A 70,324-nucleotide genomic window follows, 5' to 3' on the forward strand; every position below is an offset into this window, starting at 1 on the left:
TGGAGCCTATCCCAGGGAGCATCGGGCAGAAGGCGGGGTCCCCAATCCATCGCAGGGCATAATCACATACACACACTCACACTCCCATTCATACACTACGGACACTTTAGACATGCCAATCAGCCTACCATGCATGTCTTTGGACTGGGGGAGGAAACCGGAGTACCCGGAGGAAACCCCCACAGCATGGGAAGAACATGCAAACTTCGCACACGCAGGGCCACGGTGGGAATCGAACCCCCGACCCTGGAGGTGCTAACCACTAAGCCACTGTGCGACCCTAGCTTTCACTTTAGCCCCATGCAAACTGAATAATGTCTGAATCATAGTACGGGAACAAGAGCAAAGTAAAACGAACCCTCTCAGCCAAACGTTTTTTTGTATGGGTGACAAATCCTGCTTAAGATGCATGTATGTACAAGGTGTCCCAAAAGTCTCCATACATAGGTGAAATTAACACTTAGTTTATATTATTATTATTATTATTATTATTATTCAGATAGCCTTTAGCAATTTCTTTGCCAAAAGAAGAACGTATTAAAATCATGGCTCTCATGGCTGAATCGCAAGGTTGCGATGGACTTTTACAGGAAACATGGCGAGCACATCACACGCATGACACTGTCGCCAAACTTATTAACAAATTCAAAAAGACTGGAAGTGTTGCGGACCAGTTGAGGTTAAAGTGGACGTCCGTGAACATCCAGTGACGAAGGCACAACCGACGTGGTGCTGGTGTACATAGTCCCCTACTGCATGGAGACTTCTGGGACACCCTGTATCGAAAAAGTTTAACATGCTCAAGGTTCAGTCTGACTCCGAGTGAATCCGACGTGCTTTACCGCTTTTTCACATATACCTCACTCCTACTTATAGCGGAATAAACACTTTCACCTGTTTCACCAAGTCCTATTTTACAGTTTGGGCCCAAAAATAGAATTGCTGCACAAACATTAAATATTGTTGCATTTCACCAGATTCTAAATACAGTAAGAACCTTAAATTACCTGTCTACAGAATTTAAAAATTTTTTTTTAAAAACTATCCTGGGATATCTAATATACAGAGTTAAACTTACTCTATCCATATAATAGTATTGTCTCTCCTTCTTAAGATCTCTGTAAAGAAAAGCATGACTACAAACTAATCAATAAGGATGAAACCAGCAGGGATTCTGTGCCTCATTAGCCAGATTGAACCCCCCGTCGATGCAGGTCTTAAAGCCAGATCAACCAAAGCCAATTTAGCACATGGAAAAGGATCAATGACCTAAATAGACTCATTACAACACTGTAGAACATCACATAAATGATTAAAGAGCGTGTAAATGAGGGGGAAAATACTGAATTAGAATTCATTCATAGCTGTAAGATTAGGTTTTGAACAGACCATCTGCATGAGGAAACATACAAAAGACTACGACAAACGTCTGAATCTGACCGTCTCCACTGATATCGCAAATTCGTGGAATAAGAATAAAACACGTGTGGGACGTGCTGTTATAAGACAAAAATTAAAAACAGGGCGGAGTTACTGTTGCTGATGTTATCAAATCTGATTATTTTCCTATAAAAGCCCATCCTTGAGTGGTTTATTCCTATATACCACAGAAATCTGACAACAATTACAAATGTTTATTTATTTGAGAATGACATCTTATCGGGGAGCATGGTGGCTTAGTGGTTAGCACAGTTGTCTCCAGGGTTGGGGGTTTTGATTCCTTCCTCTGCCCTGCGTGCACGGAGCTTCACACGGAGTTCTCCCTGTGCTTTAGAGTTTTCTCCAGGTACTCCGGTTTCCTCCCCAAGTCCAAAGACATGCATTGTAGGCTGAGTGGCATTTCTAAATTGTCTGTAGTGTGTGAGTGTGTGTGAGATTGTGCCCTGTGATGGGTTGGGATCCTGTCCAAGGTGTCCAGCGCCTTGTGCCCCGAGTCCACTGGGATAGGCTCCAGGCTCCCCGCAGCCCTGTATAGTATAAGCAGTACAGAAAATGGATGGATGATGTGTACTTTTTATCCATTTATAGTTATGTTTAATGTTCCTGTTATCACTTATGTTATAGCAGCCATAGAGGCTTCTGAGGCATTCCCTCTCCAGCCTGTCTTTTTTTCTTCTCGTGAAAAGAAATATGCAGCTTGTCATGTTACCAAGATACCACGAAACACAAAAGGCAGAAAACTCTGTAACTGACTACTACAAATCGCTGACAGTGAAGACTCTTTTAATATATATTAAATAAACATATTTTTACTTCACCATATCAAAGATGATATTTTTACGTTATTAAATAACAATTAGTTTAAAAAAAAAAAACAACAACAACAACAACAACCATTTATTATTAGTCTTAGATTGTGTGGAGCATCTGCCATACACATCCCTGTGTACGCTGTTACTATAGAAACAATAACATACTGTATGAGAACGAGTGCGTTAATATAAACCTGTGATTAGTGTTGCAGCCGTAAACACCGTCAAAGCTGCTGCTCTAGGAAATTAATCAGCACCTTCTGGTCAATCGGAAACCTTAAAGTGTTAAACCTTCAACAGGTATCGTCACAAAGAAGCTTTACAGAAATCCAGATGTAGATTTAGATCCCTAATGAACAAGCCCTGAGGCAACAGCAGTGAGGAAACAGCATCTTCAAATGTTGAGAGGAACCAGAATAAAAAGGGAACTCACAGAGCTACTCACACCGGGGGTTTGTCTTTATGTTTTGGAAATAGGGAGTTTATCAGAGAAAGGATCCGTGTGTGTGTTTTCTGTTTGTGAGCGTATGTGTGTGTGTGTGTGTGTGTGTGTGTGTGTGTGTGTGTGTGTGTGTGTGTGTGTTTAGAGGATTGGGAGAATGGAGTGTATTGGGTTACAGTCCTCACATTACAGAGACTTGCACAACTGTCTGCTTGCTTATCTTACTTGTTTCTCACACACACACACACACACACACACACACAAAAAAAACATTGCTGAGAATATATGTCAGAGAATGGAAATTCTGCTCTGTCAACCTCTCACTCCGTCTCTCCTCAAGCCTGTTGCCATGGAGATCCTCTCACTCCTGTCGCCTAGAAACATAAAAGACGTTGTGAGGGCAATTCATCTGTCTGTACGTGTGTGTGTGTGTGTGTGTGTGTGTGCGTGTGTGCGTGCGTGTGTGAGTGTGCATGTTATTAAGATTATCGGGAAATGTTCATGTGTTGTGTAGGGGGTAGGGGGATGGGAAAGTGGTGGATGTGAAAAAGTAAGTACACCCAACCATAAGAGAATTTCCACCCACACACATAAAGACGCCTCACTTTAAAGACAAGCCAAGTGTTAGCTGAAAAGTAAAAACAGCATTGTGAAAGTTAAGTTAAAAACGATCATTTCTTATAAGTTGTAATGGTAAGATTTGTAAAAAAAAAAAAAAAAAAAAAATCTGAGATTAGGTTGCTAAAGGTAAAATAGATGGAGTTGAGTAAGATTTGAGCCCGCCCACCGTTCCCACGTATGTACACAAAGCTGCACCCCCAGAACCTACAGTGGGTGGTTCAAGTTAGCATTAATAAGAACTGTCATACCATCACTTTCAAGCACACTCAGGCATTTAAGTGCTTGAAAGCAAAGTTATAACACTATAAACATGCAACAGTTGGCTCATATTGATTAATGAGAAGGTTTACGAGCACCTTTTGCCTTTGTAATAACCTCTTATGGGTGCTAAGCTCAGGTATTAGCATGCCAGAATTGCTGGCTAAAAGATAGGCCATTCAGCTGCTTTAAAGCCAAGTTACAACTCTATAAGCAGGTGAAATTTGGCTCATAATTGAGGATGACGAGGATGATCAAGAGTCCTTTACCTGTCCAGGTGCAATGTTGTTACTATTGTGTCCAGCTTCACCTGGTTCAGAAGGAAGAAATTACTCCATCTTGGAAATGCTCTGCCAGGGTTTATTCTGGTTTTACTGTGTTTCTTCTTGTTGATTTTGTTACTCACTGCAGAATAATCTGGCTGTGAGGTGATTGATTTCGGCCGGAGATAGGGCAGATTGAAGGGGCATTAGGGAGTGTCTATAAAATGACTCACAAGAGGCACATCCGAACACAAACAAGCACTCCGGACTGTAAGGCAATTTTCCAAACTGGTTTTCTCAGCCATGTAATCCACTTGTGAGAAGGCCACGGCTTAAACCATAATTTTTCCAGGTTATTTTCTACTAGAGAGAAATATATATATTACTATTGTACCTTTAATGACAGCTCAGCAGTTAAGGTTTAAGATTGTGAGTTTTAAGTCGCTGTAAACCATATAAGCATTTTTAAATTAATTCAAAATTGTCAGGAAATGTATTTGAGTACTTGCTTATTCAAGAATCGGAGTAGTTATTTGTCAGGAATATATATGGGAACTGTATTAATCCTCTGTAGTCAAAATAACTTCTGTGACTTAGCATGCTAGTTTTAAGTTAAACAAGAATAAATTCTGGTTTGTAAGTGCAATCGATCTAGTTCAGTTATTTTAGGGGGACCAAATAAAATTCTACTTTATTCAGATAAAGTGGAGTACATTGAGGAGTTTGTTGCTAATTTGCCTCACATGCTAATCTGTCTAAATTAGCTGCGAGCACCTCAGCAATTATAAAAGATAAAAACACAAAAGTAAAAGACAGTTACACCGGCAAACTCTGCCTCCAGATTGATTGCATTCCTGGTTTGTGTGTGTGTGTGTGTGTGTGTGTGTGAAATAATTTATAGTCAGGTCATAAATTTATCATTATATAAAATACCACACAGACTCACTGCTAAAATTAGCACATTCTTCATTTTGGAGCTTCTGTGCTGCAGCTACAATATGAAGAAGCACCATTGGAAGCGTGCTTTTGTGTGCAAACTTCTGCTAGAGAAATTTTCTTTATCGGATAAAGATTTTATTACGATTCCATAATTTAAGGAAGCGCTAATATTTTTGTAATAAATTTTTACAGTCGGAACAAAAGCCCGTTTTCTTTGTTTTCAGGATCTTTAAAGTGGTGTTTGAACACGTTCTATCTCCAGTAGTACCAAAACTATTGAAACCACATCTTTGTGCTAATATCAACGTTTTTGTACTGTCTTGTGTTCAGTATAACCTTGCACAGAGCAGAGCAGTTGAGGAAGGCTATGAGATTTTCTCACGGACCTAACAGTGGTTTGGCAGCAGCAGGTTTTTCAAAAAATATTATTTGAAACCCATAAGCTGCTTCTATTAAATAATAAATTGCTTTATGTTATGGTTTTAACCATTCATGCAGTACGAATGAGCCAATCATCTTCCAGTATGCAAGTGCAGACCATGAAACTCTGTTTACCTGTATTCCAACAGAGTTTCATGGTCTGCATTTGCATACTGGAAGATGATTGGCTCTTTTATGTTGTGATGCGATAACTCTTGTGGTTCACACGTTTAGTACCGTAGTAAGATTTTTGTAAAATCTTACAAGCTAAATGATCTTCATTTCATCGAAATTCCACGGTTTCAAGACACATATTGGGGGGAAAATACTGCCCAAATACTGTCCAAAGTGAAATTTCTCACCGAGTCTAATTTTAGTGACGTGTAAAACTGCATAGCTGTCCAACATCATCGCCACTCTGGCTGCATCCATCTCTAAAGGAGTGAGTGGTCATCTTTTTTTTTTTCCTTCTTCTCTATTTGAAACGGGTGATGGGGACAGGATTCTGCCTCACTGCTAAAGCATGTGCAAACTGAGTAAATAATACCCAGACTGTATTAAACATACTGTATTACTACACAAAAATCCAATATAATTCCATTTTCAAACCCAAATCACCATGGAGCTGAATGGTGTATGAAATTCATTTTTTACATCCACATGACAAAAGAACTGTTTTTATTTATTTTTTTAATTGCAAGCCAAAACTGAGATTAACGATTTACCTTCGCCTCAGATAACACGTGCTGAAAGTGCAGTATAGGTATATAGCGCCCCCTGTAGAGAAATAATTTAAGTACAGCATCTGGGCATTAACATTTCAAGAAGACATTCAAACAGGTTTGCTTTTTTTTTTTTTTAAATAACGGTTATTTATTTGCTTCTATGCATTCTGGTTTTATACTCACAAAACTAATTTCATGCCAGTGTGAAAAATATTACTGCTATTTAGAAATTAGTGCGCCCTCTGCATCAAATCTGGACCAAAACTGTCCTTGGACACACTATTAACATCCGACACACTCATTCTTTCTCTCGCTCTCTCTAACACACACACACACACACATACAAAAACAAAGCCATTGAGACATTATAGTCTAGACATTCAAGAAAGAGTTTAGTAAAGAATTAAAATTTACACAGTTACTCTTCCCAACATAGTCGATCAGCCAAGACGTGTTTAGTGTATGATGTTTCCATCCATTCAGTTTCTATACCGCTTATCCTACAGGGTCGCGGGAAACCTGGAGCCTATCCCAGGGAGCATCGGGCACAAGGCGGGGTACACCCTGGACGGGGTGCCAATCCATCGCAGGACACAATCACATGCACATTCACACACCCGTTCATGCACTACGGACACTTTGGACACGCCAATCAGCCTACCATGCATGTCTTTGGACTGGGGGAGGAAACCGGAGTACCCGGAGGAAACCCCCGCAGCACGGGGAGAACGTGCAAACTCTGCAGTGGCGGGAATCGAACTCCCAACCCTGGTCGTGTGAGGTGAACGTGCTACATGCGAACGTGGTTTCCGTCACTAAATAGGCAAGACATCTCATGCGGTTTCATTAAATTGTACATCAATAGACGTCTTAACCACTGGAAGCTCACTGGATTACTGATCCGAAGGTTGCGAGTTCGAATCCCAGCACTGCCAAGCTGCCACTGCTGAGCCCTTGAGCGAGGCCCTTAACCCTCAACTGCTCAGTTGTATAAAAGTCGCTCTGGATAAGTGCATCTGCCAAATGCTGTAAATGTAAACACATGAAACTAAACTGGTGGTTCTTAGTTCCTAGCAACATTAGACTCATTGCCCCAGTGCAAAACCCTTTTTTCTGTTGTTTTTTAGACACGTGTCTCAGCTGGTCTACTACCTTTGGACGTGGGTGTAAATTTCATTTTTCACGCTACACTGTTTCTTTGAGAGCACCGCAGAGTGAAACCGAAGCGCCATAAAAAGAAAAAATTATCATAATAAAACCACTAAAGTAAAACACAAGCTTAGCACCAGACCTAGATAATGTAAGACTGTTCTAGAATATTGCACAGCTGAATAAATCAAGACCTTGGCTTTATAAGGTTCATGTTAACTAATGCAGTAAATCAAGTTAGTTAAGGAAATGATAAGGTTCAGACGATTCTGTGATTTTAATCTAGTGATCATTTTGTAATAACAGAATGTCTCGGTATTTTATTCCTCTTCTACCACAGCAATTTGCCAGCTATTACAATGATTTATTCCTCTGACTGCTACAAAGCTCTGACACTGGTGACTCCTTCCGTAAAAATATATCAAAAATAAACAAACGACTTCAACATGTCGATTTTAATCGAGGCTTTTTGTTGTTGTTGTGGTTACAAGTCAATGTGTAAATTGTTACTGCAGAAATGACGACGAATTAAAACGAGCACGTTAACAGAAACGGTGATACGAATTACAGCCTGCGCTAATGTTAAAATCCATCGGCACCTTCTGACCAATCAGAATTCAGAATCAAGAACGCAACAAATTCGCCGCCTGCGAATGTTTAGCGGCGCATTTTAAACGAGTTACGAATAATACATTAACTGATGAAAAAGGGTCGGAACCTTATAAACCGAAGGTCTCAAAACGTCCGAATCCAATCCACGTTTATCGCCCTGTCCAGATCCTCACACACCTGAGCTCAGGTAATAACACACTGCATTCAGACTCACGCGTCTACACGGAGATTCATGTATTCTAATCGCAAATAAAGCTCGATACCTCTAGCTCCGGTCGCGACGCACACGATCCCGTCAACACAGTGGTGAAAAGTGTGCGTCACGAACCCATCTCTTAGTTTAGAGACGTCTTTTTTTGTTTTGTTTTTTGTTTCCAGAAGTAATTTCAGCTCATAACACACAACGCAAAATAAAACAGAACAAAAAAAAAAAAAAGAAATTGTAATTTGTATTATATGAGATCTCACTGGAGCAGCTCAACCTCTCTTAAATAAACATATTTGTTATATTTCGTCTCCTAATCTGTATCTAATAACACATTTCGAATCCTGTAGGTAAACTGTTATATAAATGACCCCATGAGCTTTTAATAATGAAGAGAAAGTAAGCACTTATAATATTATTATAATAAGGCCATTTATGTCATGCCTGAACGGATAAGTGTGTTTAAATCAGCATGATATTATTATTATTATTATTATTATTATTATTATTGAGCTTAGCTAAAATGGTTAGCGCCAATTAGATGTCAGTTATTACTAAGTGGTGCATTATTAAAAGCTCCTCACTTATATATTTTATATCTTATATATTTTACCAGTGTATTTTATGTATTTGTGTCCAAACATCTTTTAATAGAGACAACAGAAACAATTTCTATCTACTAGCACACTGCCAAAAGACTTTTAAAGTCTTTATTTATTTATTTATTTACTTATTTTTACGAAAGACCTCATTATCTGACGAAGAAAAGAAAGCACTTTTGCTTAACGTTATTATATGACGGCATTTACGTCATGAATTTCAGATTTCTTAATTAATTAAACGCAATTAGCTCCAGGGTTGGTCAGCTTAGCTAAGGATACTTGGTGAACATTAACTAGAGTTTAAGATGCATTAGTTCACAGGATTCCTGTGGCCTGTTTATTTAGGTCTTTATATTTTGAAAAAACGATTCATTTGCTGATAATTGCGTCGTTGTCGTCGTTTGTTTTTTTTTTTGTATCTGTATTTGTATCTATAGGCTTCTAAAGGACAATTCGACAGATAATTAAATTCTTTCCTGTTTATTCGAAACGATGCAGTGAAGCTATTTAGCTCCTAAATTGCTTAAATAATTGTGAAGAATGAGGATTTTAGGCATTATTGTGCAGCCCAAACCTCATGTCACTGTAACTGTACTGTTATGCAGCCATGCTAAACGGATACACAAATAATATCTGACCGGGTCTTGTTCGGGTTAATAAGAACCGAACCTAAACTAAAGTAAAAACAATAAGTAAACTTACTTAAAGCTTTTTATAATCTTCATTCTGCATGGTTGTGTATTAAAGCGAGTTAAAGTTAAATATCAGTTAAATGTTACTCTAAAACTGAATGCTACTCGTTTTAGTTGCACAGAAAGCGTAAATAAAGCCGTAACGTCACACTGTGTTATCCTACGCATCGTCTTCGCTCTCTGTGTGTGTGTGTGTGTGTGTGTGTGTGTGTGTGTGTGTGTGTGTGTGTGTTCAGCAGTCCAGGCCGATGTAGTTGAGCAGGAGCTCGAGGGCGTGCACTTTCTGGTTGGCCTCCTCTATGGCGCTGTACGTCTGAACGCTGCTGCTGATGTGGTAGCGGATGTCGTCCACCAGCGGGATGGAGTCCGTCTCCTGGCGTGCCGCCACGCTCGCGGCGTCCTCTCGGATTAGCTCTGCAAACTCTGCCCTTTCCACCAGCTTACACACACACACACACACACACACACACACACACACACACACAAACAAAAGGTTCAGGATCAAAGAGCCACACACGTTTCTTATTATCCGTTTGATTTATTTACAGCATCAAAAGGTGATCCCAGATCCCTGTGCTTATTAATATTCCATGTTCCAGAGATCAAAAGCCCAGCTGTGACAACACGTGCATGAGGAACGCACCCTCTCGATGATCTTGGCCATGTACTCTGTGCACTGGTCCTCGAGGCGCGACAGGCTGAACAGTTTGGCCGTCTTCCACATGTGCAGAACGTTTTCCTCGCTGAGCAACGCAGCCAGGGTGCGGCCACACAGACGCTTCAGACCCGGCAACAGGTACATGTCCGCTACACATAGCACCTCGTACACACTATCATGGGACAGCTGCAACACACACACACACACACACACACACACAATACTCCATGCATGTTAGTAGCTCAGACACATTCATTTACATTTATGGCATTTGGCCGACGCCCTTCTCCAGAGCGACTTACATTCATCTCATAGGCCTTGCTCAAGGGCCCAGCTTGGAGATGCTGGGATATAAACTCACAACCTTCTGATCAGAAGTCCAACGCCACTAACAGGGACTTTCTCAGCACTTCTGCATAAAACCGATTGCGTATGATCTCAGTTTGTGTTGTCACAAAATACACAACAACCCATCACATTATTAGTGGATAGAGGATCGACCGATATTGATTTTTTAGAACCGAAACCAATATAGATTATTTGTATGTTTATGTGCCCGATAACCGATATTTATTTATTGTTTTACTTCTGTTTCTGACACAATGCTAATGACACCACTGAACTGAACAAACCGTTTTATTTACAACAATTCTGTCAATTTCACTTCCTGCTTGCAAACACAACAACTTATATTTATACACCAATAAATAGAGGGGTCTGAAAGAGTGCGAAAAGTTAAAAATAAAGTGCACTGTTACTAAAGTGTCGTTTGTTTTGTTTTGTTTTAAAATAAAAGCTTCGGTGAGGTAAACAGATTACGTGACTCAGCGAGTTTGTCTATTTCCTAGCACTAAGCTGCTTAAACTACATATCAAGTGTTTATGTAACATCTAATTTGTGCATTAATGGCTGTTATGCGGAATAAAGTTTATTAATTAAAGCGAAGCAAGTACACTTTACCTGTGCACACTCGTCTCCCTTCAGATACAGCGCTGCAATGGCGGTCCTGCGCGCATTCTCAAAACGCCCACAAGGCGGCGCCATTTATCGGTGGAGCCGATATTACAAAACCGATATCCGATTATGGAAAAACGCTTAAATATCGGGAAACCCGATTATCGGTCGATCTCCATCAGTGGATGACGTAATACTCAGAAACTTTTAACCGGAGCATCAGTGTGTTAAGCCAAATACTGTAAGTAACCCCTTTCCACATGTACTTTTATGAAGCAAGTTAACAGCACTCGGCTGAAAACACAAGCCAGGACGAGAACCAGCATCGTATAAATAAACTAAATCTGCCAGTAAACGAGAGCATTTCAGGCTTGAAATAAGAATAGCGTCTGCACGTAGACTTAATAACCTTATATTTGTTTTAGCATTATCTCATACGCAAGGGATAATCCATGGTTAGGTGTGCATTACATGTTTATACTGTGGTCACTTCCCAGCACTGATGAGTTAAAAATCTGTCACTGATGTCTGCGGTGCAAAATTTGACTGAAAGGATTAAATAAATAAATAAATAAATAAAGGTTAATTTTTGTCAGGTATTTTATATATGTTAGATCTAGAACTCTGCCCGCTCTAAATCATACACACAGATACCCTAGTGCGATAAGATTCCATTTATTTATTTATAATAAATAATTATGAGAGAGAGAGAGAGCGCGAGAGCGATTGTGCGTGTGTGAATTACCTGCGTCTGTGCCGCGTCTCTACTAATAACGAAGCTGCGAGTCTGACAACTGTATGCAACTGTAACTGTACGTTACTATGGCTACAACCGTTTATAGGCAGCACGTCAATTTAGAACGGTGATTGAACTGAACGGAACTACCTGTGCATGCAACACCTTCCAGCCAATCAGAAGACAGATTCATGACCTGAAATTCAGAACAGTCTTCTCTTTTACCCCCCGAATAAAAATAGCATATAAGCTAATCGACGTATGCATCTGAAACGATTGACAGTCGCACAGGTATTTTTAACCGACCCCCTGGAAGCCCCGCCCCTTTACCACCATATCATATAGCAAGCTTTCGCTTTGACTTGATTTTCTCGCTTGAAAGATGCGACACCGTTTGCTTTCTGTTACAGTAAATAGAGCAAGCATTGAGTTCACTAGTGTGTGTGTGTGTGTGTGTGTGTGTGTGTGTGTATACCTGTGTGTTATCGCTGTAGATGTAGTAGAGGATTTTGGTGAATAGCTCGTGAGATACATCATGTAGGGTGATGACAGGAACTTCGGGGAGAGACTGCAGGGTTTCTCCCTCACTGAAATGATCTTCCACCAACGCCTTAAAGTAATCGCTACGGCCACAGAAAAATGCCTGTGGACACACACACACACACACGTTTCAAGCTTGAGATTAGTTGAATGCCTGCAATATAAAAAAGCAGAACAGCTTTTAACAAACAGAGCGAGCAAATAAATAACAAATAAATAAATAAATAAATAAATAAATAGCCTGGATATTCCCTCACCTTATGACACAGGAAGTCATAACCGTCCACCCGGAAGCAGATGTCAGGGTAGCTGGGAAAACTGTCCGTCAAATCAAAAGGAAGCTGCCCGTATCCAACCTGAGAAAGCGGATCATATGCAGTTGGATCGAATAAAGACAAGGCGGTACGCGCTTGTGACCAGGTCTGACGTGTTCGTGTCTCACCCTCAGATCGGCGGGGAGAGCGCTGTCGGCTAACAGAGCCATGCCGTCCTGCAGCTGCCAGTCGTGAGGATCCAGAGTGAGCACCTTCACGCACGTCCCCGGCTTATTGGACACTAACAAGAGACAGAAAAGTACCGGAATTCTCAACTTTGGGGTGGGATTCTTCGCGTTACACGCCACCGTGTGGTCGATTATTTTCTCATAACATACATGTGGCTAAAATCGCGTCAGGATTCGCTCTGGATACAAGACGCATGAAACAACAGGGGGTAAAACAGGGTGTCTGTGCATCATGCAGCGTCTCACCAAACTCTTGCACCTGCTTGCACTTGACCTCCAGCTCCTCGATGAGCTCGCTGATTTTGCACTGCTTGGCCAGACGCTTGCAGTCTTCCACGTAACTCACGTCGATGTCCAGACGACCTGCACAGCCACAGAATGTACAAGCAACACGCTGAGGAACTCCGGGATAGAGTCTACACTGTTTTCGTTTTGAAGCGGAAGATCCCCAACCCCCCCCCGCCCCAGCCCCCTCGATGTCCTGTGATGCTCACCAGTATAGAAGTACTGCAGGATGGCGGCAAACGCAGCCGGATTCACCTGGTCACACACACACACACACACACACACACACACACACACACACTTTAAACTCGCAGAAAAGAAGTATTTACTGAAGATGATTAAATGCAGTTGGTTCAAGCTCTGTACTCAAAAACGTAAGAATTCTGTCATTTCATTGTATTAATAATCCGAGCGTCGAAAATAAAACTGCATTAAAGTGTTTTTTTTTTATTTTTTTTTTAATTTTTAAACTTTGGCTGTACCTGTAAGAGCGAATCCTCTTTTCACTCACTTTCCCTTTCCCACATTCTGTTCTCAGCGTACTCGCGCATATATAATGAGCATACGGTATATAATTAAACCGAGGTTAGACGGAGAGAATGACGCGGCACGAGATTTCACGTTCCGTACGCCTCGAGGTCCTGTCCTAGATGGAAACAATAGAGAATTAAGGCATTAAGGATGAACCCAACCCAGCGTTCACACACACGCACACACACACACACACACACACACACACACACACACACACACACACACACTCCTGAGGGAAGATCGTTTTAGATCTGCACTGTAGCTGCTCTCGGCTCATTTCGGACGTGGCCTCGTTTAAAACATTAACCTTTTCGTGGCGAACAGCGGAGGCAGCGATTTACGTTAAAGGTTCCATCCGTTAAAGAACGGCGTTACTTACGGCATTAGTTAACGTTAACAAACCTTACACCACTGCGCTGTTGGACGGAACTATAAACGTTTGAACAGCACCACCTTTCGATCGTCACTGTGGTGTAGGAATAATAATAATAATAATAATAATAATAATAATAATAATGACTTTTTTTTTTATTTCCCTGTAACAGCACACTCCAAAGTGTATATTCCTTTTAAAAAGTGTCACCTCGACAATATGTACTTACAAAAGTTTGCACACCCTAAGGAATAAATGAAGAAGGCATAGAAAGACGTTTAGTACGCTTTACAGATGTTCTTTTCGTTCTCATAAGAAACGAACCTCATACGTTTTTATTTCGGTCCGAAGTCCGAGAGGTTCACGGCAAAAACACTGACCTCTTCCTTTTGGTTCTTTTCCTTCTTCAAACTATTTTCCTGGTGATTTTTTTTTTTCGGTAGGTATCATTTCTTGTTTGTATTTTCCCCCCAGAATACTTTTTGCTTACCCAGGATGCAAACTTTTGCCCTTGACTGTGTATCCTAACATCTGCCCACGCATAAAAAGATGAGGCTTAAAACCAGAAGTGGACGGAAACAGTGCTGAATACTTAACGCACTTTGGAGATTTTTGTGCTTTTCCCGCACACCTTCTAAAACAGAGGCCGAACTCTGCGTGTAGTCTTTATATCCTAGTCTTTGGAAGACCTGGCCGCATTTGGTTTGCACACACATCCGTTCATGGCGAGTGAAAGCAGGATTCGCATGCAAATCGGCTCATTTTCATGCAACGAAATCGAGCGGCCGCAGAGCTTGGATCTGCCGTGTGGTCGGCGCGGTGTTATTAAGCGATTACGGAGTGAAATCCTACAGGATTCGGACGTCTCTGTCTCGATGGTGTTTTGAATGCGTGTTACGTGAAACAGCGCCCACCAGTGGATGTTTGAGAGCGATCATGGTCTTGCCCTTCCACTTGGTCTCCAGCATGTGGGCGAAGTATTCGGAGCGGGCGCTGAGGACGCAACGGTGCGTGCGGAACATCTCGCCGTGCACCATGAACGTCACATCGCTGTATGAGCCCTGCTCCAGCAGCCTGCGCACACACACACACACACACATAAACACACACAGGAAACAGAGGTTCAGTAAACAAGCAGCTAAATTACCAATTAAACACCAGATTTTCAGAAAATGATTTAACAGCAACAGGGAGATGAGCCACAAGTGCAAAGGTGTATTAACGACTCCCTGATTAACCCGCGCGTCTCATGAGGTGTGGTGCCGAGAGGCATCGTTCCAGCTCAGGGCTAGTTTCAAGCTTGGAAAATGCAAATACTAAGGTTTGGTTCAAGTGCCTCAAGTTCCACCCTGCACCAGAATGTAAGCTTTGCATGGAGGTTAATCATACACCAATCTTTTAGAAAGCGAAAATATTAAAATCTTAAATGTAAATACAATGTAAAGCCAGAACATTAAAACCAACTGCCTAATATTGCGGAGGACCCCCTTGTGTCGCCATCGAGGCACTGACTTCACAAGAGCTTGCTTGTCCAGAACATCCCCGGGACGCTCGATCGGATTGAGATCTGGGGAACGTGGAGGCCGAGTCAACACCTTGAACTCTTTGTCATGCTCCTCAAACCGTCCCTGAACTATTTTTGCTGTGTTGCAGGGTGCATTATCCTGCTATGAAGGGGTGTACTTGGTCTGCGGCAATGATTAGATAGGTGGGACGTGTCAAAGTAACATCCACATGAACGCCGGGACGGAAGGTTTCCCAGCAGAACATCGCCCAGAGCATCACACTTCCTCCGTCGGGTCGCCTTCTTCCCATAGTGCATCTTGGTGCCATCTCTTCCCCAGGTAAGCGACACACACATGCACCCGGTCTAGTTCTGATGCTCACGTGCCTATTGTAGGTGCTTTCGGTGGTGGACAGGGGGGTCAGCATGGGCACTCTGACCGGTCTGCAGCGACGCAGCCCCAGACGCAGCCAGCTGTGATGCACTGTGTCCTGACTCCTTTCTATCAGAGCCGGCGTTAACATTTTTCAGCAATTTGTGCTACAGTAGCTCTTCTGCGGGATCGATCCAGACGGGCCTTGGGTGCCCGGTTCACCAGTTGTCCTTCCGAATACAAATCTGGTCACAGATATATCTGACATAATCCTACACGATCTCCTAACGAAAAACCTTCACCACATCAACAACATATTGTTCTTTCTGTTAAAAACAATAACGCAATTTCTTAATCCCTTTATTATTCGTCTTAGATTATGTGCGTCTCTGGCACGTGATTGAGCTGTTACTATAGAAACGGGCGCATTAATATAAACCCGTCGCTCACGTTACAGCCTGAACTACCGTCTGAGCCGTGCTGCTATACGAAAACGACGCACGCCTTCTGACCAATCAGATTGGAGAACTCAACCGCGTTGTAATAGTTAGTCGTTAGAACAAAACGCGTTTAAAGGCAACCGGTGAAGCTGTGGATCTGGCGGCTGACTGGAAAGTTTGGTTTCTGCACGTACGTATCCTGCATCATTTGAATACGTGTGCCTTTGAGGATGACTTACATGCAGGAAGTGGGTTTGCTGCTGTAGTGAAGATGTGCTCGGTCGCACAAGCGCGTGTACGTTTGCACGTGTGTGTGTGTGTGTCTCACGTCTGCAGGAACTGCTCGTAGTAATCCCGCTGCATGGTTTTAGCCGTGATCCGCTTGTACTCCTTCAGCAGACGGCGTATGGAATCGCTCAGAGCTCCGTACAGACATCGCTCACCATCGAACGTATTCGCTTCACACTTCGCTCCTGCGCACACACACACACGCACGCACGCACGCACGCACCGCTCAAAAACTTCACACTAAACATTCTATAACCAGCCCCTGCCGTTTAATTTAATTTAACTTCGCTGTTCTTAGTAAAAACGAAAATTTCTGATATTTCTTATTCCCGATGCTCCTTAAAATCATTCGTCTTGCTAATAACCAATAAAAATGAATAGGAATAATTTAGCATTAACTGGTTGTTAGATTCGGCAAACCGCTCACGTCAGGTGAGATCTCAGTTGAATACAAACGTTTGATACTTACCATTGGCCAACAAATACTGCACCAACTCCTCATGTCCACAGAGGCATGCATAGTACCTTCACACACATGAAATGCAAAAAGAAACACTCATCATCGTGTGACATCGTGTTTTCTGTAGTTTTATTATTTATGTATGCATGTTACAATTTGTCCAGTTAAAGCGTACAATTATTTTATATTGCATAATAATAATAATAATAATAATAATAATAATAACAACAAAAAATTGCTTGAAGAAGCATCAGGGCCGTAGAGGGCCTCCAGACTACCAGGGGGCGCTTGATTTCCATCTAAAGTCCAAAAACGCGAAAAGAAAAGCGACAAGAAACCGAAACATCGGTAAGAACTCAACGCTGATGAATTGGATTTAGTCAGTTTGTCCGCTTTACTCCTTTTCCTCCGCTTGTTGAGGCAACGTAAATAGAAAAGGTTAGCGACTAACTAGCTAGCTAGGTTACGTATCTGGCTATCTAGAGTAAGAAGTGTTAGCATGTTAAAATGTAGCTTAGCGGCCCGTCCAAGATAATGAAGTATTCACTCTGCTCATTTTTCATATAAAATAATATGAATGGCGTACGTTGGGGTGTAATTTCTTGCTTCGGGCCACCAGATGTACAGAAACATATTTATCCGAGAAACGAACGCGGAATCGAGAGATCGCCGCGATATTCGGAGGAGCGTGCGATTTTTCAACGGTACCGTAGGTCCAATATAAATCTGTAGTGCGTAATCACCTCTCGCATAAAACAAAAGGTTAATCGAGTCCTCTGAAAGCTCCAGCTGATATACTCCAAGAATCTATGATGTAATAACGATTATCTGTCACGTGACCAACACTGACTCACATTCGCTAAGGAGTTTATTTTAAAGAGTGAAGTAAAAAAAATAATAAAGCAGCACTTTTTCACCTTTAAACCAGTCGAAACAACTAAATGATCATAAAAAGGTTTAGGACTTACAGAGGTGTACTGTCCCAGTTATCTCTTATGTTCAGTTCCACATCTCTCTGTTCAACCAGGTATCTGAGAAAGAAAAAGAACAAGCCGGCATTCGTTTACTCACAAATTTATTTATTTATTTATTTATTTATTTATTATGTAAATGAACTTTTCACAAAAAGTGTTTAAGAGTTACATTTAAATGTTGTGGAACGTCCACGAAAGTTATCTCCTGTTATCACGTGCATTCTAGCAGCTTTATACATCACTCCCTCTTCTTTCCCCTTTCGTGAACTTAATGACCAAAAAAATACAGCTCGTCACAACAACAACAACAACAACAACAACAACAACAACATCATCATCATATAATCGCATAGCAATCACAAGAAGTCAACTTTTCAAACTCAACAAGAACAACTTTTCCTAGCAACAATGCTAAACAAAAACACAGTTTTCCAAACAAACAAACAAAAAAAAACACTAAATGCAACAACGATGACAAAACAACAGCAAAGTCGGATGCAACAGTTGACTTTTCCACACAACAAAACTGAACGTAACGATCATAGCCACGACAAGTAACGTTTCGAATCAATAATAAATGCAATAATCTCAACCACAACAGCCATTTAAAAACAACAAACAACAACAACAAAGCTAAATACAACCACAACAACCCGACCCAACAAAACAAAGTTAAATGCAAGAATTCTAACTACAACTGTCGCAAACTCAACAAGAACAACTACAACAGCAGCATGGTCAACAATCACAACCACAACAGCTGGCCCTTTCCAAAAAATAAACAAAACCACAACACCGACAACAACAGAACAACAAAGCTGAAAACAACAAATCACGGCCACAACAACAGTTACGTTTCCAATCGGCACTAAAGGCAACAATCACAACAGCCATTATTTTTCAAACAACAACAACAACAACAACAACAACAAAGCTAAATACAACCACAACAGCCACCTTTTCAAACAACAACAACAAAACTAAGTGCAACGATTACAACCACAACTCAACATGAACAAGTACAGCAACAACATGGCCAATGATGCAAGTATCACAACCACAACAACCACCTTCCCAAAAATAACAACCACAACAACATGAAATGCAACAGTCACAACAACATGAAATGCAACAGTCACAACAACAACATGAAATGCAACAGTCACAACAACATGAAATGCAACAGTCACAACAACAACAAAACTAAGTGCAACAATTACAACCACAACTCAACATGAACAAGTACAGCAGCAACATGGCTAACTATCACAACCACAACAACCACCTTCCAAATAACAACCACAACAACAGTAAATGCAGTCACAACAACAACAATCCTTCCAAATACAACAACACTAAATGCAACAATCACAACCTGAACATCAGCCACCAAATATACAACCTACCTGTTAAAACAAAACAAAACAACACAACACAACACAACACAACACAACACAACACAACACAACACAACCACACACACACACACACACACACACACACACACACCTCACTCTCGCAACGTCGCCCTTTCTGCAGCTCGAGAACAGGTCGCTGGCGTCCATCTCCTCGGTGATAACGGCTCTCTGTAATGCATTGAAACGGCCTGTCTAACGACAGGAGAGGTGCAGGCGTAGTGCTGCAAGTTTTACTGCAAAATAGCACTTTTAAACCTCTTTCTGAGGCGTGGATCGGGCTTGCACCGTCACGGTCGTGTTCTCTTTCCCGAAATTTCAACCAGACGTAAACAGGAACACTGACTTATGTTTATCACCACCCGTTTTCCGACAAACGTCCCCCTCTGCGCTGGGATTAGCCAAGAAAGCTCCGCCTACTGCGCGCAATGATTGGCTAGTAATTAAGTCACGCTTCCATGCAGTCCGCTGATTGGATAGTGCAGAAGCCAAAACAAAGGTGACGTACGAACCGAATATTTAAATGATTTATTTAGTTCGGTGCGTTAAAACGATTCGAGACTGATGCTTAGTGATTCGTTTATACTTGTATATATATATATTTCTTGTTGTAAAATGGAACAATGATTTAAAAATAAGGATAAAACAAATGTTTCGTGACTGTTTAAAGCTTCCCAAACTGACTTGTCAATTATTAAAAGAGACTAAACTGAAACAAAGCAGTGAACTAAACAGGTACAAGCAAAAAAAATAACAATCCAAGAAGGATATATAAATTCACCGACAACAGGTTTATTATTATTATTATTATTATTATTATTATTATTATTGTTGTTGTTGTTGTTGTTATTTTAAAACACGATATCTCGTGTCTAAGCATGCACAGTCCTTCTGTTTAAAGCTGTACTTAATGTGACTCCTTGGTTTCATACACGTGACCAGTTGAACGCTTGTGAACTGCTGTCCAATCTTAGTCGAGGAGGCGGAGCTTGTCCGAATATGGATGGGGAATAATAATATTTACCACCACAGACTTTCAAGACGAACAAGAAGTCCGTTGCTCTTTGTCGCCCTCTCGTGGTGCGGCGTGATTTTGCAGTTTATGCCCCATTTCGTAAAGCCTGTCAGACCTCTTCACCTTAGCCAGGTTCCTCACTCACTCACTCTCTCTCTCTCTATAGACATAAATATAGATAGATAGATAGATAAAATAAATAAATAAATAAATAAAACATTTTTTTGTAGTTGTTGAGAATGTCCAAAATGTGTCAGCTAGATTGACCTTGACATGACGAGTGTGAGAAATCATTGTAAGCTCTTTGACTTGACAAAAACACTAACACACAGTGATGACATCACCATTCAACACGACTCAGAAGGCATGAAGGTAAAAGAGCACGTTACCGTGTTATGATACTAGCGTGTGTGTCTTTACACAGATGAAGGCATTGAATTTTTGATGTGTGGCCGAACTGGTTTTGAAGAATGTACATGCCTTTTTTTTTTTACTTCACACCTGCAGACCCACACACACCCACTTACCACACCTCCAACTGCAGCCTTATAACCCGACCGTCCACGATTAAACAAGTTCTACACCAGCCTCCTCACTGTCTCCATCTCTCAGCAGCCATGAGCAGCCGGAAGCATATAAGCACCACGCGAAACTTCAGCAGCCGCTCTCTTGGCTCGCACGATGGTTTTAAAAGGACCATACCCCACCTGGGGAACTCTTACTTTGGGTTTGGGAATCAGCCTGCTCTGGGGTCATCCCTCACTGCTGTCGTGACAGACAGGAGCCTCCTGGAGCCCGTGAAGCTTAACCTGGATCCAAACATTCATGCTATCAAAGTGCAGGAAAAGGAGCAGATCAAGACCCTCAATGACCGCTTTGCTTCCTTCATCGATAAGGTGAGACACCTTAGCTCCGGAGAGTCGCGGATAGTCATGATATCGAACGAGAAGGCTTACACTACAGTAGCACTATAATGACACTATTGGGGTTTAACCTTATAGCGTAGGGCTTCATCATAGACATACAACTAATACACATCCACGCAAGAATGCGTTCGTTTTCTGAAAGACAGATCACCAGCAATATTTGGGCTTTCCGTTTGTTTATAAAGAGTGTCCAGCCTTCAATCATGGCAGACAGAAAAGTGCGTTCGCTGTAAGCCGTCTGTTTCTTTTATATTTGTGTGCGATCTATCTCAGGTGCGTCATCTGGAGCAGCAGAATAAGGTGCTGGAGACGAAGCTGCAGCTGTTACAGAGCGGCCCTCCGACCGAATCCAACATGGAGTACACGTTCAACATGTACATCAGTACGTTACAGTCTGAGCTCAGCACCTTGCAGAATAACGAGGCGTACCTGAACGCTGAGCTCCACAGTGTTGAGTCGCTGGTGGAGGACAACAAATGCAAGTGAGACACTTTACGGAGCATTCAAAAAACATATGAGCTGTAGCATAATGCAGGGCTGAGGGTGTACTTTCTTATGATTAAGTTCATTCTCAAATTCGAACACAGACTTACTGGTAAACTTTACAGAAAACGCTCAACGTGACAGTTATATAAAAAGCTCATCAGGCAACTAAAGCGCTCGGGCATTTATTCTAAACGGAAGGAGTTTACGAATATGCAAATTGAAAAAAATGAAATGGCCCCACCCGTTTTTCTCTTTTTGGAACACTAGGATCATTCGTACATTCAGTTTTACAGATGACCAGCAGACAGTCCGCTCCGAAACTATTGGAACGGCAAGGCCAGTTTATTGTTTGTGCTGCACACCCGAGAGAGTTGGGTTTGAGATCAAGAGGTGGAGATGAGATGAGAGATGAGAGCTTGTATTTCCTGGTATTTACATCTAGATGTGTTAAACAACATAAAATGTAGCACTTTCTGTATCAAATCAAAACCCGATTTTTAGCCGAGCAAAAGTATAGGAACAGACAAATCTTGTAAATGAAAGTAAGTAACATTTAATATTTGGTTGCATATCCCTTGCTTGCAATAACTGCATCAAGCCGGCGACTCATTGACCTCCAATTTGTTGGTTTTTTCTTTTGTGATGCTTTTCTAGACTTCTTTGAGTTGTTGTTTGTTTCTTGGTCTCTTCTTCAGGAAGTGAAATGCTGCTCAATTAGCTTAAGGTCTGGTGAGGGACTTGGCCTTTCAGAAACCTTCCACTTTTCCCACTGATGAAGTCCTTTGTTGAGTTTTTGATCATTGTCTTGCTGCATGATAAAGTTCCTCCCGATTAATCTGGATGCATTTCTCTGTAAATTGGCAGACAAGATGTTCCTGTAAACTTTACTGATGAGTTCCATCATCAAAAAAAATTAGTGATCCTGTTCTAGAAGCAGCCATGCAAGCCCATGCCATGACACTACCTCCACCATGCTCGACTGATAAGCTTGCATGTTTTGGATCATGAGCCGATCCTTTCTTTTTCCACCCTTTGGCCTCTCCATCACTTTCGTAGTTCACCTTGGTTCCAGAACTTTAGTGGCTCGTGTCTTTATTTTTTTGCAAATTCCAATCTGTCTTTCCGATTCTTCCTGCTGATGACTGGTTTGCCTCTTGGATTCCAATAGTTTCGGAGGGGATTCCATCACTGTTCGACGACCTGAGTGATACTGCTGAAAAAATACCCGTCAATCATTTTGCTGTACAAATGAGGAACAACTTTAAAAAAAACAAAAACAAAACAACTTAACCTAATCATAATAGACATGGTTAAACAATTAAGAATAGCGATCGACCGATATTCGGTTTTACAGATATTTTTCCCGATATTTAAGCGTTTTTCCATAATCGGATATCGGTTCTGTAATATCGGATCCACCTATAAATGGCGCCACCGTGTGAGCGTTTTGAGAATTGCGCGCAGGACCGCCATTGCAGCGCTGTATCCGAGGGGAGACGAGTCAACGACGGTGTGCACAGGTAAAGTATACTTGCTTTGCTTTAATTAATAAGCTTTATTTAACGTGATGAAGTCCCGTGATCTGTTTACCTCATCGAAGCTTTTATTTTAAAAAAATTGACAAAGTTGTTTATAAATAAAACGGTTTGTTCAGTTCAGTGGTGCCGTTAGCATTGTGTTAAAAACAGAAGTAAAACATTAAATAAATATCGGTTATCGGGCACATAAACATACAAATATCGGTATCGGTATCGGTTATAAAAATCAATATCGGTCGATCTCTAATTAAGAGGATTTGAGAGCTGGTTTAATGTGATTATGTCACACAGCATGATTCCAAACAGACAAGCTGGTACTATTTTAGGAGCAGAAACTGAAGCTCAAATACACTTCAAGCATGAAAATGACATGCCAGACATTTTTACTCTTTAACGCCCATTTCTACAGGATTCTAGCGTAACCTGTTTCATCTCTTTGTTCATAGATTAGGCGAATAATCTGTGGTGTTACAGAGAACTGGGGATTAGAGGTGTGCATCAAGACTGGGAAAAATGTAGGTGTGAGCGGAGGTTCTGAAAATAAAAGGCAACGTTCGTTAACCCTGGACTCAGCAGGTCGCTCGCGTGGCGCTAAGCGCCACGTTTCCAGCTTTCACTCATTTGTTCATGGTATAAACTGCTGTTTAATCTACAAGACAATCGCATGAGCATGAAATATACAGTATAGTACAATTTCACGGGCATGTACAAACAAAAAAATAATAACCGGTGGTCAAAAGGTGGTCATTTGGGATTTTAAAAGATCTCTAGTGTGGATTGTAGAATCAAAAAGAATATACTTAAACACACACACAAACACACACACACACCACTTTCCTTCGATGCAGGTATGAAGAAGAGATTAACAAGAGATACACAGCAGAAAATGATTTTGTGTGCTTGAAGAAGGTAAGACACGCATTCAAATCTACACACCGTTTCATCATGGCACAGATGACAAAAACGTATTTACTGTACTGATTAATCCTTTTTTCTTTGCATTTCCTGTTCTGACAGGATGTTGATTCTGACTACTTGGGCAGAATTAATCTAGAGGAGATGCTGTCTGGAGTTCAACAAGAATTGGACTTCCTCAAGGCCTTGTATGCAGAGGTACGTGCACGCTCTTCTATTAGTTTTCAGTAGCACATCATCTGTTCTCTCATTCTCCGTGTATCGCTCTCTGGTTACACGCCTCTCTTTGTGAACAGGAAGTGCGGGAGCTGAAGGAGCAGCTGAAGGACACCTCAGTGGTGGTTGAGATGGATAACAGCAGGGAGTTGGACATGAAGCAGGTAGTGAAGGAGGTGAAGAGTCAGTTTGAGGAGGTCTCGGCACGCAGCCGGAAGGAAGCCGAGGCCTGGTACAAGAACAAGGTGACGACCCCCTGCCTCTATATTTACACTTATATCTGTCACTGGAGTGGTCCCCTCAAGGGTACATCTTTACCCGTGTATGAAAACACCAAGTGCCAAGCTTAACAAGCCGACACTCAGGCCTACATTTGTGTATACATATGTGTGTGTGTGTTAGTTTTGTAACCTGTCATGCGTTTCCCTTGTCAGTTTGAGCTGGTATCATCACAGGCTGAGCAGAACAGCTCAGATATAAAGAGCACTAAGCATGAAATCGCCAAGATAAAGAGACTGATCACAAAGCTGCAGGCAGACATAATGGCTGCTAAAGAGAAGGTAACAACCACCAAGGAGCCACCCAGTACACACACACCTCACACATTAATTATAGTAAACACCACGGCATCGAACAAGCAGGAAACTCCAGCAACTGCAGAACTACCCGTTTAGCCGCGTGTTTTTAGCTCATTCGTCATAAAGTATAATATCCAGTGGTTGGTGTGTACGTTATGTAGGTATATACTACAAGGTATAGGTATGAACGTATTCTCTTCTCAGAGTGAATTTGTTTCGTCACTCACTGAACAACATCCCTACAGTGAAGCACGGTGATGGTAGCGTCACTTACCTGCAAAGTTCACATTTGAAATGGCTTCCTAAAGAAAGTCATTTGGCTAGCAGAAGTGAGTGAATGAGTCAGCGATCATATGTGCACCAGTGTTAGCATGAACAATCTCCATTTTCACATCTAGGGGGTAATCAGATTTTTTAAATGCTGTTTATTTCTGGTTGAAATACATATGCCGGTTCAGGAAAGCTTATAGTTCCTGAAAATAAATAGAGAGAGGAAGAGAGACAAAGAGAGAGAGAGAGGTTTGTGTAGGCTATTGTTCAATTCATTCATGCATTTATTTGTTTGTTTGTTTGTTTGTTTGTTTTGCAGTGTAAGAGCGTGGATGGACGGATTGTGGAGGCGGAGCGACATGGCGAGGAGGCGGTGCTTGATGCTAAGCAACAACTTAAACAACTGGCGGAGGCACTGAAGAAAGCCAAGCAGGACATGACCAGGCAGGTTCGTGAGTACCAGGCACTGATGAACATCAAACTGGGCCTGGACGTTGAGATCGCCACCTACAAGAAACTTCTGGAAGGAGAAGAGAACCGGTGAGAGAGATCTTATTAAAGCAGGGTGAAAGCTGACAGGATATTGAGGTGTAGCTGCACCGATTTCACTCATAGCCTTGACGTGCTGTATGTCTTTAATTGATCGGTAATATTAAGTGGTTTACAAATAATGTAATCAACTACTCTCTGTGTGTCATCCATCAGAATTGGTCAGGATGCTGTTATACGTGTCCAGACCGTGCCAAACACCAGTAAGTATTATGCATTCGTCGATTTATATTAGGGACTTCACAAATACCATATATGGATGCAGGCATAATTTTCAGCCAATCAGAAGTATGCCTGATTGAATTAGTTTAACACTTGATATTATTTATTGCTCCATCAGTTAATGTGTAGCATTAGAGCTGAATGTTTTCTCAAGTTTGTGTGGCAACCTGGGGAAAACCTTCACATCATATACTCTCTCTCTCTCTCTCTCTCTCTGTGTGTGTGAATATATCTTTTTGGGTTTTTTTTCCGGATGTTTGCCGGACGTCATCCGACAGGTTTCCCCAGACCCACCTCACATTTAATATAAACTCGTGTGTCTATTCCAGGTCACACCGAGTCTGTGAAAACCATCATTTGCACCAACGTTCTCGTTCAGGCGTCCGAGACTCAAGACAACGACGTCATCTCTGCTAAAGACTAATTCAGATTTATCATAAAAAGGGACTTTTCCTCCCCTGACCCTTTGTCTCTTTCATATGATTTGTTTTGATATCTTTTTTTTTTTTCTTTCTCTAAGTACTGAAAAACTTTGATAAATAGTGCTCCCAGAGTGAGCGACGGAGTGAACGGGCAGATGAATGTGTGTGAGTGAACATGTTTGTGAGAGAGAGTTAGTGCACCAAGTGTGTGAGCTGTAATGTATACCTGATCAATAAAGACTCATTATTATCATTATTATTATGTGGGCACCATATCATCACACTCATATGTGGGTGCATGGTGGCACGTTCACCTCACACCTCCAGGGTCGGGGGTTCGATTCCCACCGTGGCCCTGTGTGTGCGGAGTTTGCATGTTCTCCCCGTGCTGTGGGGGTTTCCTCCGGGTACTCCGGTTTCCTCCCCTAGTCCAAAGACATGCATGGCAGGCTGATTGGTGTGTCCAAAGTGTCCGTAGTGTATGAATGTGTGTGTGATTGGCACCCTGTCCAGTGTGTACCCCGCCTTGTGCCTGATGCTCCCTGGGATAGGCTCCAGGTTTCCCCGTGACCCTGAAAAGGATAACGCGGTATAGAAGATGGACGGATGGTTATCTATATATATATATATATATCTGAAATGTTTTTGTATGCCGTAGCGTTACAATTTCTGTCCACTGTTTTCCGTAGACGAGTTCTGCTACCTCGTATCCGTAAAAGCGAATATCGATGATGATGTAAAGTGCACGCCTAGGCGTGCTAACGCAAGTCTGGCTTTTGGCAGGCTATGTAAACGTCTTCAGGATGATCATGGCATTCGGTTAGGAGAAAAAAAAAAAGAGACAAAATTGATTTGAACGATCATTAGGGGTACCAATAATTTTAATGGTTATATTTTATAAAGCACAGAAAGACAAGGTAATGTAGGCAGCATAGGATCGCTAAAAAAAAAAAAAAAAAAAGAATAATAAAAAGACATTATAGCCCGCTAATATACTAACTCACTTTGGTAGTTAATAAGTAACTGTTATGTGAATAAATGATGCAATGATGTACAATTCAACATAACACACGGAAAATACTGTGTTTAGTTTGTAAACCCACTTATTTTTTCACATCATACAAACAGCCCTGACTTGCGTTTATGCCAAAATCAATAAACTTGCCTCTGCTCCAGCGGACACATGAAACCGCGCGGAGTGCGTTATTGCGGAATTCGCAGTAAATGAGGCGTTAATCGAACGCTTTACTCATTTTATAACTCGTACTGGCTGCGTGAAAGCTCGTGCTGCGTTAATATCGTATCGTTTCGTAGACGTCCATCAGCTCGAAAACGTCCTCGCTGAAGTCATTATACTGCACACTGAAAAGAAGGAGACACAAACGTAATGAGACAGCGCCGAGCTGCAGCCATGTAACACGGGTTGTGTGTTTGTTTGTTTGTTTGTTTGCTCTGTGCCTGGTTGAGACTTTTGCTTACTTCAGTTCCAAGACTGGACGGTCTCGAACGAGCTCGACCAATCGGGGAACGGAAATGTCAGTGAGGTTGTTGTTCTTCACGATCAGGCTCGTTAAGGAGCTACAAGCCATGACGGCTTGGCACAGCTCGTCGACACAGGCGTCCGTCAGATCCACCATCTCAAGACTGCCAAGACAAGCACAGCGGAACAACAGTTGGCACTAGTCATGGTGTGAGACACAGAAAAAAACTGCCCATCATTGCTAAAGTGTGTGTGTGTGTGTGTGTGTGTGTGTGTGTGTGTGTGTACGTGTAGATAAGTTTGATTTACTCAAGATGCTGTAGCTGGCAGTGAGGGTGTTTCAGGGCCCTCAAGATGTGTTTGGCTGCAACGTCCCCTACTTTGTTTACTCCGATGGCAAGTTCCTTCAACCTGGAAGCTTCGCACACCAACACACTGCCCAGTGCGCTGAACACCGACTCGGTCAGCTCACACGCATTCATACTGACACACACACACACACACACACCCGTACACAGATAAAGGATTAACCAAATACTGCAATCAATATATATTAAATGTCCTGCTGGATAGTGAGCTCTCACACACATACGCAAACACGCATGGACAAAAGCATACACGCATATTACACACACACACACACACACACACACACAAACACACACACACACACACATGCGGACACCCTGTGCTGCCACCTAGTGGCAACGAAACTTTCACACCCACACGTATACTATAAACGCATCCACACACATATGTACATGAACACACACACACACGCACACACACACACCGTAACTTCTCCAGTGAACACTTGGGGGATTTCAGGGCATGGCAGATGAGGAGCACGTTTGATTCGTCGAGGTCGTTGACAGACAGGTCCAGCTCGGTCAGACAGCAGTGTTCTGATTGAAGTGCGGCTGCTAGGGAAGGGCAGCAGGAACCGGTCAGCTCACAATCATATAAACTGCAGAAGAAACACACACACACACACACACACAAACAAACACACACTCTCTCTAGTGTTCTCATTTCTAGTGAAGCTCATATGCAGCCCTGTAAAGAGGGTATTTTTCTTGTCTGAGTGCACAGCGACATCTTGTGTTCACAGAGATTATAGCAGCTTTAAACTCGAGACAGCAGACGAATCACAAGGATTGACTGATTGATTGATTGATTGATTTATTGCTAACCAGTATTTATAGATCTTTATCATTTATTAGATTCATTATTTTCACCACTGCTTTTGTTAAACAGTCTCCTTACCCCACAGCAAGGTTAAAGGGAATATTTCTGCTTTCAGGTTGTCCTGCAACTCTTTTCAGTTGACTGCTGGCTTCTCTCTCTTATTACCTTCCCTGTTTGTGGATGATTACTGAACTTTAAACCAATCTCTGCTATGGCGGTAGCTTTTTTCTATTAGATTGTTGTTTAATAATGTCCTCCCTGAAAACTCTAGCAAGCTCCTTTGACTTTTCTAAAAAAACTTTCTTTTTTTTAAACACCAGGTGCAATTATCACAAGACCTTTTGCTGCAGTATTTAAATAAGATAAGATAATACTTTATTAATCCCCAGATGGAGAAATTAGGGATATATATATATATATATATATATATATATATATATATATATATATATATATATATATATATATATATATATATATATATATATATATACCTTGGTGTACATGTATAGCGCGCGTGTGTGTGTATGAGTGTGTATGTGTGTGTGTGCTACCTCAGTGTATTGAGTTTGCAGCGGCCACTTTGTAGCGCTTCTGAGAGATGTTCCAGGGTGTCACCAGCCAGGCTGTTCCTTCTCAGGACCAGATTCGTCAGCTCAGAGAGAGAAGATGTCAGGGCCGACGACAACGCAGCTAAGCACGATCCAGTCAAAGGACAGAGATCCAAACTGTAGAATGCACACACACACACACACACACACAGGGACAGACACCCTGACTTAATGTACGTGACTCAACAAAGAAAAAAAACAACGACAGCAAATTGTAAATAAAAATGACAGCTTATTTGTGTTTGTGAAGGTAAATAAATAAATAAATAAATAAATAAATAAGAGAGAGAACCCAAGATTCTGCAGCGTGCACGTGGACGTCCCGAGTGCACCGATGAGCCGAAAGAGTCCCTCATCGGTCAGGTTGTTAGCTCCCAGTTCCAACACACACAGCTTAGAACTAGTCATCATCTCAGCGAGTGTCTCACTAAAGGCCGGCGTCAGGCAGCAGTCCCACAAGCTACACACACACACACACACACACACGTACACACACAGTGACATACATGATAACAAGAAGGGATTCTTTTTCCGTGTGCTCTTGTGAGGATCATACTTGAGTGTGTGCAGGTTGGAGTGTGTGATGGAAGAACACAGGATCTTTACTGCTTCGTCTCCCAGTCTGCAGTGCGTCAGGTTGACTTCGGTGGCTCGTCCGTCCTTCAGCGCCCGAGCGAAATGTCTGATCGCACCCACACTCACTGTACTTTGATCCAAGCTGAAAGGTCAAACGCTTAATAAAGTTATTGAAGGTTTAATGAGAGTACACAAGGGTGTAATCATTTTACCAGCTGTGCAGTCAGGAACTGCTTGCTGGCAGCGCCAATCGCTACGACTCTTTTGACATTTGTAGAAAAAGAGATAATGATAATGAGTCTTTATTGGTCACATATACATTACAGCACAGCGAAATTATTTTCTTCGCATACCCCAGCATACCAGGAAGTTGGGGTCAGAGCGCAGGGTCAGCCATGATACAGCGCCCCCTGGAGCAGAGAGGGTTAAGAGCATTGCTCAAGGGCCCAACAGTGGCAGCTTGGCTGCGCTGGGGTTTGAACCCCCGACCTTCCGATCAGTAACCCAGAGCCTGGCAGTAGACAGGCAGAAACCAGTGTCAAAGATCAGCCCACTGCTTAAAATATCATAATCTTGGTCTATAAATATTAAGTGCAATCTCAGGTTTAACAGTCAGGCCTAGGGATGGAGGAAAAACAATCTATTCGTGAGAAGTGAAGGTTAGGGCGCACTTTACTTCTAGCAGTGAGTTGCAGTTACTGATCAGTGGCACAACACTGTCAGTGGGGAAGGGAAGTAGTAACTGAAAGTGTCGTCATCCATACAAAGGAACACATTGTATAGTTTCTTATTGGCTCGTTGTTGCACCATTCTAACTGCACGAACTGTCAAACCCTTAATATGACTAAACATACTGACAGCTCACAGCAGGACCTAGACGTTATGTTATTCATCAAGATGGAGAAATTGTTTAATAACTGCATCCTGAATTGAAATACAATAGACTCATGTGGACAAATCTTTCAGCGATTACGGTTGCAATCAAAATGATCCATTGGCTCAACTGTATGCCTGTATGTGTATGTGTAGAGGCAACTGTATGCCTCTACATAGTCTTCAATAATAGGGCTATGGTCAAGACTGCCATTGTCAAGGCTACTAGACTAGAGACTGAGTCTTAAGGTAGTCGAGGTCAAGTCAGGATTGGGTTCAAATGAAAGCAAGATGGGTCAAGATCAAGACCAAAAACCATCAAGACCAAGCCTCAGTTTTCTAGAAGAAGGAATTAATTCTTTCAAACTCTGTACAAAAAAACCCCCCCAAAAAGGCCACACAAACATTATTTCTGCTCATTAAATTTAGCGAGACCAATAGCCGAGCGCGAGGCAAGTCCAAGTACAACTGCCAATAAGTCCAAATGAATCAAGAAAACATTTCAACACTGGACTTGTCTACCCTCCATTCCCCCCACTGTCTCTCTTCCCCTTACTTACTTGATGGTTTTGGCCAAGCGGAAGGCAGTCATGAGCTTCTCCGCCTTCTCCTCTGTCAGTGAGCTCCTGCACAGGTTCAGTAGCTGCAGTTCTCCTAAGGAACGTGCTACAAACGCCAGCGCTGCACAGTCTGCTTCTTGCATGCCTCCGTAGCCGATCATCCTCCACTTGCACGACCCCACGCTCTCTCTGACCAGCGTGGGGCTGAACGTGTGGTAGAGGATACGCAAAACATGCCAGTGATTTATGTCGCCCATGCCCGGCAGCACCTCTGCAACCGTACTCATGAGCCAGCGGTGGAACTCGGAGAGACGGCCACTGCTGAAGAGGCCTATGGAGGTTTCCAGAAGCTTCCTCTGCATAGGGTCTGAAAGCCCAGCAAGAAAATAATGGTAGTTGTGTATTTCCATGGGACTTTCTAGGATCCTGCCATCATCGTAGTCAAGGTAAAAGGAGGCCGCCGTTAAGAAGTCTTTGAATGTCGGAGACACGAAGGAGAATGTAGCAGCAGGGGAAGTGGCATCATCAGCGTTGACGTGTAGGAGAGCAGACAGGATCTGGGAGCCCAGGAAGGGTTGAAGGCCACATTTAATGATGTCAGAGTGTGTGCAGGTGACAGATGTGCACTGCTCCGAGAGTTTCCCCAAACCATAAATCAGCTCCTTCGCCGTCTCCACGCTCACCTTATGCTCCTGCAGTAGTGTGTGTGTGATCGTGCAGTAGAGCTCACTCAGTGTCTCCGGGAGACAATTTTGATGCTCCAGTCGCTCTTTGCACACACAGGACATTGTCCAGCAAAATCCAGGACAAGCACAAACCTCCTTGACTCCGACAGCTTGCTCGCAACGAAGGAGAATCTGCTCTCCTTTGTCTTTGTTGCCGAAGAAGCGTCGGAAATATGCTTTCCTCTGGGAGCTGGAGAAACCCATGAGGCGAGCAAAACGCACAGATTCCAGCTTGACAGCGTCTCTGGAAGTGAGCAGTAAGGACACACCGGGCAGCAAAGACCCCTCTAGTAAACTGTGCACCAACACAGTGCCCCTTGCTGGCTGATGTGGGTCACACACCAGCTTACCGGATTTTGGGGAATTAGATAGAAGGTTCTGGACGTCGTCCAACACTATAAGTACTGTGTGTGGCGTCTTCAAGATTATCTCAAGATGCTCAGCATTGATATGAATGTGTGTGCTGAGAAGCATGCTCCGCAGACTCTGCTCAGGTCCACGCAGCACGCTCGGACACAATCGCAGGACAAACTTGTAGCGCTGAAGATGGATCCCAGAGGCCCAGTCCCAAATGAGCTGTTCCACTGCCGTGGTCTTGCCCATCCCTGGTCCTCCACACAGGAGCAACTTACCACCCTCAGTGCCTGCTCCAAACTCCTGCGAAATCACACCTTTCAAGTCCAAGGTCTCACACACGCCGTACGTCTTGTCTATGCTGACCGAAAGGGGAATGTAGCATTTGTTTAAAATCACATCTTTGATTGACTGACCACCTAAAAGGGAGCTTTCCTGGGTGGACTTCAGCACACCGTTCCTCATGACCTCCTTGTGCAACGTCTGCACATCTGCAAGAAAACACAAGGGAATGTTGGTTTGGTATTTCAAGTTACGCACTTGAAATACCAAGTGAGTAACACAAATAGTGCACAAGTCCTTGAAAACTGTAGACGTGTTGTCGTTCGTGCTAGAGTACCGACCGCCCAAGTAAAAGTCCTAATTCGGCTCGCCAAATGAATTTAGAACCTGTGGCCTAAAGTAAAACTGTCCAAATTAAAAGCTAGGGGGGCAAAACAGGGCAATCACCTCAGAACCGTAAACACAGCGACTATGCTAATTAATATGCAATTCTTTGTTAGCAAATAAACACGGCTCTTTCCAAAATAACTAATTTAGCAAAGTGTTTCACAGCAAAGCGTGTGAACACGTCTTCAATTACAACTTTTACTTTTGTTTTTATTTGCATGCAACCTATATCAATTCCCCTCCCCATTTCAATATTATGGGCTATTTTTTTGTGGATTCGTGACACAATATAATCCAAACTCAGTCCATTTCAGTTCTAAAACAATATATAAAAATGTAGAAAAGTTTGCGGTAGCTCCGAAGCCTATACACCCTGGATGTCACAGGCAGGCCCTCCAGGATTTCGCTTTTGCGATCTGCAGATTTTCCGCAGATTCCGTCACGGCGTCATGACACGCGTTCAGCCAAAGCCGTCTTCCATTCACGTGCGTCGAACATGAGGACAGCTAAAAGTTCTTGTTTACCAACAAACATCACTGAGAAAGACCGTGCAAATTGCAATTTCGCGATTTTGCAATTTCAATAAAAGCAGTTTTCCGCAAAAACAAACGAACGAACAAAACTCTGCACGTTATATCGCAAATTTGGAAGGAAAAAAAAAAGATTTTGGTCGCTACAATCACAAAAGCACCATGCAGACACACATTCACTCTTAGGGGCAATTTAGTGTACCCAATCCCAATTCGGGAGGTGGGAGGAAACCGGCGAACCCAGAGAAAACCCAAACTGACATGAGTAAAACAGGCAGAGTTCATGATCGAACCCGAGACCCTGGGGCAAACAGAAGGAAAGTGGGAGGAAATGAGAAGGAAATGAGGGGAAAAGTCTTACCAGAGAGACAATCCAGACTCGCCTCCATAATCTCATGGATTTCTGCTTCCTGTTTATTTATTTATTTATTGATTGATTATTATTATTTTTATGTTCCTCAGAAGCTCTTCTGCAGTGAATTTGACAGACCTCAGCGTTTCTGGCGGGACCAGGAAGTAAACCTGATGGGCTGTGCCCTGATGCTGACACTGTACTTTCACCATAACACCATTACACGCTGCACGTGGCGCTCGCGCATGATGGGCGTGTCTCTGTTGATACTGGACATCCGCTGCATGGTCGAGCTGCTCTTTACGGTTTCTCATGAAATAAACGTACCAAAGAATGATAAAAAAAAAAAGCCTATATCCTCAATCTGGAGTGGCTAGAGAACCGACTAGAATGTATTTTAAAAAGTCTTTCATGTTAAAGCTAATCTTTCAGGATCTCTGGCGTTGTATTGCAATGCCGTCACTAAGGGACCGTCTAAAAAGTGCTTGACGTGGACAACTATGTCAAATTCCACTTATGAAAGAGTTTACCTTGCAGGATATCTGGATGAAGTATGGATACAGTACACTGGATGTATGATTTACTACAAGTGCAATGTCACATCAAAGTCATACAATGGGAGTTGAGTAATACAATTAATTAATTAATTAATCAATCAAGAGTTTAACATCCTGAAGGTTGTAGTAGTTAACTAGTGGGATGTATGACATACTACAAATCTTAGAGTATCACTAGAGTAATAATTAATATTTTCCATATATATCAATTTCTGGATTTTGATATATATATATATGATTCATTATTGTAGTCTTGCTCTTTTTTCTGGAAGTGTATGATGGAAGAGCATTTCTTTTTTTTTTCTTTTCTTTCTCCTCCTGCCAAAGTACTTAATGTCCTCCGAAGACAGGGTGCTTGGAGGCAGGTTACGGACGGACGGACGGACGGACGCATAACCCTGACGTCATGCGATCCAAATCAGACTCATTAAACTGAACACACCCCTCATTAGACAGTAATCTGGTCTTAAACGTTTGCAGGTGCAAAGGATTTATAAAAGGGAGTGAAGGAAGTGGGGGCTTTTTTTTTTTCTCTTCTCCCTCCTTCTTCTTCCTCCCCCCCTGCTTTGTGGAGGATGTCTGACATTTTGTTGGTAATTTACTGCTATGGTGTGCTTGTGTAACTGCGCTGTATTTGTTTCTGTATATAGTTGGTGTATAAATTTCCATATGCTTTTAACAGCAAGGGAAATGGGTGTAAGTCACATTTGTGGTGTCTTAATTTTAGTTCAGTGGATGAATATTTGGCATGGTGTTTACAGGCATCTGTAGTTGACTCGGGCCTTTTTGGAAATACATTTGCTAGAAATAAATGCTACAAAAGTTTGCGGACAAAGTGTTAGCAATTTGTTAGCGGAAAATGATTAGACAAATCTTGTGCAAAATGTGCTGTATAATGACATTTTAAAGAAGTTTTAGTGCTTTATGGTGAAGTTGAAGGATGAAGTGAGATTTTGAACCCATGAGACTGTTGTCTGCATTGGTTATTTAAGTTTTGTTGTTACTTGACTTCCTTTTCTTGTCATTGAAGTGGTGCTTTTGTTGACTGGTCATTTGACCTTTTTTAGTATGTGTTCACCTGTGGATTGGTGTATCATTTTTTTTTGTTGTTGTTTTTAAAAAAAATGTACAGTTTACTAGTTTCCTTACTCTGAATGCCTGTGGCTCATGAAATTGCTCCAACTGACAAGTTGGTTAAGATAGCTTCAGACAGGGAAACTGGTAAGGTAGGTGGAATTGTTCTTAAAAACCACAAATTTGTTAGTATAGTGTAGTCTTAACAGCCAATTACCATTTTTGTTTTCTCTTTTCTCCAGGTGAAAGAGGATGCATGGCCTACTAAAGCTTCAAAAGACCTTGGAACCACTTGAATGACTGACTGGTATAACTTGGGTTCACAACCCTGTCTGATTTCCCCTGTCCTGCCCAATATTAGCAGTTTTCCCTAAACCGACACCCTCAACTCCAAGGCTTCTAATTGGCTCGTTAACTAAATCGGGTGTTGGGAGTTTTAGAGAAGACATGAGTGTGCAGGATTGGGGGTACTCCAGGACCAAGGATGGGAACTTTTGGGTTTGGTATCTAGTTATCCCTAGAGTGCTGTTGAGAATCTGGTATATTTGAGCATGGAGGACATATAGTGCTGAGGTTTCTACCGTGAGAACTGGGGACTTCTATACCTCTGGATTTGCTGGAAATGAGTTGGGCCTGCAAGGGAGAAGTTTCGTCTGTGTTCAATTTGAAATAAAGTTGTTGTCTGTCTGTCTCTCTTATTGTTTGTACACAAACATTTACATCTTATTCGTTTAGCGGGCCCTTTTAACATTAGTGTGAAGCATGAGAACATTAACACTGCTTATTTAATATGCATACTTTAATTATTAGACTCAATAACACACCAGGGAGTCTCTTGTATATGTGTCTTCATCTAGCTCTCCCACACACTTGAATAAGTTTTGAAAAACACCCTTCGTCAAAATGGGACTTCCCCTCAGGCAATACACGCCCATTTTACTTCTTCACAAATAGGAAAAAGCCCACTACGTGTCGAAAGTGCACATGCGAGTTTTTCATTTTATTTATTTTTTAAATAAGTTAACTTATTTGCACACCCTAACGCGTTCAGATACTTCTATCACAACTGATCAACTTCCATCGAAGCAGGCAAACGGCTCGGAGTACTATGTGACACAAAAACACAATCCCTGGGGGCTTTCAAGCACGCCTTCCAAATCCCAATCGACTCCCTTGATAAGGGCCCTATATAGGGTGCACAGCAATAGAGTCAACCGGAGCTCTCGCGCACTGCTTCTCAGAGAGGCGCTTATATTCGCATCCGCCCGATTCAACATGGCGGCGCACTAGGAAGCTTTGCTGTAAGAAAGAGAAAAAGAAAGCTCGGAAACGCGCCGAGGGGCTCACAAGAAGAGCCGCAAAACACCAACAAACTCAGAACCAAAGCGAAATATTATAGTGTTGAATAAAACCTCTTTGAATGAGCGTGGTTATGAAAAGGTCTCAGCGTGACCATGCTGAGGTCCACCGGGTTCTTCCGTGGGCTTGACTGCCCGTTTTACACCGGAGGTGGTGACGGGGAAAGTGGCTGTAACAGACCGTACTGCCACTTCAGACACAGCAACAGCAGACACAGAGCATCCTCTGGAGTGTATGAGATCGGAAAAGCCAAAGACGGTCCACCCGACTCGAACAGTGAGCTATGTTTGGCTTGTTTTCCTCCATATTTAATGCTCTGAGTCTCAGCTGATGTGTATGTATGTTTGTGTGAGAGAGGTCAGTTCATGATTCATCCTGTTTTAGTAGCCTAAATACTCCAGCCATCCAGTTCTATCGATTCTACTTCCTTTGTTTATTTACATGTATACACCTTCAGGATATATGTGCATGAAACAAACCCAGGAGTCTGTAACTGACCCATATTCCAGCATCTTCAATGTAGGTTAATAATTCCTTCCCACTCAGCTTGCTTCAAGCCTTAGTTTCTGTCCGTCTCATCAGAGCCAATGTTCATCGCTGAAGCCGAGTCCATTCCAGTTTATCCCCACTCAAACTGAGACTCACTGCTTTACATCATGGCTGCTCGAGTACTCTGACAATACAGCTTTATTTCCAGCACGTATCCGACTCATTTCCTCAGCTGAAATCCTCCGAGGCTTGGATTTAAGTTGAACTCGAGTCATGGGTTCAGCATATGTCTTGGTGTACGTCATTTCACTTGGACTTGAGCTTATGAGGCTCTTAGATTAACTTAGACTCGAGTGATGTGATGTGATGTGTTACGTGAACTATTCTACTGCAAGCTTATGCAGTTCATGAAAAACATCCGAAGTATTCCTAGTAAATTTACTCTCGCGTCTCGGTGTCCGAAAACTTCGCTCCTTGTTTCAGGACTTGATTTGAACTTATTTATTTTTTCCCCCCACCACCGTGTTTGTTAAACCGGCTCCTTAACCAATAAGAATAAAGTTTAAATAAAGTTATAATTTGAGGTTGGGGCAGATACAAGACAAGACGGCTTTTTTTTTCTGAACTTCATCTGTCCAGTTTCGGTGAATCCGTGCTCGATGTAAGCTCAGATTGATATTCTTGGTTGATGGGACTGAAACCTGATGTGCCCTTCTGCTTTTGTAGCCCATTTGCCCTCAAGATTTGATGTGTAGTGCGTTCTGAGATGCTTTTCTGCGCACCACGGTTGTACAGAGTGGTTATTTGATTTACCGTAGACTTCCTGTCAGCTGAAAAGCACTCTGGTCATTCTCTTTTATCCTGGCCATAATTTAGGGCTTTAAGAGTTCATTATAATTCCTCCAATTTTCTAATCACTTAAATTTAGTCTGTGCAGGATTTCGCGGAGTGTTTGTGTGATTGTCGCGGTCAAAAACGCTCGATTTTCCGTAACGGTGGCGTTTTGTTCTTCAAAATTTGCGATACAGCTATTTCCCGGAAAACTACTCAAATTGGCGAAATCGCAACTGCAAGAAATAGTTTTGCGCGCTCCTTCGCAGTGATGTTTGTTGGTAAACGAGACCTTTTTAGCCGTACTCGTGTGCGGCGCACGTGAATCGAAGAGGGCTTTCACTGAACGTGCGTTCTGATGATGTCACATGACGTGTCATGGCCCAAATCCGTGGAAAATCTGCGGTAATTGTTGTTTTGTTTTTTTTTTATTTAATTGAAAGCTCCTCCGGGTATTACGGCGTTTTTTTGTGATTTTGTGTTACTTTCTGTGATTGCGAACTCCTGGAGAGACTGTAAATTGCGTGCACAAACACACTGTATCTGATTTGTATGTTGTATTTTGACTCTTGTTTGCAGACCAAGGCTATGACCCGTTTAACCCCGAGGTGGTCCGGCCCGTTGAGAAATACAATGCAGAGCCCCCAGCAAGCCCAGTTATGGATCCAGGAGCCACGGAGCTGGAACTGGTCAACCGGGCCATCGAGGCCGTCCAGAGCGAAATGGAGAAGGAGAAGAAGAGGCTGTCTCGGATCGGCGAGCAGGGATACGATCCTGCAAACAGCTCTATCAAGGCGGGTTACAGCAGACAGGCGGTCGCTGCCGTGTCGTCCCATAGTGCTTACGATCCGGGGAGTTATCAGATGAGCCAGTCGTCTGAGTACAACCCGACTCCTCGCTCCAGCAAATACACGCTGGACTCGGAGAACAACAACAGCAGCAGCTACGCAAACTCGATGGAGTACGTCCCTACAGCTGTCTCCAGAGTAGCAGCGAAAAAAGCAGCACCTGCTCCAATGTCCCGTATCCCCACTACCTGCTCGTCTTCCTCAAAGAATAAGTACACGCTGGACAATCTGAGGCCGCCGACGGACATGGAGTATGATCCGATGTCAAACTTTTCCGCTAAACCGGGCGCCAAGGGCGTGAAGGCTGTAGGGACGGAGGGAGACGGGAGGAAAAGAGTTCACCCCAGATGGCAGAAGCAAAGCACGGATGAGGAATACGTCCCCGTGGCGAAGAAGCCGAGACGGCTTCCAGTCGAAGAACCCCAAAAGTACACGGCCAACTATGAGTCTGACGAAGAAAGTTCTGGAAACGAGTATCGGCCCACGCCGAAGAGCCGCCTGCAGAGGAGGAAGAGCAGCGCCGACTCGGCGGACAACGAAAAAAGGAAATCTAGAGAAACGGGAGCCTGTAGACAGCCACCAGCTCAGGAATTCGCGATCGACGGTGACGAAGACGAAGAATCCGACAGCTTCGAGCCTCTCGATTCCGAGCAGCCGGATGACGAGCCACCGGATAAAAAGTGGACCAAGAACAGCATCCAGGCGAAGAAAGTTCCGAGCGAAAAAACAGTGAGGAAAGAGCTGACCGAGTCCGTCAAGAAGAGCAGCAGCCATAAAGAGAAGAAAGGAAGCAGCGGCACGGAGAAGACCTCGAAGAAGCCGAGTCAGGAGAGCGGGAAGAAGGAGAAAAGCCATGGCAAGGTTGTAGACGAGAAGGGCATGACCAAAGACTCGGAGAAAGGAGGAAAAGGATTGAAATTGAAGGACGGGAAAAGCAAGAAGCCCGACAAGAAGAAAGGAGAGCAGAGCCATGGAGATAAAGAGCGAAATATTGGCGAGGCCAAGAAGCCCAAAGTGGACAAGGTGCACCAAAGCGTCAAAGAATCCAGCAAGTACAAGGAACAGAAGAACGGGAGAATAGAAAGCAGTGGACGAGAGAAGGACAAAAAGAAAAGCAGCAGCAGTAGCAGCAGTACCACCACCACCACCACCACCAGCACCACCAGCAGCAGCAAAGACAAACACAAGAAGAGCAGCTCGTCTCTGGGGAAGAAGGACGCCAAAGCGGCGAAGGCCAAGCCGCGCTCGCTGAGTCACGCCGACCTGTTCGGAGACGAGAGCCCAGAGGAGGAGGACGAGGAGGACGAGGAGGACGAACGGGTAGTCCGGAAGTCCGTTTCGGCGTTCAAACGAAGGAGCCTGGTTAACAAGCGGAAAGCGTCCGATGCCACGGAGACGTCGTCAGACGACGATATCGGGCCTGGGGACGAACACGAAGACGAACACGGCGATGACGGCGATGCCGCGGACTTTCCTATGCTTCAGGAGGACGTCGACTACGACTCGGATCCTATGGAGGAGTGTCTGAGGATCTTTAACGAGTCCGGATATGTGAAAACGGAAGACAAAGGCAGGCAAGCTAAACAGGTATTGCAGTCGCCGGGTTCTGAGTTACACACCCGCGTTAATGAGCTAGTTAACGTGTTGATTCACGCGGTGCGGTTCTTGGGTTCGTTACCTAGAGTTCAATGGAAGTCACAGTGAAAATCTGAAGGGGAATTTTGACGGTTTTGTGCGTGTGCGCACGTGTGTGTGTGTGTGTGTGTGTGTGTGTGTGTGTGTTTTTCAGCCTCCTAAAGAGAAGGAGGAAGATCCAGACGCACAGAGCACTTTAACCACACTTTTCCCCGGCCAGAAAAAGAGAGTTTCACATTTCAAAGCCAAAGGAAGTGTGAGTGTCGAGCCGTTTACTCTGCAAATCAGAAAATATTCTTACATTAAAGGAATACTCCAGATTTAATTTTTTTTTTGTACGTAAAATTACTACCAAGTAGAATTTTGAAACATTTCCTTGTACTGACTAAAGAATAGCCGGTTTATTCCAAACTGTAAATAAATAATAGTAATAATAGTGATAGTAATATATAACGGAAGTCTAAAGGGCAGTTGTTGGATTTCGCCTAAATGCTCCTCTTAGGCCTTTGACCTTCTGACCCTGAGCGCTCGGACCCCAGCTTCCTAACGAGCTAGGATCTGCAACGAGAAGAATTTCAACGTACCGTACTTGTACACGTGGCGTTAAAAGCTATCTTCGTACGTTCTTAAAAATGACCGCAAAACAATTTGATCAAACGCTTTTATTCGTCAAAAGGTGTCGATTAGTTTTCTCTAACAGCGGTTCTGACTGCGGTTTCAGCTCCGAGTCAAATCACAGGCTTATATTCAACCGCTCCGTTTAATACGCTGTTGTTTGTATAGTAACAACTTGTAATCTGAACAAGCAGTTCGAGTTTTCTGTAAGGAGATGTTTATTTCACACTTATCGTGGAAGGAGTCTCCAGTGTCGGGGCTTTTCTACCGACGGATAATGGAGTATCCAGTTACTCGGTAACGTAGCAATGGGTGTCTTGCGCTGTATTAACAACTAGAAAGAGGAAACGAAGAGAAGCCGGTGAAGGAACGACTGTTTATAGCTGCTGTAACGTAAGCGAGAGCAGGAATCAACCAACTTCGCGACAAAACAAAACCTTACTTTCGATCACGTATTCATTCTTTCAGAGAGGGAAGCATCCCCGCCCCCTCATAACAGGTTTATTTAATTTTGCATTATACATCCACGTGTCTTCATCCACGTTTTCTTTATTTTGACTTTGACAGCTGCCCTTAGACGTCCGTTATACTATGCGAGTAGATGGGGATCAGGTTGAAATAAATGTTGGATTATTCCTTTAACCTATACGTTCGTATTCTTTATTTATTCCTTGCTTGCCGATTTAACGCCGGTCAGACGGAGCCGTCGCTGAACGTCCTGCCCAAGCCTCAGCGCAGACTGACCGCCCAGGAGGTGTGTTACCAGCGCATGCAGATCGCTCAGCAGCAGGCCGCGGAGCTCGCCGCATCCGCCGCCAAGAACGCATCTCCTGCATCACGTCCCCTCTCCAGCGCCGCAGCGTCAGGCGAGAAACGCAGGGTGATGCACCGCCCGAACCCCGCCCTCGTCGCCGCAAAAAAACCCGGTAGAAGAATTCTCATGCAAATACAATTACATATGCACCTTCTATTATGTAAAGAGTAAAGTATCATGTTCTGGGGAACTACTGAAGGATAAGCGAGACTTTACGTGGAATAAAATGAATTACTAAATTATTAAAAAGATGTCATCGAGTGTAATGTAATAATGGCCTGCGCTCTGTTTGTGTGTGTTGTGTTGTGTAGTTTTGTCAGAGTCGCAGCAGGCTAGCCGTGGTGTTTTATCACCCAGCAGAGCTGTACCAGATCATTCGTCGGTCAGAGCGCACACGTCAGCCACCATGTTGCCCAAAACCGTGTCCACTTCGGCGCAAAAGAGAGTGGCACACACTCCTACACTCAAGGTGTCAATCGCACAACACTGCCACTGTGTCACACCAAACGTCTGATAAAGGCAATTTTGTTCTTCTCCATTTCATTTCTCAAACGATTCGTCAGTCACGCCGTGAAAGTGCGTTCTTATTGGCTCGAAGGCTTCTGCAACGAGAACACGGTCGCTAGGACGTGAGATCTAACACCGCGTGATGATAAGTGGCGGTTATTATATAGCATCAGCGCGTCGTCATTCCCGTTATCCGAGTGTAAAACGTCAACTCGGATAATGGGGACGAATTTCATGTTTGTTTGTTTGTTTATTAATTAGCATTTTTGTTTTTATAAATTGAGACGCTTTTGTCCAAAGCGACTTACAAATGAGGAAATACAAGCAAAGCGATATATCAAGCGGAGAACAATACAAGTAGTGCTACTATACAAGATTTATAATCGAGTTCTAGAGAAGCAAAGTGCACAGAGTAGAGGCGTAAGAGCCAGAGTAAGTTTCATTTATTTATTTATTTATTTATTTATCTTTAAATAATGTGGGGTTGGCATTTTAGGGGTTAGTCACGTGCTCACGGAAGAGCTGGGTCTTTAATCTACCAATGAGTAGTCCAATGTCTTAACCACCTTGTCCGTATTATTCCGGTTTCAATTTTAAACCTGTTAGGAAGAACAACATATTTTAGTAGCTGTCGTATGATGGGGAAAACTGAAAATTGGCCCAGACGAAAAAACCCGAAAACTTCTGCATTTGACTGTGATGTATTTCTGTAACACACTATCTCTGTCTGCTTTTCCTCTCCCTCTCTGCACGTAGAGCTCTTCTATGAAGCGGCCAATCATCCCCACCGAGTTCGGAGCGAAAGTGCCCACGAACGTACGCCAGCGCTACCTCAGCGTCTTCATCGACGAATGTCTTAAGTTCTGCCCGTCGGAGGAGGCCTCTTTCCAGATGGCGAGTATTATTTACTAGACCCATGTGAACGCCACATAGGCAAATGGCTCGGAGGACACGGCACGTTCTCGGGAACACGTCCAGCTGTGTTTTAATCTAGTAACCTTTAAGTGAAGGAACCTGCACAGAAGGAAACTGGGTTTTTTTTAGTTTTTTTTTTTACTTGAGTATATGCTGTAGAATGTGTTCAGTGTGTACGTGTTTGTTCTTCCAGGCCCTGGATGAGGAGAAGCTGGTGTATGAACGGAGCAGCAGTAAAAACATCTACCTGAACGTCGCAGTGAACGCGCTGAAGAAACTGCGCAGTAAGAGCGCGACGCCCTCCGCTCCATCACCCCCTGCTGCCTCCCTGTCCACCGGTACGACTCGTCTTCCCTTCTCAACGCCTGGCTTTAAGTCAGACGAGTGATTTTTTTTTTTAGATTAGCGTAATGGCTGTACAGAAGGTAATGTCTTTACACCCCGGTTTACCGCAAACCGTTGCTGTTCTCTGTCAGGGAAGTCCGCTGTGCCTGTAAGGAGGAAATCTCAGTCCCACGAGGGAGTTCTGGGCGGCCGTCTGGCAGCCACGACCAGCTACACCATCAACCGCACGGGCAAACAGCAGGACGTACAGCTCAAAGGTTTACTTTCACTCTAGCCAGAGTATCTACAGTTTTTATTTACTGTACAGGACAGACGCAGAGAAGGAAGACCCAACCTAACGTCAAGAAACCTTTTCCAAGCATGATTAAGAACGAGCGTAAATTTAAAAATGCCAGAAAATTGTACACAGTACGGATGTCGCTGAATAGGAATACTGTCTGGGAGTTAACAGCTGGAGAAACAGCTGGAGGTTAATTGGCAACATATACTTCCATCCAAATTCCATCCCATCTGTAATTCTGAGAGACTCTGCCTCTCTAAGATACTCTTTTTATACCCAATCATGTTACTGACCTGCTGCCAATTACCCTAATTAGTTGAAGAATGTTCCTCCAGCTCTTTCTTTTCAGTAACACTTACTTTTCCAGCCTTTTGTTGCCCCCGTCCCAACTTTTTTGAGACGTGTTGCGGCAATTAAATTCAGAATTACCTCATTTTTTTTCTTAAAGTGGTACATTTACTCAGTTTAAACGTTTGATATGTTGTCTATGTTCTATTGTGAATAACATACGGGTTTATGAGATTTGCAAATCATTGCAGTCTGTTTTTATTTTACATTTTACACAGCGTCCCAACTTTTTTGGAATTGGGGTTGTAGATGAATGTTACAGATTACATCTTTAAGTGGTGAAGAGCAACGATTAATTTGCAGTATGGATACATTTAGAGTCATTGTTTCATTTTGTGTGTGCGTGCGTGCGTGTGTGTGTGTGTGTGTGTGTGTGTGTGTGTGTGTGTGTGTGTGTGTGTGTGTGTGGGTGCGTGCGTGTGTGGGTGCGTATGTGTGGGTGCGCTCTGCAGGTGCAGTTCTCTACTGGAAACTGAAAGCGTACGTTTTGAGTGAGGAACAGCTGCAGGAACACGGTTACCCGAGACCTCATCCTGAGCACCTGGGCCACGCCGTCATCTATAACGCTCCAGAGAAGAAAAACCAAGACCGTATGAACTTTTACTGCTTTCATCATCACCTCGTTCTTTCATTCTTTCCTCTCTGGACGGATGGGCAGAGAGCGACCCGATAAAACCATTTATTAAACCAGCACATTTTCTTTCTCTCTCTGTCCAATGATTTTTCTCATTGACCAGTTCCTTTCTCACTCTGTCCACTTCCTTTCTCACTGTCCACTTCCCTTTCTCACTCTGTCCACTTCCTTTCTCACTGTCCACTTCCCTTTCTCACTCTGTCCACTTCCTTTCTCACTTTCCACTTCCCTTTCTCACTCTGTCCACTTCCTTTCTCACTGTCCACTTCCCTTTCTCACTCTGTCCACTTCCTTTCTCACTTTCCACTTCCTTTTCTCATTGTAAACTTTCTCTCACTCTGTCCACTTCCTTTTCTCATTGTAAACTTCCTTTCTCACTCTGTCCACTTCCTTTTCTCATTGTAAACTTCCTTTCTCACTGTCCACTTCCTTTTCTCATTGTAAACTTCCTTTCTGACTCTGTCCATTTCCTTTTCTCATTGTAAATTTCCTTTCTCACTCTGTCCACTTCCTTTTCTCATTATAAACTTTCTTTCTCACTCTGTCCACTTCCTTTTCTCATTGTAAACTTCCTTTTCTCATTGTAAACTTCCTTTCTCACTCTGTCCACTTCCTTTTCTCACTGTAAACTTTTTTTCTCACTCTGTCCATTTCCTTTTCTTACTGTCCACTTCCTTTCTCTCACTGTCCACTTCCTTTTCTCATTGTAAACTTCCTTTCTCACTCTGTCCACTTCCTTTTCTCATTGTAAACTTCCTTTCTCACTGTCCACTTCCTATTCTCATTGTAAACTTCCTTTCTCACTCTGTCCACTTCCTTTCTTACTGTCCACTTCCTTTTCTCACTGTAAACTTCCTTTCTCACTCTGTCCATTTCCTTTTCTTACTGTCCACTTCCTTTCTCTCACTGTCCACTTCCTTTTCTTCTGTCCACTTCCTTTTCTCATTGTTCACTTCCTTTCTCTCACTGTCCACTTCCTTTTCTTACTGATCACTTCCTGTATCACTCTGTCCACTTCCTTTTCTCACTGGCCACTTCCTTACTCACTGTCGATTTTCTTTCTCCCTCAGCAGTTATTCCACCACTAGATGGTGATGTTGTCTTTCCTTTCAGCTCTCAGCGTTACAGGACTGAAATACGTTTCTCTGCTCCATTGCTCAATCCCAAATTGTAGCATTTTCAAATCCAGTTTCAAAACCCCATTTCCACCAACAACGTATTAGGCTTATGAGACTCTTTAATTCTGTGTTATGTTATTGCTGTGTGCCTTTCCTCAGCCTTCGCTAAAGTGTGCTGCCGCTGTGGAGCCGAGTACAAAGTCAACGCCAGCGGCAACTGCGTCCGCAAAGAGGAGTGTAACCACCACTGGGGCAGATTACGCAGATACAAAGGTGAGGAAATGTTTCTCTGTGAAAGACAAAATGGAGAATGGGCAAAATAAGGGTGGTTTTTGCTCACTTTATTTAATCGTAACATTGTCCATTTTTGGCGTGTGTGTTTGTTTTCCACAGTGTCTGGAGGCTGGGAGACGCAGTACAGCTGCTGTTCGGGTGCTGTTGGCTCTCCTGGATGTCAGGTGGCTAAAGTAAGTCTTCTGACCCTTCTGGCACTTTTGCTCTCACCCCCCACATGTTCTTCATCTGACTGAGGTCTTAAGCAACACTGCCACCTCTGTCTGTCTGTCTGTCGTTGCCATCTGTCTCATTAATCTCTGAAACATTAGTGCTCTGAGTACGCCTAGTTGTTGATCAGTCAGGCTTTTTAGATTTAATTTTTTTTAAAAATAGTTTGTGAAAATAGGTACATCCTATTTTAGAAATACCTATTTAAAGGGTTCATACAAGGTGCTTGGAGTGCATGAATTTGTTTTTAAGTACTGGAAAACCTTGAAAATAACCATCTTGTATCTAGCGGTGCTTAAAAAGTGCCCGAATTATAAAAAGCCGATAAATACGTAATTGCTAAATAACTTTAAACTGTTTCTTTTTTTTTTTTTCCCGATAGAACACGAATGCAGTCCTTTCACTCAAAGTATGACTCCCCGCTTTGACTTGGTTTTGTTTCACACTGCGCTTAATTAAAACCAACCAGAAAGCAGAATGCAAAGAAAATATCATCGTTAACACGCTTTCATTCGTTGCTCAGAAATATATGGCGATGGCAAATATAAACAACCATTTGCCAAGAGTGCATTCGTTCATCGGTTCAATAGCCATTCTTTGCGGAGCGGCTGAGAAGGATCCCCTGTCATTATACGGTACGAGAGCGGCCTCTAGAGGAGAAATAAAAACTATCGCTGACAAATTTTGTTGTGTTATTTGAAGCGGTTTTATTTATTCATTTATTTATTTTGGTTGTGTCTATTTTTATCTGTTACTTTTTGGTTCAGTTTGGATGTATATCGTTTATTTACTTTAATATTTATTTCATTTACAAAAAAAAAGTACAGGACCTTTTCATGGTACAGTCAGTACTGCTCGTTTTTGTAATAAAGTTCAGCAGTATTTTACTTCGAGTGTTATGTTTTCATTCAGTTTCGATCAGTTGATTAATCGGTTATCGGCCGGTACCGCCCAGCTTATCTGTCGGTATCTGTAAAATCCAATATCGGTCGACTTCTAGTAGGGTGTCTTAGCAAATTTGTTACTCGTATTCATGTTTAAGTCTTTTTAGTTTTCGCTTGGCTACATCGCAGCTTGAATTGACTGTCATTCTCGTCGTTAGCAACACGTGCAGGACAACCGCAAAGAGTCTTTAGACGGCTACGTAAAGACGTTCAGCAAACCCTCATCGTCTGATGGAAACGCAGGAGTGTACGCTCTGGACTGTGAGATGGTGAGAATGCAGTTACACACACATACACTTAAATACGTCAACACATAGCCGTATACTGAATACTTACAGATATGAGGCATCTTGTGGACTAGAAGATTATGAGCCAGCTTATACCACACGCACACACACACGCACACACACATTCATACGTGGATGTAAAAGCTGTCCCCCACCCCCTTAGTGCTACACAAAGCAGGGTTTGGAGCTGACCAGGGTGACCGTCATCAACTCTGACCTGAAAGTGGTTTACGACACGTTTGTGAAGCCAGAGAGCAAAGTGGTGGACTACAACACACGGTAAGAGTGTTCAAATCTTAATAAAAAATAAAACAGCTGCAAAGAAGAAAATGACATTAGGCAACGATTTATTTTTTGATGATTTTATTCTTAATTTGTATTTATATATCCAATATTTCTTGTCACTGATATTTAGCCATCCGCGTCATTAAAAATACACCGTGTGTAAAATCGTCTTCACGCGAGAATCATTTTTTAAAAATACGCCAAATCCCATAACTTCCTATTCCCTATATACGTATGTGTGCTCTCTACATAGAGCTGAAAACGGCAGATGTTGCCTACACAGTGCGCTAAATGCCTAATGAAACACCATGTCAGACTGAGGCATAGCGTAAAAGGGTGATTAAAATAACGTGGGAAAGTTGTGACATTCCTGTCATGACTGGTGCTTCTTAAATTAAAAAAATTGCATTCGAAAATTGATCGTTTGAAGTAAAAATGTTTATTAAAACCGCTGTTTTTGCATCACGTGACACATGGGTCAATGGGGGAGGGGGGAGGGGGGGTGTAGGCGTTATCCATTTCAATAAGTTGTTTGGCAACTCATTTGTAAGTGAACGGTAGAACAGTGAAGGTCTTTCTGAATGTGTGTGTGTGTGTGTGTGTGTGTGTGCGGAGTTTCTTGCGGTTTACTAAGGTGTGTGTGTGTTCAGGTTCTCTGGTGTGACGGAGGAGGATCTTGAGAGCGCCACGATGAGGCTAAGAGACGTGCAGGCCGTTTTACTGAACATGTTCAGTGCAGAGTCCATCCTGATTGGCCACAGCTTGGAGAGCGATCTCTTTGCCCTTAAGGTAACACACACACACACACACACACACACACACACCGGCATCTTTACGTTTACCGTATTGTCTCGTACTGTGTGTGGGTGTGTGTGTACGTGTTTAAACCCCATACCTGTGCTTTCTCAGCTTCTGCACAGCACCGTCGTCGACACGGCTGTGGTCTTCCCTCATCGCCTCGGCCTGCCGTACAAACGCGCCCTGCGCAACGTCATGGCCGATCACCTCAAACGCATCATCCAGGACAACGGTGAGCACGACACGATTTTCTCTCCCTGCCACTCAAGCGGTGCTGGTGCTGGTGTCGGGGGCGGGGCTTAATGTGCTGCACCGCCGCAGGTTCTTCGTCGGAGACCGGGTCGTTCTGTTCGCGTTTTTAAAAATTACGATCGTTTCACGGCAGTACAGCAGACACGGAGCGGACGGAAAAAGGGAAATGCGGTGAAAAAAAGCCCCGCGTTCCGAGTTGACATCCAGTAAATCCTCATTCACTTCTCACGACGCAGTTTAAACACCCACCACCTCCTTACTATTCAACAACTCCTACTTATTACCTTTCACTGGGGTGCGCAAACGACCCTGCTGCAGAACCAAAAGTCATGCCGTCGGACCTGATCTGATTCAGCTCCTCCTACCAGGGCGGAGTCAAACCGTATGTCCAGAATGGTGTAGATAAATAGCTTTGTGTGTTTCAGGCTGGATTGTTGTTCTGTGTTGTACAGCGTCTTGTGGGTAAGAGGTTAGGGGTTAGGGGTTAGGCTCGGACGAGGAGTTGGATCGGTTCCAGCTCCACCCTCTGGACTTTTGGTTCTGCAGCAATAAAGGAGCTGCCCAGAACTGCCCGCCTCAGCTCAACAATCACTCTCTATGCCAGGGGTATTTAGGTAAAAATCGCAAAACATCCAGTTACCTTAAATTCCTTTTAAATGTTTAACCGTTAACGAATCATTTATGGCTGTGAACCATTCGATCTGGTTGTTTTCAGCACTTAATGAGAAAAGACAGAATAAACATATACCCTGTCCTGTTTTCTCTTGTTTTTTTTTTTATATTTTATCGATTTGGTACGCTAATCAGACCAGAGAGTGCAAATAAAACGAAAGTCTACGAAAGTCTGCGAAAACTCCCTATTGATACAAATAACTTTAGACCCCATGTGGAGGAAATAAAATTGTTCTATTCTTTCCCAGCCTGGAACCCAGTCAGTGTTTACGTCTCACTTTCTAAATTTTTTATTTATTTTTTTTTAAACACGATTATCTCATCGTTCTCTCTGTAGCGGAGGGCCACGACTCCAGCGAAGACGCCGCCGCCTGCATGGAGCTCATGATATGGAAGATCAAAGAGGACGCCAAAGTCAAGAGATGACCTCTGACCTCACGGACGTCCCTGTTTTCCCATCACACCCAGCACTGAGCACGCAGAGCGAGAGTGAGAGAGGGAGAGGAAGCAAAGTGAAGCTGTGTTGAGTCCGTTGTTGCTCCAGAGAGAGAAAGCGAGAAAGCAGAAACGAGAGTGAAGGAGAAAGAAGGAAAGACGTCACCGCTGTCTGTAGATTGTGAGTTTGTGCAGATTCGGCTGTTAATCCGACACGCGTACTTCCCGAGGCGAATCCTGCCTCGAACAACAGCGCCCTCTTCTGGAAGGGTGGGGGGGTGGGGCGTCTGTGGGCGTGTCTTCGAGTCCATATATGGATGTGTCTGAGAAGTTTTACGATTGTATTTTCTGAAATATTCTGTCAAGCTAGCGCTTGTTAATCATCAAGTCGTGAAAACTTTTTATTTTGTATTTTTATAAAAGCATTCCAGAAATCCTGTCAGGTGAATTCATGCTAGCTAGTATATTTGTGAAAATACATGTATGAATGCCAAAGCCTTTCTGTGGACTCGGACACGCCCACATTTCCATCTATGGTCTTGAAGGAACACCCACTTAGAGCTGCTGCATTTTTTTTGTTGTTGTTGTTTTCTTTTTATATAATTTTTTTTTTTATTTTTTTTTTTTACACGGACTGAACGATGCACCTTGTGCCGTCTGCAGTATTTCTTTTCAGGCTGTCTCTCTCTCAGCCTCGTTTAAACTCGAAAGAGGGGGACAAAAAAAAAGGTCGAGGCATGGTCCGGGCTCGTGCTAATTTATTTTCACGTCTGCACGTCAGTTTCGATGTGGCAGGAAATCGGATGAGGTTTGCTGCTTAGAAAGGCTTTATGTTGCACTGTATTAAATCCATACATAATCTTGGTAAGTGATGTTTATTTAAGTAAGTCATATATTAAACACCTGAGTTTAGCAAGATGAGCATTTCAGTCAGGTTCACCTCCTGTATGAGTTACTGACGCGAACATCTGCTCAGCTCTGGACCTGGCATCGTGCATCGCAAACAGGCGACATTCGGTAGTTATGAACCTACAACGTGACCTAAAAAAAACGAGTCGGATCCACCAGTAAGAGCGCGTCGTTGTTATACAGCGTGAATAGTTTGTGCACCCGGACGAACGACGCGAGCCGAGGGTCGGCTGTTGACCCGACTCCGACCCAACTTTCTCACTACCGAGAGACAAATCACTCGTGTCGCTTGTACTTTGCAGGCATGTAACAACCGCTATTGTTGTCACTTGTGGGCGTGGCCTGTCTGGCATTTTTTTCAATAAGAAACAGTAGTAATAATAAGGCTAACTATTTAAATAGAGTTTCGCCAATTCAAGTAGTTTTCCACAAAAATAAAAGCACAAAAACTTAGCAAAAAATTAAATAAAAAAAATATCGTTAATTTAAAAAAAAAAAAAAAAAAAAAGCCGCAGCGAAATCGCACATTTTTGGCTGCAACAATCACTTAAAAAAAAAAAAAATACCTCTGCGAAATCCCGTACTTACACGTTGCGTGCTCGGCTTCGTCGGAAGATTAGCGACGCAAACTAGCTACGTACGCTCGTCAGAGGCCCCGCCCGTCTTTGTTGCTTCCTTCCACGTTTTATTTTCCTTTGGAATGCCGCTAAACACATTTAATGCCAGGATCTATACGACAGGATAAGACTCCATTTTAGCGCGTCAGACGACGAAGAGGAACTCACCGCGGGTAAAGTTGTGCGCGGGGAACCGAAGAAACGTCGGACTGCACGCGACCGTCCGATCGGTTCCGAGGAATCGTTCGAGCCGGCGCTTTGGATACCGCGTGTACCTAATTAACGTCACATCGAGAACATCTCACGTCTCGCCGGCGCTGGAACCGTGGCTCTGTGTCACTCGGTTACATGGGAAAACGAACATCGAAACATTGAAAATACATGTGTAAAACGGTGAGGAGGAAGAAGATGGTTAGAGCGAGGTCAGTGAAGGGTGTCGCAACAGACTTGAAATAATGCGATAAACTTAGGGTTAGGGTTAGCCGGATTAAACCCGGGCAGCGAACGAGCGAATTGAAATGAACAAGATATGTTCAGAAGATATCTCCTGATACGACAGCCGCCGTTATTAACGAGAGCGAAAGCATTACCAGATATTAGGAAAGAAACGACACGTGACTCTTTTTGTTGTTGTTGTTGTTATGTCGCAGGGGGTGAACCTGAAATTCTGGTAACTTCTCACTAAACACATTAATATAAAAGTATCGTTTTTGTTAATAGCTGTGACAATAAAAGCACTTGGTGTGTGTAGAGTCTCTCCAGACTACAGCTATGACGTGCGTTCACACCTTTAAGCGTTCCTTAATTAAGACAATTTTCTTTACTCTTTTTTTTTTTGTTGTTTTTTTTTTTTTGGCCAGATGATCATGTCATTAATCCGAGCATTAGTATGCTCACTCAGTATAAAAGCGAATATTTCACCGCCTCGGCCCATAATGCAACTCTGTATATAGGTAAAGGTCAAAGCTGAGAACGATAGGCTGTAAATACACTGTACAAAACTGTTTTGTATCTATTTTTGTTTCCTATAAAATGATTGAACTCAAATGGTTTATTTGTCTGTTGTTGTGTTTTTCTTTTTCTCCCAACCGTGTTGCTTCCCCATGGAGAATTAAGGCTTTTAAATTGTACGTGGAACGCTTTCTATTCCAAATTTTCGTACTCGTACTCGGGGCGGCTGTGGATCAGGTGGTAGAGCGGGTCGTCCACTAATCGGAGGGTTGGCGGTTCGATTCCCGGCCCACGTGGCTCCACATGCCGAAGTGTCCTTGGGCGAGACGCTGAACCCCAAGCTGCTCCCGATGGCAAGCTAGCGCCTTGCATGGCAGCTCTGCTACCATTGGTGTGTGAATGGGTGAATGAGAACCAGTGTAAAGCGCTTTGGATAAAAGCGCTCTATAAGTGCAGACCATTTACCATTTTACTCCTCCTTATGTTATTCTCCAAGGTCTCATCTTCTCCCATCTAGCCGAAGGTTATATACGATGTATATCAATCGATTTATTTCCATTTCAGTTTCATAAAGTGTAAAAAAAAAATAAATAAATAAATAAATAAATAAAATTATGAATCGTGCCAATATTCCTCATGCTATGAAGATGGATAATCCACCAGAAGTGTTGAACATGAGGATGAGCGCTCCTGACCTCGGCACGGTGTTTAAATACGCCGGAGCAAAGACTTTTCATTTCCATCTAAAAGCAATGCTGAGGTACGTTTTGATAACATTAAACTAGCTATATTTAACTGAGTTCGCCTGTATTTTTGGGTGCTAATTCCAGGTTAAGATCGGATCCAGTAGCTAACATAATTGTCTAGGCAGAATGTTCGATTCTAGCTAATAGGTAAATATTGTTTATTTACACCGGGATATTTCACCGGAGTGTCGCAAGATATTTCCGCTTTAAATAAGTACGATTTTCACTCAAGTCTAATTCCTCAGTACTTTGTCCACACTTGATTAAAAATGAATCTAGAAAAATCGGTGAGCTAATTCACCCCCTCCCCCCACCCCAAAAAAAAAACCCCTCACCCTCCGCACGTCCAGAACAGTGTATATATTTGTACTCATTGCAAGGAGAACTGTATGTGCAAAACATCTAAAAATTAATTAATTACTTAAAACACATTCGGTTTAAAATTCACTTACTTTTATTAATATAAATAGGGGGAAAGGGGTACAAAAAAAAAGTATATCATTAAGACAAATATTGGAGAGATTAAAAAGAAGGGAAGACGAGATGGAAAGAGGCAAAAAGAGAAAGTACAACGGTAAAACCGGAAACAGTAAATGGGAGAAGAGAAGAGAAGAGAAGGCATAAAAGGAAAGACAATACATGAGAAAGGAGTCCGTGTTAAAGAGAGAAAGAGGAGAGACACTTGAGGGAAAAGAGAATACATAGAAAGATAAAAGAAGACGGTAGAAAAGAATGGAGAGGAAACCAGAAAGGTCTAAACGATAATGGTAGACAAGTAAAAAGGAGAAGAGAAGAAACGAGGTGAGAGATGTCATGGAAAGACGAGTAAAAGGGAAGTCATAAACTGAAAGAAAGCAAATGAGAAAAGAAGAGAGGATGTAGAGGAGAGGTGGTGGGACGGATACTTGTGGAAACGAACGGAGATGGACGGACGTGTGGTGACGAGTGAAGACAGAAGGAGATGGATGGATGGAGGTGGATGGAGACATGAGGAGATGGATGGAGGTGGATGGAGACATGATGAGATGGATGGGGGTGGATGGAGACATGAGGAGATGAATGGATGGAGGTGGATGGAGACATGAGGAGATGGATGGATGGAGGTGGATGGAGACATGATGAGATGGATGGGGGTGGATGGAGACATGAGGAGATGGATGGATGGAGGTGGATGGAGACATGAGGATGGATGGAGGTGGATGGAGACATGAGGAGATGGATGGAGATGGATGGACGTGGATGGAGACATGAGGAGATGGATGGGGGTGGATGGAGACATGAGGAGATGGATGGATGGAGGTGGATGGAGACACGAGGAGATGGATGGATGGAGGTGGATGGAGACATGAGGAGATGGATGGATGGAGGTGGATGGAGACATGAGGAGATGGATGGAGGTGGATGGAGACATGAGGAGATGGATGGAGGTGGATGGAGACATGAGGAGATGGATGGGGGTGGATGGAGACATGAGGAGATGGATGGAGGTGGATGGAGACATGAGGAGATGGATGGGGGTGGATGGAGACATGAGGAGATGGATGGATGGGGGTGGATGGAGACATGAGGAGATGGATGGATGGGGGTGGATGGAGACATGAGGAGATGGATGGATGGGGGTGGATGGAGACATGAGGAGATGGATGGGGGTGGATGGAGACATGAGGAGATGGATGGAGGTGGATGGAGACATGAGGAGATGGATGGAGGTGGATGGAGACATGATGAGATGGTCAGTGCCTGATTATAAACACAACTGTACACTCTGAATAACTTTGGAACTGAGAAACTGACTGTATCTGACTAAACGTGAGTGTATTTAAGGCCTACTGTGTTTTTCTGAGATGTTTTGCACTTACAGCTCTCCTTGTCATGAGTACACATATATACACCTTTATGTGTGTGTGTGTGTGTGTGTGTGTGTGTGTGTGTGTGTGTGTTCCTCCAGTCCCAGTTTCAGCAGATGCCGGCTCAGGATCCCCCTTTAACTCAGCAGCTGTTTTATCAGAAAGCATAAAAGGCCGAGTGGTGTGAGAGGGGAAGCCATTGTGTCCCCCTGCTCCGTGGGCCTCTGTGTTTACCCTCCGAGTCATCCGGCGGCCTTCAACACGCACACGCACACACACACACCAGGTATTTAAAAAGCTCCCACAGCACAATCAATACACACACACAATGCTCCTCCTGGGCATTTAAAGAGCGAGTTAGAGATTTGGACATGTGGGACTGAGCAGCTTAAGTAGGTTTTCATCATCAAGTTCGATCACTTTATCCTCTGATCACCTTTGGCTGCTGGGATGGGGGGGGCGGTGCTTCTTACCTACTGATCCACCATGTGTGATGACAATCATGCTAATATGCTTTTGCTTCTCAGATTAAACAGTAAAACCAGCTTTCGCTTTTCCACTTCCTGCGCTGTATTTGATAAATATGACTTTCGCAAAGGGATGCTTCTAGAGCCTGTGGTCTAGAGCTCTGTGGTCTTCGTCAGACCTTGGGGTCAGTCATACACTCAACCCCCCCGTTCCCCAAAATCCTTGTGCAAACTTGACTTTAATTAGACATCATTTCCAATATAGATCTGTCACTCAAGCGGAGAGAGACATACGGTGATCCGTACTCAAATCTGCACTCAGTGTACGCCAACATGTAATATAAATCATACCCCAGCGCTGTTGAATTCTCGGTTGGTCAGGACGTGTTGATTCATTTTGTTTTCAATAACAGCGGCAGTGCAGCTGCAAATCACGGATTTATATTCACGCATTCGTTCTAATAGGCTACGTTTAGCGTTTCTATGGCGACAACTTACACAGGTTCTAATCTAAGCCTAATAATAAGCAACGCTATTTATTCAGTCCCTCCAGGATTTCATTTCGCCAAATCCTGCTAACGCCGCAATATCTGGAGGAGAAGGACCTCGGATTTTCCGCAGACTCGGGCCGAGACGCGTCACGCCGTGCGTTCGGCCGAAGCCCTCTTCGATCCGTGCTCTTTGAACACGAGTACAGCTAAAAGGTCTCGTTTCGCAACAAACGTCACTGCGAAAGAGCGCGCAGAACTATTTTGTGTGACTGTGGTTTCTCCAATTCAACACACCCACAAAAAACTCCATAAATTGCATTTGCGAATTTTGAATATTTAAAAAAAAAAAAAAACGCAGCAAAATCGAGCATTTTTGGTCACAACAAACACACACACACACAAAAAACCCTCTGTAAAATCCTGTATGTACTGAAAGAAAAACTTTACCATGGATACGGTGAAGCTTTCTGTTAGGCATGTATGTAAGTAACATTTATGAAAGGAGACAAAAGTGTGTGTGTGTGTGTGTGTGTGTTTGCTGAATTAATTTGAGTCTCTCTTTCAGACCTACTTTTGAGAGTATCTCTGATTCTCTCTCTCTCTCTCTCTCTCTCTCTCAGATGCTGTTGCTGTCCTGCTGGTCTGGATCCCTCACCGTGTCGGGTCAAAGGCCAGCCAGCCCCATCGATCCCCCCGGTGAAGCCATGTTTAGCCCCCTGCTCCACTCCAGAAGTGCCAGAGCTGCTCAATTGTGCAGCGTCTGGATCGATGGTGTGCGTGTGTGAGGGCCTCCCGGTTAAGCAGCTCTTCCTCAGATAACTGACAGCTCCAAAGCTCAGCCCTTGACAGCCACTTGTCAATACAAATTTCACCTATTGATGAGTAATTAAAGGAATAAAAAGAGAGCTCGATCTGCTACGGGCTCAAACATCTGTTAAACAGGCGAGGTAAACAAAAACCAATAGGGGACATCTTAAACCCTCACTCAACGCTCGTCTAAGTCCCTCTCTGTAGTTTATAAGCGATCCCAAGCATATTAAAAACCGTTCAGATGGTCCTCGTCGATAAACAATTCACTAGCTTCGCAGAAAAAAAGTCATACGGATTTTACACACTGCGCAGTTCTCAAAAAACAGGTTGGACTAGCAGGGGTCGGCTAATTCTGGCGCGAGTGGCGCTCGCGTGTTCTTGTACACACGGGGATCTTTTAGCTACTTTGCAAACACTTTAATCATATTTTTTAAAAGGATAGGTTACTAGCTAGTGAGCTGGATGTGAGCTAAGCAGGTAAAGCTGTTGTGAGCTGTGCTAGGTTCTTGCTAATACCCAGCAGATAAATATAGCAGCAGGTTAACATTCGCGGTACAGTGACGCTTTAGTTAATGAATATAATATAATAAAGTATTATAAAGTGAATTTGTATCATTTAGCAAAGCCCACCAGAGGTTTTAGCAAGGTTAGCAAGAACCTAGCATAGCTGAAAGATCACAACAGCTTTGCCTGCTTAGCTCACATCCTGCTCACTAGCTAGCAACCTAAACTTTTAAACATTATTATTATTATTATTATTATTATTATTATTATTATTATAGTATCTGCAATGTAGCTAAAAGATCACCATGTGAACAAGAACACCTGATTCATGAATCAGAATTAGCCGACTCCTGCTCGGTTCTTGCTAACACACAGAAGATAAATAGAGCAGCGGGATAACATTTGTGGTGCAGTAATACTTTAGTTAATAAATAGTATAACGAATATAATAAAGTATAATCGATGGAATTTGTATATTTTACCAGACTTTCTATCGTTAGCATTGTTTGTTTATTATTTATCGCATTATTTGTCAGGATGTTAGCATTAGCGTTATCCTTGCGGAAAAGTAGCACCTTACAAAATGTGTACCTGTATTAAAAATAATCATTTATTTGGACCTCATTATTATTTTATTTGCAGTTTTTTTTTGTAGTGTATTTTGTTATATAGTATATGTGACAGGCTAGGATCCATAAGATCGTGTCTGTTCAGGTTACGCGTCCACCCCCTACGCCGTCGTCTCTCCGTGATGAGTCTCATCGGGTCTTTCCCGTTGCTTTAAAGTGCTTAATCCCTGCCTGTGTACGTGGAGATCCCCTATAAGCCTTTTAAACTGCAGGAGGGATTTAAACCCATGAAGCCCAAACGGTTTGCCCTAAAACTCTGCACTAATGAAATTAAGAGGCCTACATCCAGTTAGGAGAATGTAAATAAACTGGAGGATGTTTAAACGGGACAGCAATGTCTTTTAGTATGATGTTTTGGTGTAAACGGCCACCTCCTTTCTGCGGTCGGCTTGAAAAGGGTGCGTAGGTTGGAGAAAAACTGAACCATGCGGCAGGAGGGAGAAGCTCAGTGCAGTAGGTAAAAGCTCCAGGGTCCATCTGTCAACAGCAGGATGTTAGAGAGGAAGAGAAGAGAAGAGGGGGGGAAAAAGTACGTCTTAGAAAGGAGAAAAAGAGTATCAAATAAAAGCGAGATGTAAAAAAAGTAAAAGAAAAGAGAAAGTATAAAAGCGCAAGAAGCACGGAGCGCAGGAAACAATAAGAGAAAGAGGAAGAGATAAGAGCGGGGAAAGAGAAGAAAGAGAACGCAAGAAGGCAGAAAGGAATACAAGGTATAGAGACTGCAGGAGAAACAACAGTAGGGAAAAAGAGAATAGAATAGAAGGAAGAAAAAACAGAAAAGGATGAAAAAGAAAATAGTTGAAAAGAGGAGAAAAAACTGAGGAGAGGAGGAATTAAAAAAAAAAGTATATCATTAAGTCAAGTGTTGGACAGATTAAAAAGAAAGGAAGAGATGAAAAGCATCAAAAAGAGAAAGTACAACGGTAAAACTGCAAACAGTAGGTGGGAAAAGAGAAGGGAAGGGAAGAAAAGACGAGAGGATAAGGCATTAGAGAAAAGATAATACAAGAGAAAAGAGTCCATGGTAAAGAGAGAAGAAGAAACAGTTGAGAAAAAGCAAGAAAAGAAAGTCTGAAAAAAGAGAATGCATAGAAGGAGAAAAGAAGACGGTAGAAAAGAATGGAGAGGAAACTCGAGAGGTCCGAAAGATAATAGTAGAACATTAAAAAAAAGACAGCGAGAAGAGAAGAGAAGGAGATGAGAGAGGACATGGAAAGAGCGCGATAAACTGAGAGAAGGCAAATGAGAAAAGAAGAGAGGATGTAGGAGAGGTGGGTGGATGGAGACTTGTGGAAATAGATGGAGACGGGTAGAGACATGTGGAGACGAATGGAGATGTCTGAAGATGGATGGACGTGTGGAGACAAATGGAGATGTGTGGAGATGGATGGAGGTGGATGGAAATGTGTGGTGGTGGCTGGAGATGGTGTGGAGATGTTGTGAGACAGGTAGAGATGTGTGGAGATGGTGTGGAGACCTGTGGAGACCTGTGGAGACAGGTAGAGATGTGTACATGGTGTGGAAACGTGTGGACATGTGTGGAGATGTTGTGAGACAGGTAGAGATGTGTGGAGATGGTGTGGAGACCTGTGGAGACAGGTAGAGATGTGTACATGGTGTGGAAACGTGTGGAAATGTGTGGAGATGTTGTGAGACAGGTAGAGATGTGTGGAGATGGTGTGGAGATGGTGTGGAGACCTGTGGAGACAGGTAGAGATGTGTACATGGTGTGGAAACATGTGGAAATGTGTGGAGCCCTGTGGAGATGGTGTGGAGATGTTGTGAGACAGGTAGAGATGTGTGGAGATGGTGTGGAGATGGTGTGGAGGTATGGAGAACTGTGGAGATGTATAGAGATGGTGTGGAGACATGTGGAGACAGGTGGAGGTGTGGAGACATGTGGTAGACAGTGTGGAGACATGTGAAGATTTGTGGAGACGTGTGGAGTTGGTGTGGAGGTATGGAGATGTTTAGAGATGGTGTGGAGACGTGTGGAGACAGGTGAAGATTTGTGGAGACTTGTGGAGACGGGTAGAGATGTGTGGAGATGGTGTGGAGATGTGTGGAGGAGTGGAGAACTGTGGAGACGTGTGGAGATGTGTGGAGACGTGGTGGGGGGCGGTTAGTAGCAGCGGTTTTCAGGGAGGGGAGTCCCACAGAAGCAGCGTCTTTGTGCTACTCTAATCCTCCAAGCCAACACAGCTTTGGCCAGGTTTCATTGGGAAAGTGGTTTGAAATAAGTGCTTTATTTCTTCGCAGCAAATCTGCGCTAATCCCACAGGCCGAGGAGACAAAGGCTTCTGAGCCGAGAGCTTTAAACAGGGTTCAGGGCCTGAGTGCTACCCGAGCTCTTCTAAATGACTTACTTTACACTGACACTAACAGACACTGACAGGCAAGAACACTGCAAAGAGGAGAAGAGGGACAGAAAGAACAGGAGATGAATACGAGGAGTAAAAAAAAAAAAAAGAAATCACACGGTGTGGAAACAGGTAGCAGGATACACGTGTGAAAATAACAGAAAAATAGCTCTCAAAATATATCGATTTCCTTATAACGATAAACTCTGGATAACAGTTTACAATTAAATCAGATAATGTGTCGATGGTTTGCACACGTCTCTTGGGCGAAGAAGAAAAAAAGAGAGAAGAAAAGACATGAGTACGAGGTAAAGAGAAGAAAAAAAAGAGTTGAGAGAAAGAAGTGAGGATAAAAGAGAAAAGAAGAGGGTAAGACACTAAAACAGAAGCAAGAAGAAACCCCAAAAACAAAAAATATATAGTAAAAAGAGACATGTACGTCCGAGTGCAAAATGCCATGGTTAAAAAAAAAACAAAAACAAAACAAAAGACAGAGAAAAGAAAACTGAAAAATGTAAGGGCAATAAAAAAGAAGGAGAAAAATAGGTGAGAAAAAAAGAAAACAAATGAAAAGAGAAAAAAAAAGAAGTGAGGAGAAGAGAAGGAAGAGGAAACCTGAAAAGGCAAAACGAAAAGCAGAAGGAAAAAGAAAAAATGCACAGAAGGAAATCCAATGAATGCAAAAGTTTGCATCCCCCACGGGTGGAGAAAAAAAAAATCCAAATAAAATAAAAGAACAGAAGAGAGACAAGGAGAAATAAAAGAAACTAAAGAAAAGCATCCAAGATAAAGGGAGTAAAAGAGAAGAAGAAAAAATGAGTGAGGAAAAAGAAAACACGTTAAAACAGAAAAAAGAAGCGAAAAGAAGACAAAAAAGTGATAAAGGAAGAATAAAAAGAAAGAATAAAGGAATTTTTATTTATTTATTTTGTTTAAAGATTGAACAAAAAAAAAAATTCAGTGTGAAGAGGCATACACTGAAGTTTGCAGGCCCCATTGGTGAAAAGAAGAAGAAGAAGAAAAGAACAGATGAATAAACGAAAACAGGAAAATTTAATGAGAGTAAAAAAAGAAGAAAATAAGAAGTGAGGGAAAAGAAAACACTTGCAAAGTGCGAGGGACACTCTCTTCTAAAACAGAAGGAATAAAGTAAAAAAAAGAATATAATACAAGAGGGAATATTCAGTAGGACAACACATACGTTTGTGTGCAAAAGTTTGCGTCCCCCTTGGGTAAAATAAGACCAACAAAATTCTTTCATCATTAACATGTTCAAGTATGCGTTTGTGACGATAAACGAACGTTCGTGAAACCTAAATAAACTTCGTGTCGGAATGAATTTCTTTGCCTTTTGCCGTGAGGGTGTGCAAACTTTTGCACGCTACAGTAGCCAGTATTCAGATTAGAATTCCGTTACTGGAAAGGAAAAGGATGCGGGGTGTGTTCTGTTTGATGGGCTTCTCTGTGCGGTGGGTGAAGGGGGAGGGAACCCCCCCCCCAACCACACACACATCTCTCTCTCTCTCTCTCACACACACACACACACACACACGCACACATAAACCCGTGGGAAAGACAACAGTGTCCTAAGCCGTGCAGTTTCATCAGGTTTTAGTGGAATTTACATGTTTAAGACTCTGGAGCTGTGCTGAAGATGATCTGGTTTGAGCCGGTTTAAGTGCTTAGCTAGAAAATGGCACATTGTACAGGTGGGAACAGAGACGCGCATCAGTGTGTAAGGAATAAAATGCTTCGGGGTGTGATGATGTAGGAAAATAATCAACAACACGGTGGTATGATGAAGCGGAGGTACTGTTATCACCCTGAAGTGTTTTATTCCCCTTATATCAAGGCCAGCGATTAATTCTTTTTTTTTTTTTTTAATTATTATTATTTCTTAAAAAATGACATCGTACTTTTTATCCAATTATAGTTACTGTTCATGTTGTGGAATGAATGAATGAATGAATGAAGGGTTTTTCAGTTTCTAAAGATAAAGTAAAACCCTCGAAAGGAGTGTTTTTCCATCAGGGATACTTCAAAATAGAAATATTTCGGAGGATAAGAACCCTTTAAAGAACCCCTTAACGAAGAACGCACCAACTACGAAGACAGATTTGCTAAATATTAAATGCTTGGCATGTTTTAGGTATTGAAAAAGATCAAAATTACAATAATAATTTAAAAAAAAAATGAATAATTTGGAGTTTTGTACCACACACTTACTCACTTCAAGGGTCCTTCAAGGGTTCTTTGGCTAAATAAAGGTTCTTAGCTCAAACAAAGGGTTCCACTTCGAACCTTTTCTCACAGGCAGACACTTCTACCTGACCCCCAAAAAAAGTTTATACGTAGAATCCTTAATGGTCCTCCCAGAAGGACAACTGAAGGAACCCTACGAATGAAAACCTTTTTTCATTTTTTAAAGAGTGTAATGGCATGCACACACACACACACACAAAAACAATTTCCAAGACAATCGGGTTTTTCTCACGACGGAAAACATCTGGTGTGCTTACATCCGAGAGATTTCGAGTGGATTTCTTTCACAACACTTCAGACAAACTATGGAACCTGTTAGCAAAGTAAACTGTTGAGGAACACAGTGCGCTGGGGTGAAGAGCAGCAGAAAAGCCTGCAGACAGAAAGCGGTCCAAAAGGCCATTTTAATGTTATTATAACGTCGCCAGCCCCAGAGGTTAGCTCAGCACATTGTCTTAATTGTTTGACCAGAGAGGGGGAGTGCTTTTGGAGACCGGATCCTTTACCTAAATCTCTCAAGTTCAATAGTTTCAAGAAAAGAAAAAAAAAAAAAATGAAGAAATCCAAGCCCTCCAAATCTCCTTCTTCTTCCTCCTCCCCCTCCTCATCCTCTCTAATCCGGCCTAATGCCTTTCCCTCTATTGGCTAATGTCCGAGGGAGGACAGAGCGCCGCGTCTTAAATAGTGTGGCGGCTGTTTGGGCTTTACAGAGTTGATCTAGAAACACCAACACAGCAGTGTAGGATTATTGAGATTATTATAAAACCTTTTTAACTCCTTATCCAGGTAAATGTTATTCGTTTTATATCTGCAGTGTTGTATATGGCGGCCGTGAACCCCAAGCCGCGGATAAAGACGCAGTGCGGCCGGCGTGATTTCGACTCCATAGCTTTTTATTGTAACGTAATCCTTCGTGGTTTATATTGTTCCTGACTTAATAACTCGTTCTTTCAAGGTGTGTTGTTATTGTAATGTAATATCTTGTTTCGATTTAATGACTCGTTATTTCGAGATGTTAAGTCGTTGTTTCAGTGTGCTCTAATGTCTCCTTATTTTGGCTTAATGACTTATTTCAAGAGATTATCTTGTTAGTTCAACTGTTATTTGGACTTAATAACTCAAATTTGGATTTAATAACTTGTTATGTGGACTTAATGTCTCTGACCTGTGAGTTGTGGGGTGGGGTGGGGGGAGGGGTGGGTGGGGGGGGAGGTGCTATAATCATGATTTTGACTTAATAACTCGTTATTTCAAGACATTACATTTTTATTACAACTTAATATCTTTATTTTGACTCACTAATATGCTATTTCAAGATGTTACGTAGTAATGATGTCTCGATATCTTGCTAATTAGACAAATACTCGTTTTAACTAAGACTAAGAGTACTTATCTTGTTATTATCTCGTTATTATCTTGTCATTTCGTCACATGATCGTGTCATTGTAATGTTATTACCTTAATATTTTAACACACTGTCTACAAGCCCTGAAGTGCAAGAAGAAAAAAAAAAAAGACTTGTTTTTCTTCCCATCTTGTGTTTGAGGCCGTCCATGAGTTAGTTAGTTAGTCGTGTATTTTTTGTAGCTCTTGCTGTATTTTGGGTGCAAATGAACAAACTTAGGAGCATCTCGCAGGTCTTTGTCATTTCTAGGGCTTTTTTTTTTTTAACTGAATTGATGAACGATTTATCTGCCGCTTCTTTACACTGAGTTGATCATTTGAGATGAACTTGTAATGTTGGAATGTGTTAACAGTCAGGAGTGATGAATTCCCCGTATTTTTGCGCCCTTCACCCCGCCCTGTGTTTGGACCTCCACCAGCAGATGGCTCAGCGGTACCAGCTTCACACTCACACAGTCACTGTGGCCGAGAGACTCGCGGGTAAACAAAAACAACAGCACGACTTCGTTTGATATTTTACACTTCTATAATGGAAATGTAGAAGCGCAGATGTGGCTGCGGTTGAGTGCAAAAGTTTGTACACCCATAGGACAAAATGAAAAGGACTAACAGCGTAATATAGATGGTCCTTCATTACTGTAATAACTTGCGCACCTTTCTTTATACCTGTCTTTACATCATAATGATTTTTTTTTTCTTGGACTTATCTTATGGACTGCTTTTTTTTGTTGTTGTTGTTTTTTTTTAAACCAAATGTTAGATTTTTTTCCCCTTTGGTTCATGCCAACCTCTATTTCTTGGTATAGAACTTTATTATAGAGGCAAACTATATATTTTTTTTTAAATGTTTGTTTACATATATTAATCATAGATTTTAAAGATACAATGAACATCTGTGATTCGCAACAAAATACCATGCAATGGATAAAGTTTCCTAAAAAAAATAATTAAATGATATCAATTTGAAGGTATTTTAGTCCCATGACATATAATAAACATACAAACATTTTTATTTATTCATTTTTAAACATTTTTTTTAGTTGACCCGATGTTTGAGACTTTTTCATTTTAGTTCTACATATCTATGAAGAATCGTTGTCCATTATTTATTTATATTCTTTATTTTATTCGTTTTTAAACACAGTCCGACGTGCAAAGAAACTCAATTCAGTGATATGCCTGGAAACCAAATTTGCAAGCACAATTTGTTTTCTATGGATATATTAGTAAGAGAATTTAAAATATACCTTAAACAATTATGTTTCACAATAAATATCATGCGATGGATTGATTTATTTTTAAATGTAGGCTTCTGTTTGCAGTTTTCCGGCCCAGAAAAATTTGCCCCGCCTCCACATGGAACTTAGCTTAACTATTAGCTGCCTATTTCTCTAATAAAATAAATAAATAAATACATAAATAAATAATAAAAATACATAGAGAGAAGGCAATGCTGGATGATGTTTTCATTGCAACGAAGCCTTGCAGTTTGCCTCACAGGCAGCAGAGGGCTCTAAACACCTAAACATTACAAACCGCATCTTTAAGAAAGCTCAGAAAGAACCCCTGAAGAGAGTTGTAATCAGTGTGTCTGTGTACTCGTCAGAGCTGATCCTCGAGGCACGCGACGGGGGTCAGCAGAAGCAGCGGAGGTGCAGGACGGCTTTCAGCGTGTCACAGCTGCAGGCGCTGGAGAAAGCTTTCCAACAAACCCAGTATCCTGACGTGGCCATGAGGGAGAGGCTGGCGGTCTGCATCAACCTCCCCGAAGCACGCATTCAGGTGAGAACGCTGTACACAACGCTGTGACCTTACTGCATGTTGCACACGTTCTTATACACAGCGATTATAATATTCCTGTGAGTCTAGGGCAGACTGCAAAAGTCTGACAAGAACACCTTTTATCTTCAAGCTTACTCAGGTTGATTTACTCTTACAGCTCCTTTCTTAAAAACCGGAATATTCTCAGTAACGCTGGGCGATACGATAAAAATATTATATCACGATTCTTGAAAACATATATATGATATACAGGACTGCTAACAAACACCAAGCAAAACAATACTATTGTATTTTTTTTTTTTAACTATAGAACGGAGTCTGCTTTTATTTAATGTCTACAAAATAAAATGCATTAAAAACGGAAAAGGAGAAGAATAATACTACACCGTTATAAATTCTCACAATAACCCTAACTCTCAGGTTATAAGATTCCCAGATAAGGAAAGAAAAAAAACCCTAAGAGCCATGCTGTTATATGAAAATAATCAACATGATGTGGTGTGATGCAGATGTAACAGTTTACACCGATCATCCTGTTCATAAGTTTACACCCCCCTAGCTCTAAATGTATGGTGTTGCCTTCTTTAGCATCAGTGACTGTTTGCACCTTTTGTAATAGCCGTGTATGAGTCCCTCAGTCGTCCTCGGTGTGAAAAGATGGATCTCAGCGTCATATAGCCGTTGTTGGAAATTGCTCAAATATGCAGAGGAAAAGCAAATAATGTGGGCAGTTTAACTGCTCAGGACAAACAAGAGACTCATGAACCACTATCACAAGACACATCATGTCTTCGATCGTCCAGGTAACGCCACACGGTATTAAGAATCATGGGTGTGTAAACTTTTGAACTGGTTCATTTGTGTAAATTCAGTTATTATTGTGTCTTGTGGAGTATATGTAGACATCTGTTATGTAAAATAGCTTCTTCAGGGCAGCAGTAAATAAACAACGAAATGCAATTTTAATGATCCATCTTTTTTTTTTTTTTTTTTTTTAAAGTTATTAACATTTTGCAGATTCTGCAAGGGGTGTGTAAATTTATGAGCACAGCTGTATAATAAAATAAACAGCCGTTTTAAGCAGGAATTATAATGGCCTAAAGCTTATTAGGTTCACATATTAGGTTGCAAAGAGCTGCACTGTTGAGCAAAAAACACGAAGCTCCTACCTATTCTGTTGCAGTATTACACCTGACTTTGACTAAAAGTGTAAATGTAAATGCTTTTGGTATGCTTTTCTGCAGGTGTGGTTCAAGAACAGGCGTGCAAAATTCCGCAAAGGACAGCGATTCACTCCTCTCCCGAAGCGTCGTGCTCCGGAAGACACCGAACAAGAGAAAGCTGAGCTCTCGGAGGAAAAGAAACGCACCAAGCAAGAAACACGACTTTCGGACATCGGCGCTAGTCGTGTCAGCACTTCCACGGACGAGACGTCTCGTTTCCAGACTCCGTGTCGGCTGAGTTCTCCGTCTTCTCTCCAACCGTTTGCATTCGGAGAACAGCACAAGAGTCCAAGCCTTCTCTCTACTGCTCCGCCTTTCTCCGCTTCCTTCTTCCCCTTCATGCAGCCTCACAGCAGTACGGCAGACGCGATGCTGATGCATAAATGTAACAACCTTGGGCTACACATTAAATCCATGGCGCGTCCATGTCTGGACTTGTAGCTGCACCGCCCCAAAAAAAAACAAACCTTGTTGAGCCAGTTATCAGCACGAGGAGAAGAACAGGTGCTCCTGGGTCGTACTGCAACGCGAGAGAAAGTTCACATTAGGGCTGTAGTGTTTGTAAACGACCCCTTGACTCGAGTGTTTACACATCTGCTGAGAGCTCACAATGTGGTGGGAGTTTTTTAAAGCACTTTTTTTTTTTTTTTTTAAATCAATACACACTTCATTTTTGCATGGTGCAAATAAAAAAACAAACAAACAAAAAAAAACACTGTAGGTTTAAGATTGTTCTGGAAAGTATTGGCCCCTTACAAAACTAGTGCAACTTGATTAAATGTTTGCCTGGGCGTTTACTGATAATGTAATAACCAGACTGATTGTGTAGCCGAAATAAAGTTTGCTAAAGGTGCTAATCCTTGGATATTTGTCTGAACAAACCTGGACAACATAAAGTGGTGATCATTATATACCTTATAAATTCATTTTCAATGCTATAGAGCGACTCCAGTGACTGATAATTCTATTGTGTGGTGACGCACATAAAGGTGGGCGTGGCAATACATGCAAAAACTTCCTGCGTCACCGGGCTTCTGGACACCATGACATCATCATCACGGGCGGGTCAGGAATAAAAAGAGGTTCTGAGTTCGAGCGCTTACTCGCCGGTAGCCGAGTAAAAAGCACACAGTAGAGGCAATGAGTCATGGTTTTTACGCAGGCACTCATTATGTTCGTGTGGCACTAAACTCTAGAAAGAAGATTTCTTTTGCCTGATGCATCCGGCAACACAAAGTTAATCCATGGCTTAAAATATTCAGAGTGCTCATTCTCTGCAAAGCCAAACGTTTTATATTTTACGTTTGAAGTCGAATACATCACTCCCGTTAGTTTTAGTTTTCTACCATTTATTTACACATCGATGCATTTTAACAGCTTGTCAATCCAATAAGCCACACCCCTGGTTCATAGTGATGTCACAACATAGGACTTAAGCTGGGTTTATACTTGCTGATAATTATGGATATGCAAAATGGTGGCTGTGTATCCTGTGATCGTTGTGCGTCGATTGTGCATGTCTGAAAAGATTCGTCCCTTAAAGCAGTGGTCACCAACCCTGGTCCAGGAGATCAACCTTCCTGAAGACTTTAGCTCCAACCATAATCGTGCCCACCTGACCATCCTATCATTAGATCATTAGAAGCCTTACGAAGTTCTCGATCGGCTAAAACAGGTGTGTTAGATTTTGGTTGGAGATGAAACCTGCACGAAGGTAGATCTCAAGGATGAGGATTAGTGACCACTGCTTTAAAGGTTCTTTGTTGGTGGAACCCTGAGAGTGTCATCAGTTGGCCCTTTTTTGGGATCTAAGAACTCTTAATTATCCAATGAACACTTAATTTAAAAATAAATCAATCAATAAAAATCAGTGTCGTTGGTTGGTCACGTAGTCTATTTGTACTACGCACAATTAGAAACAGTACAACTCCAAGAACCTTTGAAGGGTCTATACACAGTAGAACCGAATAAGAGAACAGGTTCCAAGTAGAACTCGTTTTGAAAGGTAGAACCATTAAACACCTAAAGAACTCTCGAGGAGGAGTTTTTGCTGTAGTCATGGACTCAACGATCCCTGGTTTGATCCTGAGTTCAGGGTTTCAGATGTTCTCTCTCTCTCTCTCTCTCTCTCTCTCTCTCTCTCCGCATCCACGTGGGTTTCCTGCAGGTTCCTTCCCAAAAGCATACTGGTTGGTGGATTGGTGACTGGGGTGAACGGGAGTGTTATAGACTGGCGTCCCATCCAGGGTGTATTCCTACCTCACACCCAGTGTTCCCAGTATAGACTTTGGGATCCACCACGACCGGATAAAGCTCTTACCGAAGACGAACGAACGCCAGAACGTGAAAAGAACTGCTTATTTTTGTGCAGACTCACTGTAGATAAGTGGCAATTAAACTTCTGATCATGTTCTTGTTACATTACACAATGTTCTTCCTGAACATTTCTGCCTGAAGCACTGGGTTAAACCCAACCTGTAGGGGAGTGTGTGTTCATGTGTATCA

General features: G+C 42.5%; 5 protein-coding genes across 6 annotated transcripts; 3 read left to right on the forward strand and 2 right to left on the reverse strand.

The window, feature by feature from the left end:
• Positions 1-5,856: 5,856 nt before the first annotated feature.
• abtb1 (ankyrin repeat and BTB (POZ) domain containing 1) lies at positions 5,857-19,882 on the reverse strand. 2 transcript variants are annotated; one of them, XM_053625751.1, is made up of 12 exons: positions 19,311-19,882; positions 17,796-17,858; positions 16,837-16,892; positions 16,408-16,552; positions 14,677-14,836; positions 13,065-13,110; positions 12,817-12,933; positions 12,511-12,623; positions 12,326-12,424; positions 12,004-12,171; positions 9,824-10,024; positions 5,857-9,619 (listed from the first exon to the last, which is right to left on the reverse strand). In XM_053625751.1, the coding sequence occupies exons 1-12, from the start codon at positions 19,364-19,366 to the stop codon at positions 9,413-9,415; spliced, it is 1,431 nt and encodes a 476-aa protein (XP_053481726.1). In that variant the 5' UTR covers positions 19,367-19,882; the 3' UTR covers positions 5,857-9,412. The 2 variants fall into 2 exon arrangements, with proteins under 2 accessions (XP_053481726.1, XP_053481727.1); XM_053625752.1 differs by lacking the exon at positions 19,311-19,882 and adding an exon at positions 17,971-19,287.
• Positions 19,883-20,638: 756 nt separating this feature from the next.
• Positions 20,639-26,661, forward strand: si:dkey-222n6.2 (keratin, type II cytoskeletal 8). Its single transcript, XM_053625750.1, has 9 exons — positions 20,639-21,127; positions 21,431-21,639; positions 24,030-24,090; positions 24,199-24,294; positions 24,393-24,557; positions 24,747-24,872; positions 25,480-25,700; positions 25,866-25,912; positions 26,261-26,661. The coding sequence occupies exons 1-9, from the start codon at positions 20,702-20,704 to the stop codon at positions 26,353-26,355; spliced, it is 1,446 nt and encodes a 481-aa protein (XP_053481725.1). The 5' UTR covers positions 20,639-20,701; the 3' UTR covers positions 26,356-26,661.
• A 208-nt stretch (positions 26,662-26,869) lies between these two features.
• On the reverse strand, positions 26,870-34,370 carry si:ch73-233m11.2 (NACHT, LRR and PYD domains-containing protein 3). Its single transcript, XM_053625747.1, has 9 exons — positions 34,281-34,370; positions 31,642-33,211; positions 30,189-30,350; positions 29,925-30,092; positions 29,576-29,749; positions 28,627-28,800; positions 28,143-28,316; positions 27,833-27,997; positions 26,870-27,715 (listed from the first exon to the last, which is right to left on the reverse strand). Exons 1-9 carry the CDS (start codon positions 34,306-34,308, stop codon positions 27,646-27,648), a joined length of 2,685 nt encoding a protein of 894 aa, XP_053481722.1. The 5' UTR covers positions 34,309-34,370; the 3' UTR covers positions 26,870-27,645.
• A 2,551-nt stretch (positions 34,371-36,921) lies between these two features.
• rexo1 (REX1, RNA exonuclease 1 homolog) lies at positions 36,922-54,034 on the forward strand. Its single transcript, XM_053625741.1, has 16 exons — positions 36,922-37,537; positions 39,161-41,016; positions 41,219-41,320; positions 42,377-42,605; positions 42,805-42,962; positions 43,757-43,894; positions 44,109-44,253; positions 44,392-44,517; positions 45,341-45,478; positions 46,800-46,913; positions 47,034-47,107; positions 48,247-48,357; positions 48,539-48,654; positions 49,311-49,449; positions 49,570-49,690; positions 50,720-54,034. Exons 1-16 carry the CDS (start codon positions 37,357-37,359, stop codon positions 50,806-50,808), a joined length of 3,837 nt encoding a protein of 1,278 aa, XP_053481716.1. The 5' UTR covers positions 36,922-37,356; the 3' UTR covers positions 50,809-54,034.
• Positions 54,035-64,962: 10,928 nt separating this feature from the next.
• zgc:101100 (uncharacterized protein LOC445169 homolog) lies at positions 64,963-68,260 on the forward strand. The gene is made up of 3 exons (XM_053625918.1): positions 64,963-65,294; positions 66,421-66,596; positions 67,841-68,260. The coding sequence occupies exons 1-3, from the start codon at positions 65,177-65,179 to the stop codon at positions 68,258-68,260; spliced, it is 714 nt and encodes a 237-aa protein (XP_053481893.1). The 5' UTR covers positions 64,963-65,176.
• The last annotated feature ends 2,064 nt before the right edge of the window (positions 68,261-70,324 follow it).

Source organism: Ictalurus furcatus, chromosome 5, assembly GCF_023375685.1.
Source record: "Ictalurus furcatus strain D&B chromosome 5, Billie_1.0, whole genome shotgun sequence".
Lineage (NCBI taxonomy): Eukaryota > Metazoa > Chordata > Actinopteri > Siluriformes > Ictaluridae > Ictalurus > Ictalurus furcatus.

Bases quoted from the DNA above. Each gene is read 5' to 3' on its own strand.
- abtb1 (XM_053625751.1), bottom strand. From the start codon at position 19,366: ATGGACGCCAGCGACCTGTTCTCGAGCTGCAGAAAGGGCGACGTTGCG. The intron at 16,893-17,795 runs GTAAGTCCTAAA...ATGTGTGTGAAG, and splicing joins AACTGGGACAGTACACCTCT to GTACTATGCATGCCTCTGTG. The intron at 10,025-12,003 runs GTATACACACAC...TGTGTGTTGCAG, and splicing joins TCTACAGCGATAACACACAG to CTGTCCCATGATAGTGTGTA.
- si:dkey-222n6.2 (XM_053625750.1), top strand. From the start codon at position 20,702: ATGTACATGCCTTTTTTTTTTTACTTCACACCTGCAGACCCACACACA. The intron at 24,873-25,479 runs GTAACAACCACC...TTTGTTTTGCAG, and splicing joins TAATGGCTGCTAAAGAGAAG to TGTAAGAGCGTGGATGGACG. The intron at 25,913-26,260 runs GTAAGTATTATG...TGTCTATTCCAG, and splicing joins CCAGACCGTGCCAAACACCA to GTCACACCGAGTCTGTGAAA.
- si:ch73-233m11.2 (XM_053625747.1), bottom strand. From the start codon at position 34,308: ATGGAGGCGAGTCTGGATTGTCTCTCTG. The intron at 33,212-34,280 runs GTAAGACTTTTC...GTTTTCTTGCAG, and splicing joins GAGTCTGGATTGTCTCTCTG to ATGTGCAGACGTTGCACAAG. The intron at 30,093-30,188 runs GTATGATCCTCA...GTGTGTGTGTAG, and splicing joins TCCAACCTGCACACACTCAA to CTTGTGGGACTGCTGCCTGA.
- rexo1 (XM_053625741.1), top strand. From the start codon at position 37,357: ATGCTGAGGTCCACCGGGTTCTTCCGTGGGCTTGACTGCCCGTTTTAC. The intron at 37,538-39,160 runs GTGAGCTATGTT...TCTTGTTTGCAG, and splicing joins CGGTCCACCCGACTCGAACA to ACCAAGGCTATGACCCGTTT. The intron at 49,691-50,719 runs GTGAGCACGACA...TTCTCTCTGTAG, and splicing joins ACGCATCATCCAGGACAACG to CGGAGGGCCACGACTCCAGC.
- zgc:101100 (XM_053625918.1), top strand. From the start codon at position 65,177: ATGAATTCCCCGTATTTTTGCGCCCTTCACCCCGCCCTGTGTTTGGAC. The intron at 65,295-66,420 runs GTAAACAAAAAC...TGTACTCGTCAG, and splicing joins TGTGGCCGAGAGACTCGCGG to AGCTGATCCTCGAGGCACGC. The intron at 66,597-67,840 runs GTGAGAACGCTG...GCTTTTCTGCAG, and splicing joins TCCCCGAAGCACGCATTCAG to GTGTGGTTCAAGAACAGGCG.